Below are 70432 nucleotides of genomic sequence, written 5' to 3' on the forward strand. Positions count from 1 at the left end.
CTCTCTACCACCAGTCCAAACTCCTGGGTCCCTGCCCACCTACTTATTTGCCTGTCCTAGCTATTGGTTTAGGACTCACTTTGATCCTGTGTGATGATCTGCACCAGCTCTAAGTCTTCTGGCTTGTATCCACGCACCTGGAATTTCTTGATAGCTTTCACGATGACGTCTCGGGTCTTCTCCTGGTTGGTCACCTGGGTTGGATCAGGAAACAGGCCTTGAGGACTGGGTCCCAGGGGTCCCTCCCTGAAGTCAGTATCCAGGGCTTCTGTGGAACCATGTTAGTGTTAAACATGAGAAATGCCATGGGGTGTCATGGGTGTGTTTTAACCCTTCCTTCCTGAAGAGGAGTCCATGCATTGAAGTTGGTTATTTAGTGTTCTTTGTAGAGTTTACCAGCTGTTCCTAGATCTGCTTTCCAGGTGTGGGCCCCTGAGATTTAGTGGAATACACAATAAACTCCAGAAACCCCAGGCAAGGGAGGAGCCAGCCAAGTGCCCAGTGCCTGCTCCTAGCCAGGTCTGGGGTGAGTTGGAGGATGCAGTGATGAACGACACCCCGTGGAGCCTTGATCAACTCCACTAACACTGAGAGTCCAGGAGAGAGGAAGTCGTTGCCTCCCCAGATGACTGCCCATGACACCTGTTCTCCTTCCTGTTGGTGAGAGGACTGAACCAGATGCAGACACCAGACCCAGCATGAGGAAGGAGGGGCTCTGAATGTCATCTGCCAGTTGAGTAGCTAGAAGAGCAGACATCTCTCTCTCCTGTGAGGAGTTTACTTTTGAGCAGATCTTTTAGCTCCATCATCTGCAGCACCCTGCCTTAGACATTCCTCGTCTTCCCAGAACATAGGATCCCTATGTCTCGCTGTCCTCCAACCCAGATGTGATTGTCAGAAGAGCCTGCTAAGTAATGTGCGAGGATTGTCTGTGAGACAGTAAACAGTCTCAACTGGCAATCGTGTTCATTCACTACTAATCTTGTGATCAAACACCAGCCTTCAGGTTGTTTCCTGGGGAAAGTGAAATATCTAAACTATGCCCTCCAGAGCCTAGGATTTCCCCAATCTTTGTCCGCATGCTTCCTCTCGGGACTCCTCACTGACCCTGCCTGAGGAGCTGTTCTTGCCTGGAGACTGGGCATAATTTTCCCTCCCTCTTTTTTAGGTCAGAAGAGCAGAAGGAAATGCAGCCGCCCAACTCACCTCAATGCTTCTGCATAGACGTCTGTTTTCCACAGGCAGCACCACCCTGATGACACACGAGTCTCCCAGCCTGAGATGGGGAGGCACAGATGAGCTGTCACTACTCTGCCCTGAGGTGCCGCTGTGAGTGTTGGCTGAATTGGTGTCCATTGTGCTGGTGTCTGTGGGTGAGGATTGGCTGGCAGAGGCCAAGCTGGTCACCCCAGTGGACCGGGAGGAGGATCCCTGGACCTGTGGATGACAGCAACATCAGGAGAAGTCCAGGTTTCCATCCAGGTCTAAGGCTTTCCTCTCAGGCACTGGAAAGCAGGACTATGGGAAAGACAGGAAGTCACCTTTTTCGGGTCTCCTGAGGATGTTTGTGAGATGCTCGTGATGAGCTCTGGGTAGGAGCTGGAGGAGGGAGCTGACTGCACATTGCTGTCTGACTGCACTGCAGTGGTGTTTGTGCTGCTCATCTCAGGGCCAGCCTTGTCCTGCTCCATCCACTTCAACTGGGAGCTGCCACTGGTACTAGGTGCAGCACTCTGGTTCTGGTGGCTTTAGAGAGGGGTCAGCTTACTGAAGGAACTTCTCTCAGGACACACACAAGACCCTAGACCTCAAACACTGGGGACCCGAATCTCCACTCCATGATCTGGGTCAGTTAACATTTTCCCATTCCCTTATGTGATGGATGAATCACAGAGACAGAGCTCAGTGTAAGCAGAGGGGCAGACACCCCAGAGAACTGAGTGCCAGACCTGGCTTCTCAATGGAAATGTCTCATCCACAGCCTGTCTCATTCCCACACCCATCCCATCATCTTCCCTGGTTCTTGCCCATCAGTGGCCAGGTCCTTAGTTCTTCCAGGCCTTCCAGATGCTGAAGCGCTTCTTGGTCGGAGGGCTTGCAGTGTCATTCTGTCCCGGAGGCTCCAGTGCACATGACAGGTCATAGCTAGGCAAGGGGTGTGAGGTGAGCTGACCAAATTGAAGCTTGTGACCTCCCAGATTCTGCTTCAATTCTGAGCCTGCCACCCACCTGGTCACTGGCCCTAGGGAGTGTAAGTCCTCAAGTCCAGACATGTGACACTCAGGCTGGCACCACATCCCAGTGACAGGCCACTCTCCCTGTGCTAGTGCCTCCCAGCTCACCTGGCCTCCTCGCTGAGCCGCTCCAGGTCTCTGAACCAGCCTAGAAACTTCTCCTCTGGGGTGATGTGTTCATAGCTGCAGCTTGCCTGTAGCTGCTTCAGTTGCTCCATGATTGCATATTCCTGGCCAGGGAGAGCATGAGTGAGTGGAGGGCTGTGCTGTGATGCCCAGGGGAAGAGCATTCACCAGGCTTTGCTCTGGGAAGCCTCAGTGCATCAGGGTGCTGTGGCTCTCATAACTGTCCACACTCATTCACAGGAAGCTCTCCTCTCCCACTTCACATTCCCACCCTGTCATCATGAAAGATCTGCACTCTGAACCAAATTTCCCTACCGGTCATGGTGACTGAAGCTGACTCTGCTGCTGGTCCCCATCCAGCCAGGAGGGCACCTGAAACTCACCTTTCTCAATTTCTCAAAATGGATGACTCCCTCCTAGAAGGCAGAGAACAATGTGAGGAGAACCCCACCCTTCCTCCCTTCAGTCCTCCCTGTCAGGGGCTGGTCCTCTTCCATGGGACAGAGGGCATCTACATGTGCCTGTGAACCAAGTCCTAGATGGGACCTGGACACATCTCCAAAGAGGTTCTGGAATCATCTTGTCCAAACCTTCTGAGGACATGGGGAGACTGAGGGCTCAGCTGAGCCGGACTCACAAGTGCCTGCTTGGCCTGTCCTTTGTTTTCCACTGATCCCAACTGCCCACTGTGCCCAGAGGGACTTGAGTCCCAGTTGTGCTATGTGCCCTAGCTCCCTATCCCAGCAGCTCTGGATGTCCCTTCTTAAGATGGATGCAGTGATATCTTAAGAAACCCTTCACTGTGCCAGAACTCAGCACACAGCAGGAGACTTTCTGTCCCAACCGCAGCAGCTCAGTGATGCCCAGACTACTCACATCCAGGAAGTCCCTAAAGGCCGTGTCGATCATTTGGAAGTCTCCCAGGAAAGTTTTCAGGTAGGGCACAATGCCCTTGATGTGAACCTGTGGAATTGCATGGGTTGATGTGCCATGGCCTAGGACCCCATTGCAGGCCTCCCCAGACAGCCTCCATCCTCACAGGGCCTTTCCTATCAGAATCACCTGTTCTGGCCAATCTGTTAGAGCCCCTTCTCTGCACTTGGGATAATAAACAGTGTAAGGGTGGCATTGACACCTCCCCAAGTTAAGGAGCCTCTGAAGGCCACCTGCCACACCGGCTTTGCCATGCTCGGGCTTCTACTCCTCCTTTGTCTCTGGCAGCCACTCAGGACAAGGGATTATAAGAATCAAATCCCACGTGTATGGAGTTATTTCAGGCAGGGGAACAAGAGGTAAGATGAGCAAGCAGACCTCTCTTCTCTTCTCTTACAGGCACTCTTGGTGCGTTCAGGACACAGTCACTCACCATGTCCTCAGCCTGCCTCTGGCCTCTCTTGGCCTTCTTCTCCTTGGGGGCAAAGTCACCAGGCTCCTGTCACAATGGAGAGAACTCCTGAGACATGTGTCCACTCAACCTTTGTCCCTGACCTGAGCATAGATGATGCCAAAGCTAGTGCCACCTGCTGCTTTCTTCTGGTTAATTCTCTGCCTCAGCAGATCTGAGGGATGCCATGCTCTGAACTGGCCTCTCTCTGCCTGCTTCCTCATCTGCAAACTCTGCAAATAAATGACGTTCCTCTGAGCGCTATGGGATCCAGTGGTTTCTCCCACTGTTGGTGCTGCCCTGAGTCTCTGTGCCAATGCCTTCTCTGGACTCCTGGAAATTTCTTTCTCTTCATTGTCTCATCAATCATCCAAATTCCTCAGTCTTCATAGGTGACAGGAGGGGACCGAGGAATAAGAAGGGATGGTGGCCTGTCCACTTCACTGTAGGCAATCATAGAAGAGACACTCTAACTCTGTGAGCAGGGTGCAGTCAGTGAGTGCTCCCATAATTGTCATGGGCCGGAGGGTAGAATAGTCCAGGAGGGAGAGGATTATGGACTTTCAGCTAACTTCCTAAAAAAAAAATTCTGGATTTCCTCACCTAGGGGAGGGGCTCTGAATCATGAGAAAGTTTCTTTCCCACAAAGCTCTTCCCTATGTGTCTGTGTCCTGGCAGAAATCTTTCTCTATGCATCTGGGTGGGGAGTTCCCCAGATATACTCTAGTGGATAAGCGGGTCAAGGCATTGAGGAGTGCAATCTGTAGCCCTTCCCACTGAGGCTTCTGGAATCGTGTGTGAAGGAGCTCAGTATGTTGGAATGTAGAGGTAGATACATCTTTTCCTTTCTTGATTTGTGTGGGTGTCTCTATCGGAGCGACTAGTTCACTTGGAGGGTTTCATGGTTGAGTGTCAAGGTTAGGGCGCGCAGTCATGTCCAGCTGAGATTTCAGGACTTAGTGAGCAGTGCCTGGCCTCCCTTGTCAAGAAAACCCCCAGCCACCTTCAGTTCCCCTGTCTAGTCCTTCTCTGTGTTTGTATGGTGGTGAGCAACATCTGCTCTAGGGAGAACAGAGAGACCCAGTTCCTTCAGGTAGACATCCTGGCTCTGAATGTTAAGATCCAAACCAAGTGTGTGCTATGTCTGTTTGGCTAAAGGACAGCTGTGAAATATCCCATGGCAGAGCAACTCACTCCTGAGCAGTGCATCTGACTTACATACCAGGTACTCAAGAGCCTGAGATCGGAGGATCCCAGTTCAATCCACAGTCACTGAGTCTGTGAATTACAATCAACTCCAAGCGTGGAGTGGGCTTGGGACTGAAAATGAAGGGCACTGAGTATTAAAAACGGTGGACAACAGCCATGCCCTGAGTTCAAGATCCAGAATGGAGAGAAAAAAAAACGGGAAAGCATTTCTTTTTGGAACTGGATCCCACTTTTGCCTTCTTAGCCCTGTTCTTTCTGACCCCTTTCTCTCTACCTGAAAGAGTAGCACTTTGGTCCGGAAGTAAGAGCATGAAGGAGAAACGATCTCTGAGAGTTTCTCGTAAATCTGCATGCTGTCTCTGTAGGAGGGACAGAGAGAAGTGACAAATGGGAAAGTGAGAGAGAAGGGAGAAAGGCTTGGTTTTGTTTTAGAGCCAGGCCTGCAAGTTGCCTGAACAGGAGGTTTTCAAATGATTGTATGAAGCTCCCAAGGACCCAGGAGCTGGAAGCAATTTCTTCTTCATGTCCCAGTGGAGTCCAGCCCAGTTGTATTAGACAACTGTGCTTGGATTTCCTTTGGACAGAAATGTAGAATTACCACAGAAATCCTGGACAGCTCCTCTGGGTCTCTGTCCAGCTTCAGTGAGACATTGCACTGAACATTTGCCGGTGCCTGAACAGGCATAATGCAGGCACTGTCCCTGTTTTCCTGGCTAGCAGCCCAGGTCATACAGGCTTGGCTCTGGGGCTGATGGTGAAGCTGGCTAGTCCCTGTGTGTGCCCAGCTTCTGTGGAGAGAAGGACCCACCTGGAGACCTCTTGCCATGTGCTGTCCAGGCGCTGGATGGCTCTGCTGTGCAGAGCAGAGAGGATGGCATGGAGGGAGGAGAAGTTCCTGAGGACTCTGCATTCCTGCATGGGAAGGGTGTGTGAGCCTTGCATGCTACTGCTGCCACCTGATGCCTTGCTGGCTGGGCTAAGCCAGGGTCAGTACAAGGATTCTGGGGAGCTGCTTACAGGGCTTCAGAGGGGAGAGAGGTCTGACCAGGCCTGGGTGAAGTTGCCCCTGAGTCCTGAGTGTGAGGAAGGAGTGAGCACCATTGCATGTGTGGTATGTGGGAGTCCAGACAAAATGGCCTTGGGCAGGAGGCCCTGAAGTCCACACAGGGCTCTGAGCACATTGGAACACCTCAGAATATAAGACCCTGAAGGGAGAGTCTCTAGGCAGCAGTTGTGTCTTACCATGGCCACCGAGATCCAATGCTCTAGCACCCTAGCCCTGGAGCAGGGCTGCATGCTGTGGTCCCCTACGCAGGTGGTGAGCACGCAGGAGAACACCTGGTCAAACTGTGTGAAGGTGGCCCGGATGGTGGGAGCCAAGTTCTCCATGTCGTGTCTGTCCTTCTGGGAAATGGCAGAATGCAGGCAGTGGTGGGGCACCACCTTCAGGAACAGCTCCTGCCAAAGGAAGGAGTGTCTCATTGCCTGGCACACAGCACAGTGCCCAGCCCCAGATTGGGTCCCATAGTTGGGCTGAGAACTCTGGCTGTGTAGGGGTCTCTGAGGCTTAGGCATGGGTTTGTAGGGATGTCATGCCGTTTCGCAACCCTGGAGGGCACCTGAGTGTCCCTACCTCATGTCAGGGTCTGCTGTGCAATGTGACTCTTCCTCCTTGGCCTAGGCCGAATTTCTGCCCTCCCCAAGTCCCCCCATGCCTGTCCTATGGTGCATATCCACAGATGCTGCTTCTGTAGCACTTTCTGTTTTCTGCACTAGGCTCTGGCACACACACCAGAATCCTCATAATTGCTTGAGCTCATGTGGTCCCTGCCAAGTGCCGAGGAGCTGCAATTCTGGCTGCACCTCTCCACGCATAGCTCCTGGGACACAGAGGTGTCATATACACTTTAGTGTCTGCATTTAAAGAGTGTTGCTAGGAAGCTTGAGCCAAGGTGAAGCTCAGGCTGGATGAAAGCTTGGGCTCTAGGGGAAGGAGAAGGATGAGAAGGCAGCCATGCAGAGAAGGAAGCCCGGTCCACCCCGTGCTGCCCAGGGCCTCACCGAGTCCATCCTGGTGAGCTGCTCAGCCACCAACAGGGGAGGGAAATCTAAGACCTCATTCTTCTCCTTGTTCAATCCCTCCCCTGTGCTCCCTGAAGAAGGACAGGAAGATCCTGTGAGGAAAGCATGCCGGGTCCTATTTCGATTGTCCATAAATTAAGGGATCCCACCCAAGCTGTGGACCAGGGGCCAGGTTGGTGGTTCCCAGGATATGGATTCCAGGGTCCCTTGGGAGTCTACCATGAGGCCAAGTTTCAAACTGGCTCCCAGTCAGCAGAGCAAAGGAGGCTGGTACTGCAGGTGACATAGCCTCAGAGTCCCGGGAAGACATGGCTGCCACCCACACCTGATGCTGCTGCTCCCATCTCGTGGTACAGTAGAGTCAAGGCTGACTTTGGGTGTTGGTCTAACCCTGGTAATGTTCCTGCAATTAGGCTGCACACCAGAGCTTGGAGCTCAATGCTGCCCTCTTAGACAAACACTGGGCTAATGCTAGACCTGCAGAAGACAAGGCCCTCTCCATGGAGGATTTGTCCTGAGTCTTTGAAAAGAGAATAAAGACCCTCTTCCCTTTGACTTCCCAACCTGGATCCCTCTACCCATCCTCATTTTCAACTTCTCTGCACAGTCTCTATGTTCCAGCGTGTTTCTTCTTCCTGGCACAAGGCCTATATTAGAGCCTTCTCCACCCTCTGATGGCCCACATTCATCCCGCCTCTTTCCTCTGCCTTCCCACCCAGTTTCCACACCATCAGGCTGTGTCTGGCTGGGCTCTTGGGCCTCCATCTGATCCAGGAGCCGTTGTGCACGGCTCTCCACGTGTGTTCCAGTCATGTGCCTCTTCAGGTGAGCCAGCAACTGCTTGAGGCAGGCAACGTGTGCAGGCTGGCAGAAGTCCTCCCAGTACTCGTCCAGCCACATGTCCAGGATAGAAGAGAGGGCACTAGGGGCAGATGGGGGGCAGAAGAGTCAGAAACCTGGCCAGCGGCTACCCCAGACACTCTCAGCACTCATTTGAAACATGGACATCAGTATCTCCCCAAGCCAAGCTTCTTTGGTGGTGGAGGTAGTTACAGTGCTCAGGAACCAAGGAAGGATTGAAGGGAATTCCAGGGAGCCAGCACCCAATCATGGGATGAGCAACCTCCCCTCTCCAGGGAGCTCCCCATACTCCTGCAGCTCTCAAGTCCCTCCCCACTGCATGGAGTCTCCATGGGGTCTGTTGTATGCCTGGCATGAACTGGCTGCTGGTGCACATCCACTGGTGACTCTGCTGCCTCCGTTCCAAGAGCCACACGTGGGCTATCTCCCCACCTCACTGTTCTCTTGGTGACCCAGCCAGGCCTTCTACTCCTCCAGCCTTCCTAGGGTCAGCAGAAGTCCTAAAACATGACATCTATGCTCTAATCCTGTTTGCGAGGCCATGGTGAGGACAGGCAAGGCTGGGCATCAGGGGCTGTGGAGAGGATGGGTTGGCACAGGGCTCAGCTCTCCCAACAGCATTCCCGGTCATGGGTCAGCATCCTCCTGCATACATATGCCACACTTCAACCCTGTGGTGAGGACGTCAAGATCTCTGGGATCCTGAGCTTGCCCACCATGCTACACTCAAGCCTGGCTCCACTGTGCACACAGATGCCCTCCTTTGAGAGCAAAGTCCACTCACTTTCTGAGTTTGTCCTGTGGCATGCCATCCTGGCTGGAGAAAGGCAGGATTTCATCCTGTGTAGAGGAGTCCTTGAAGGCCTCACCTCTACTGAACCTGTGGAGGAATTGCACAGTTACTGGCTGTCTCTTCCTGTGTTTTATCCGGCTTGCAACAGTGCGGCTTATTTGTGCTTTCTCCCTACAAACATGTCCAGACCCGGAGGGGCTTCAACCTATGTGCAATGGAAAGGGACAAGCCTTTTCTCCCTTGAGAATCCTGTGGGCCGAGGGTCTCTCACTCTGCCTTCAGCTATCCCTGCTCTATGTGTAGTTGAGGAACCATTCTCCAAACAGGGAAAGTCTGCTTTGTCTGAGGGCTCAGAGCTTGGAGGCAGAAAGCTGTGTCCTGAGGAAGAAGGTCACAGGTCTGAGCCTACACTACTAGGGAGCACACAAGGCATTTCCCATGGCCCTGGCATAACCTAAGATGCTTCTCTGCCCACCCCCACTCCACAGGATCACAGTAGCCCTGAGAGTTGTGCAGGTCATTCCCAGGGTCCCGTGGAGAAAAAGAGTCCACTGCCCTTGCAGTTGGTACTCACGTGTGGAAGAGCAGGTCCAGGACGTGTTCGGTGCTGGTGAATTTTCGGTAAGTGGAGAGGAAGGTGGGGATGAAGAAGTGTTCCCCGGTCAGCTGGGCAGGCATCAAGTGTTCCACCAGCTGCTCCAGGGTGCCTGCCCTGCAGCCCTCGTCCTAGCTTGGAGCTTCATCCTGGAGTGGGACCAGGGGAATAGTTTAAGCTGAAACTAGGGAACCAAAGAGGACTGTGACATACAGTCCAGGGAATTACATTAAAATAAGTTCCTATTCTCTCCATGCATGTCTTGCTGTCTTTGTCTCTATCTCTCTCCCTGACTCTCTCGGTCTCTCTGTCTTACTCTCTTGTAACTCTCTGTCAGTCCTTCTGGCTCCATGTCTTTCTGTCTGTCTGTATGCCTCTCTCTGTGTCTGTGTCTGTCTTTCTGTCTGCCTCGCCCTCCCATCTCTCACATACACACACACACACACACACACACACAGACACACACACACACACACACATACAAATGAGCTGGTAATGACTGGAGACTTAGATGTGGTGGGCTTTCCAGCCACTTACTGGCCTGGGCCTCCATGTCACCTGTGGGGTCCAATGACCCAGAAGTTTTCACTGCCAGGACTGGCCTTGTTTGCACACACGTGTGCCAGGCACCCTCTGCGCTCTTCCATGGGGCCTGAGACTCTCCCATTTGAGGAAAAACTGGCAAACATCTCCTGAACGTCTGCTAGCCACACAAGTGAGTTGTGGGGGTTTGTGTTGACTGTGGGTGCTGGGATACCAAGGTTCTAAGTTCCATTGTGAAGGCAGTGAGGTCATCTGTGGAGGTCCCTTCAATTGACCCCTTCCTTCTGACACACCCTCTCCAAAGGTCCCCTTCTCTATCCTTGTGCTGGCTCCGAGCAGGACATAGCTGTCCAGTGTTACCCCAGCACCTCAATTCTATGGTCCCGGGGTAGACCTGAGTGGAGTTGACACCACCCTGGAGGAGACACAATTGGGTTCTTAGCCTCACGGGACCCAACCTTAAACCCCTTTTCTCTCAAGTCCCACTCTGCTCCTCACTTGTCTTCTAAGACACGAAAGGGAAACCTTAAGATGAAGATTCCTGAGAGATGCTATGGATTCCCCAGTGGTCAGGCTTCAGGGTCAAGTCTCACCAGTTGCCATGCTGCAAGTAGAAAATCATGGAGGCTCAGGCCAAGGTGCTCTGTCCCTGATACACAGTTGTTGTCTAGACAGGGCACAACCCCTTCCTTACTGGGACCGGAGGATTGACACCTGGGTAGAGCTTGGCTGAGTGTGGTCTCAAGGGAAGTGTGACTTCCTCATTTTGTGGCAGTCAGCAGTGGGTTTGGGGAACACTATTTCAGTATGGACCTGTGCGGCCATTTCTTGGTCTGGGAAGTGTGTTGTGTCATGTCTCTCCAGCCACAGGGACCTCTTTTCTAACCTGCTCCTGGACACACGTGTGCTTCTGCTGTCTTCCTGGTGTCTTCATCGCTCCCCCCACATTCTCCCACTTATTCCTAGAGAGTTTGGCAGGGGCCAGAGAGACTGAATGCACATCTGCCCTCAGGATTGAGGTGGAGGACTGGACCCCTCCTTCCTCCAGCTTGCAGAGGACCCCATGCAGCCCGCAGGCTCTCCCAGCTGCGGTCACATAGCTTGCATCCCATGAGCACCTGGGTATTGTCAAGGTCTCCAACCTTGCCCTTCCTGTCTTTAGGAATTTGTACTCAGGACCTGGATCTTGTTCTAGAGCTCTTTTTGCCTAAAGCTAGAGTACTACAGCTTTAAGCCCCAGTGGCTATGTGTGAGGAACATTTCATGGGTACTTTTCTGCACAGGCACCGTGATCCTCTGATCTCAGCCTCCCACCAGCACCAACCAGGCTCTCACTGTAATTTTTATCCCTATGTAAAGAAGTTACATTATTTTCACAGATGTGTAGAATGGTTACAGTTACATAGGATATGTATTGAGTTCTTTTCCTTTGGTCCAGTGTCATTCCTTCCGCAAACTATCAGTTTCCTTCTTCTGCTTCTACATGTGACTTGTCTAGATTTCTTTCAGTACAATGTCTATTGAACATCAGTGATGAACATTTTCACACTTTTGTCCTGAGTTCTATGTTCCTACCCAAGATAGACATCAAAACAAGTGCACAGAAAGAAATAAGAAAACAGAATCAGCAAAACCCCACAAGAAAAAAATGTTTTTCTATACAGTGTCGTTCATAGAGATATGTTTCTGAGTACCTATATATACCTGTCTATTTATATTTATATATATGGCAAACAGATTAGTATATGGGGTAATTGTTTTGTCAGATGTTTCAGCCTGGTCTTCACAGATGATTTAGTTGGGTTAACATTTACTTTGCTGAGAGTAGATTGTTAACATCTATTGTTGAACGGATCCATCGTCTTTGGGTAGCCTCAGGACACTGTTTTAAAGTACAATAGTTGATTCATTGGTTTGTGCATCAATATTTACCTCTTCTTGAGTGTTTTCCCCTTAGATCATTCCCTTCATTAATATGCAGTGTCCTTCATTATCTCTTTCTACTGATTTGAATCAGAAGTCTATTTTATGGTGTAACCTCATAGAAACCCCACATTCAGCCAGATATGAGGAATGATGTGCATGTTTGGTATTCTTTTAGGCTATTTGTGTATCCTAACAGTGGATCATTGTTGGAGAATGTTCTGTGTGCAGCTTCTTGAATGTGAGTTTCATGGTCATCTGGTGACATACTCCTTTGAGGCCTATTAGCCCCATTGGCATTATTTGAATTCAGAAATATGTTTGTCCATTTTCTGCAGTGAAATCACTTTTCTAGCAATTATTGGACTGCATAGAAGTCAGCATTACAGGACATCATCAGACATAGAACATCTGTCCAAGAACGAAGCTTCTTTAACAGTGGAAGACCTACACACTGAGGAGAGTCATTAGATCTAGGGATGCTGGAACTCTTGACTACATAGAGCAGCTGCTTTCTATCTCCACTATGTTACATCATACCCTTGAGTTTCTTGAGAACACTCACACACACACACACACACACACACTTATATATACTTACATATTTGTGCATCTCTCTCTTCTATGGCTATATGTAAGTAATTGTCAGAAGCCTAGACTGAATTGCCAAATATAATTTTGCTTTTCTTTTACCAGTCTGGATATCTTTAAATACATGCTTGGGAGCTGTCCTTAAACTTTACTTTTTCCTATGGCTAGAGCTCTAGCATTTGAGCCACAGGGTCACTGCCTGCTTTTTTGGAGTAGTTATTTGGGGTTTAGTGTTTCCTAGAGATTCTGGCCAAGGCTCTACCTCTTGTTTCTCAGCACCTCTTTGCAGGTTTTCCTGTTTCTGTTGTACTGTGGAGTTGAACCTAGGGATTTGTGCATGCCTGGCAATCATTCTACCCCTAGGCCACATTCCCGGCCCTGTGCATTTAAATGGAATACCATGTGTTGTAAGTCCAGTGTATGTTCTCTGCAATTCCAGTGACATTTTCTGAGAGGCTGCAGTCCTGTGTAGGTGGGTGACCACGGGTCTCTTGAACCTCATGCCTATGGGATGACCACCATTCATAAGGAGGATTGGAGCAAGGTACTCCTATCCCATTGAGTGTCCTCCATACTCAATCATGTACTAAGGAGAAGTCCACTTATTGAAAAAAGAACAGTGATTAAGGTTTACAGGCTCATGGGGTTGTCTATCTTAAGAATAAGGTCTCGAGTTCAATGCATAACAAAAACAAGCAAACTAACAATCCAAAAATCATCTGTCCTGCCTTGCTTTGATTCATTCCTTTTCTAAGATGAAAGAAACACGCTCATATAATGAATGATTGTTGTCCTTAATGTACTCTGTTATCTCTCATCTCCTTTGCTGTCCCTTGGGTATCTCATATTGTTACAGTATCTCACTTTGTTTTCTGATATATTGAATTTATTTGTATTTGGTTATTTGAAATTTGATAGGGAAAGGGAGAAAACCAAGACGGGGGGGGTAGTGGGTACCTAGACATGTGAAAGGGTATCAATGTATGTGAATTAATGCACCTTCTATCTGGCAAATATCATGTAACCCTTTTATTAATTACAATAAAAATATAAAAATACGTACTTCGGGTGTCAGGATAAGTAAGTAAATGAATGAATGTATAATAAATAAATTAATTTAAAAAAAAGAAAGTAACAGGCTCAGTGATAGCGGCTTATGCCTGCACTCTAGCTACTCTGGAGTCTGAGATGTCAAGGAGATTCAAAGGCAGCCTATGGAGGAAATTCTGTGAGAGTTAAAGGTCCAAGTATCCACGTGGTACCATAGGAACGTGTGTCTCATGCGGTATAGTACTAACCTGAAACAGGAAAGCTGAGGGACTCTAGCCAAAAGAACTTAGCCCCTGGCAATGTTTGTGTTCCCTTAGGATGACTTTCACCTGGCCTTCCCTTTTGAGACCAAGCATACTCCTTATGTTTCATCCTGAGTAGTGTGTCATCACATGTTTACACGAGTGTGGATTAGCCAGTCAACGAATATGAGTACACATCTCTGATTTTTGTTTGTCATTCATTTAGTACGCATGCACATGACTATTGACAAAGCATACTTAACAGCTCTATGCTAAAAGAAAAAGGCACGTGGAATATGCGAACATAGGGTCAGGTGAATTAAACAATTATTAACCACACATACACACAAGCACAGACACACACACACACATAGGGAGAGGAGAGCCGTTAATGACCAGGAAATTTACATATGTTCAGCTACCCAGACTCTCACTGCCCTGAACCTCCCCATGTCACCTGTTGGGTCCAGTAACAGCATCTCCAGAAGTGTCCACGGCCAGGCCTGGCCTTGTTTGGACAGACGTGGGCCAGGCACCCTCTGTGCTCTTCCATGAGGCCCGAGCCTCTCCCATTTGAGAAAAATCTGGCAAACATCTCCTGAATGTCTGTTAGCCACACAAGTGAGCAGTTGGGGGCTTGTGTTGACTGTGGCTGCCGGGATACCAAGGTTCTAAGTTCCACTGTTAAGGAAGTGAGGTCATCTGTGCAGGGCCCTTCAGTTGAGCCCTTCCTTCTGACACACCCTCCCCAGATGACCCCTTTTCTCACCACTTGCTAGTCCTGAGCATGACCTCATCCATTCAGAGTTTCAGCCACTGTTCAATACTACTCTCCCAGGTAGCCCTGGGTGCAGCAGCCACACCACTTTAGAGGAGATACAGATGGGCTCTGTGCCTCCTGGTGCCCAGTCCTGTATCCCTTTAACCACAATTTCCAATGTCCTAAGCTGGTGACTTCAAAGAGATAGAACAGGGCAATGGTAAGGAGAAGAGTCATGTAAGATTCTATGGGATGCCCGGTGGACAGGCCTCAGGGCTAAACTCCACCACGTCCCAAGCTGCAAACAGAAAAGCACTGAGGCTCAGCCCAGTATGTTCTGGCCACTGACAGAGTCTCTCAGTGTACAACCACAAGACCGTCCTCACAGGGCCCTGAGATTGAGGCCTGGCTGAATCCTGTCTGTCTGATGGAGTTAGGAAAATTTGATTTCGTCCAAGTGTGTGGCTATCAGCAGTGGGTTAGGGGACACTGTATTTCAGCTTGGAAAGGTGATGTCATTTGTAGGCCCTATGATATTCCTTGACACCTGTCCCTTCATGTCCCCTCATCCACACTTACCTCTGGACTGGGATGTTCCTATTTATGCCTCCAGTGGAGCTTGGAAGACAGATATGAAGTGGTTAATGTTTGTGTTCTTTCCTGGTGCCAGTTGTGAGGCTTACATTCTGGTTCTGGGTACTGTACTTGAGCTTCTTGGCTCCAGGCTGGTACTCTGTCACTTCAGCCACTCTTCCACTTTTGACCTTTGAGTGTCAGGAACTTTTCTTCTGGAGACGGCTTGGAACCTCAGTCTCCACATCTTAGCCCCTGAGAAGCTATTAGTACAGTGGTTCCTCATTGGCGCCTGGTTTCTATCATGAATTTTCACTGTTGTGTATCACATCTCCTTTTCCTTTCAACTGCTGGACCCACTGTTGTTGTCGTGACCTTCCTGACAGGCCAATATCTGAAGGTCCTTTCGTGGACTCTATGTCATAGACCTTCGCGTGGCCTGCCGAGGAAAATGCAAGCAGTGATGATGCCATTCCATTCCCTAGGATTCTCCTCTCTGCTGCTTGTCATGAGCCTGGTCAGGTCTGGAATACTTTTCCTCTCTACGTCCATGACGGACCTGATATAGCCCATGAACACATGGCATCAAGTTTTTCCAGTGCTTTCTTGGATGTTTGAACTCAGGTCTATGTTCTTCCACTGGTCCTCAGTGCTGGGGTAATTGAGGAGTGAGGGAAGAAATTAGGTCACTGTGAGTGTGTCCTTAAATGGGATATTGGGATGAGGGGGTCTTGTGTCTCTGTTTCTGTCTTTCTCTGTCTCTCTCTCTCTCTCTCTGCCTCTCTCTCTGTCTCTCTCTCTGTCTCTCTCTCTTTGTCTGTCTGTCTGTCTCTCTCTCTCTCTGTCTCTCTCTCTCTGTCTTTGTCTGCTGTCTGTCTGTCTGTCTGTCTGTCTGTCTGTCTGTCTCTCTCTCTCTCTCTCTCTCCCTCTCTCTATCTCTCTTTCTCCCCCTCTCTCTCTCTCTGTCTCCCTCTCTCCGTATCTCTTCCAGACCCTGTGAGGTACTTAGGCCTCCCCTTTTAATTGTATTCTAATGTCAGGGAGATGGATGGGGGATTACAGTTACATTCTTCACACATTGGTACATAACTTCTTGAACACTGATTCCCCTTCCTATGTTGTTTTCTCATTTTTCTTCCCGCAACCTCTACTCAATCATTTGTGTTTCCCCATTCCTTCTCTATTTCAATTAAACAAGTAAAGTATATAAAATATACCATAGGCCTCCTCTTCAACTACATGGTGTTATCTTGATATACTGTGCACAAAGCAATATAGCCAACAGATACATTGACCTGAGCCATGAGGCAATATAAACCGTTTTTCCTTTTCAGTGGGTGTTCTCAATTGTTTGGGGACAGGTATCTGACTCTCCAGGTGAAGTGAGTTTTCCATTGAGATGCCTACAGGAGGCCTTCAGGATCCCAATCAGACAAGATCAGAAAAAACAAAGACTAGATACTCTATATTTCAAGCACTGAACGTACACAACAAGGAATATGAAAATTACAAGAGACAAACTGAAAGAAACATGGGAACATCATTTCAGAATAATAAAGAAAATGATCTCTTAAGAAGTGTTAACAATTTTTACACATGTAGCTCTCATGTTGGTGCATCTAAACTAATGAAGCAAACAGCACTGCATTTGCTAGTGCAGATGGAGTCCAACCTAGTGTTAGTTGGGTGTGGTGATGCCTCAGTCTCCAACAGGCAGGATACCCAGACCACTCCTGGACTCAAAACATGAACCAAGAAACATCAGAATTGAATGGCACTATGAACCAAATGGACTTAATCGACAGATACAGGCTATTTTTTATTTTTTATTGTGATTAATGGAAGGGTTACATTATATTCACCAGATAGAAGGTACATAACTTCACAAACATGGATACCCTTCCTTATGACATGGTCCCCATTTCCCTCCCACTCTCCCCCCGCTTCTCTTGACTTCCCTCCTTCCCTATCCAATTTCAAATAACCAATTAAGCACATATAAAATATATCACATAAGAAGGTGAAATATTGTAACAATATGAGATAACCAAGGGATGGCAAAAGAGATGAGAGATAACATAGTACATTAAGGATAACAGTCACTCATTTTATGGCTTATCCTGGAGGTCCTTACCTTTAGTGTCATACTATTTGGTCTAATGTCTCTAGATTTTATTCTATGGTAAATCTCTGCTAGGAGAGCCCAAGGTTTCTACTGATTATTACAAATGATGGAGACTTGGTGTTCGATTGATATAGACTGACTGACTTCAGTGTTGTCCCACCATACCTTATATGATGTAGATTGTTATGCTTTGTTCTTTAGGAAAACGTATTTTTTATTTTATATTTATTTTTATTTCATTGTATAGAGGGGTTACAGTGATATTCGCCAGATGGAAGGTGCTTTACTTCTCACACACTGATATCCTTTCTTATGTTTTTGTCCCCATTTCCCTCCCACACCTCCTCACCTCATTTTTCCCCTCCTATTTCAAAGAAACGAGTAAACATCTTTATAATTCACCAGGTACCAAAGTGGGATAATGTAACAATAAGAGATTAACCAAAGGGCAATAGCGAGGCCCCGCTGCGTGCCTCCAGCTCCTCCTGCAGCCACTTGGTGCTCTTGCAGGGCATGGCTCCAGGGATGCCAGCTGCAGGCACTGCGCCTGGCTCCATGCCCGTTCGGCTGTCCCCGACCCCCATGCTCCCCGGAGCCGACATGGGCGCCGCCCTCCACGGGGGGACGCGCAGCTGGGTTTTCATGGGGAGCGGGGGGGGGGGAGGCGGGGCTGCGGAGGACGGGGGATGACCCCAGTCCCTGGGTGCCCATCTCTGGTCCCCGGGTGCCCAGGCCGCGGCGGACGCCCCACCCTGCCCCGCCCCGCCCCACCCCGAGCCCTCCACTCAGCCCTGAGTGGAAAAGCCCTGTTAAGAAAAGAAATAAGGCTACATAGTAGGAAGCTAATTGAAAAGACCTCCAGGATATTGAAACAAAAGCCATACAATGAATGACTGTTGTCCTTAATGTACTATGTTATCTCTCATCTCCTTTGCTGTCCCTTGGGTATCTCATATTGTTACAGTATCTCACTTTGTTATCTGATATATTGGATTTATTTGTATTGGGTTATTTGAAATTGGATAGGGAAGGGGGGAAAACCAAGACGGGGGGTGGGCGGTGGAGGGGAGGGTCATGGTGACCAAGACATGTGAAAGGGTATCAATATATGTGAATTAATCCAACTTCTATCTGGCAAACATCATGTAACCCTTTTATTAATTACAATAAAAAATAAATATAAAATAGGGAACGGGGGAAAACAAGATGAGGGGTGGGAGAGGGGGAGGGGGGAAGGGAAATGGGGACCACGACATGTGAAAGGGTATCAATGTGTGGGAAATAAGGCACCATTTATCTGGCAAATACCATGTAACCCTTCTATTAATTACAATAAAAAATACAAATAAATAAATAAATATAATAAAAGAAAAGAAAAGAAAAAGCAAATAGTAAGATGGTTGACATTTGTGAGGAACTTGAATCTGTAGGTAAATTTGTGGATGCTCTGCAGTTGTGAGAATACATATATGGCTTATGCCAATAGAAGATCTTGGGAGGGTCTTATACCACATTCGAATATTTCAGGAAAAAAACAGAGTCATTTCATTATGTTTACAAATTTCTTTTTCTGAAGACACCTGTCTTTGTCAAGGGGCAAAGTGGGATGGGCAATGAGGGGCACAGGAGAGCCTTCCATACCCAACAGAGACAAGAAAGGAGGAGGGTGCCTCCATGCTGGGAGGTCAGGGAAGTCCAGAAGAGGGAGAATCGTCCAGGAGATTAGGTAAGGATGAAGTGAGAAACTGAGGAGCAGGCAGAAAAAAACATCAGAAATAAACAGACTTGAGGTGGAATTATGACCCCAATGATCACAGTGTTCCAGGAACTAAAGTGCCATATCTGTAATGCTTTTTACCAAAAAGCCCTCCAAGTCCATCTAGAGCAACACGCAGCATAGAGTGATACACATCTCCTGACTGGTGAACTCAGGGAGATAGTAGGAATGTCAGCATTTGGTAAGTTCCTGTTGGGGAGAGGTCCCTGAGAAGCCCACTTGGCACTGGTGACACACTGAGACCAGATTGTGCTGTCATAAGATGTGGGACCCTATGGAAACACTGGGTGAGGGCAGGCAACCAGCTGCTGGCTCTGGGTGGAAAGACCTGCTCCAACACAATCACTCAGGACTTCTTTAAACACATAGCCCAGAAGGATAAGGGTTCAATGGATGAGTGCATAGGTTGAGGGTAGGCCAAGAAGTTTTTTATGGAAATGGAGACTTAAGTACAGGGAGACAAGGAGTCTAAGAGAGAGCTAAAGGAGGGAGCAGGACACAGAACCAGCCCTGATGCACAGAGCACCAGTGCACACACAAGAGGCATTGTGGTCATTGTTGTTCATTGGCAGCATTCCAGCACTACAGCAAGTAGCTGAGAGAAGCCAGGCCTATGGAAGAAAGGCTTGCAGGGCCTCATTGTTGTGGGACTTCTCCCCCAGGGTCAGTTGGTCCTTGTTTCCTGAGCCACCCTCAGCTCTGGAAGGTTCTTTCAGGATTAGCTGTCATGGAAAAGTCTGAATCCACATGAAGCTGAATGGACCCAGAGGGTCCTCATTCTTCCTCCACTGCTCAGAGACATTGTACACCGGTAGATGACCCACGTTTGGACCTTGTTCTGCAGGGGGAAGGGAATCCCCGACCTTAGGTAGAGAATTGATTGGCCTGGACCCTGGAGGACCCACCCCGGAAGTCCACTCTGCTCCTCCCGGATCTCCCCGCCCCTTCCACTGAGGACCCAGAAATAACGGCTCCGCAGGTCCAGTGACTCAATGGCTGACAGCGCGGGTCCTCACCGCCCTGGACTCCCCTTCCTCCCTCTGGAGCCGTCCACGCGGGTCCTCCTGGGCTAGGATGGGGAACAGACTGGAGGGGAGGTGAGCCCTGTCCCGTTCTCCCCAACCCTCCTGCCTGTCCCCTCCATCCTCCTCCGCCGACCTAGTCACCTAACCTCCCACTGGGTTTCCCCTCTGAACAGTCCACGACCTCTTCGTGGCACCAGGACCGGCCCCGAACCTCCACTTTGCACGTGGATGTGTGGAACATTAACTGAAACCACACCCTTGATAACTATGTCCATGGTTGAATAGGATGTAAAGCTCAGAAACATGTTGGCCTCCCACATCTAAGACATTGTGCTCTTTTACCACGTGTATTTATTTTTCTTTAAGAGATGAATACTTACAATGTATTCATAAGCAGGAGCTATTACAGTATGTATGGTTTTTCATCCCTCAGAAAATCAAATTCCAAAAATATATATTGCAATTATTTCTTACAAATAATCTCATGGAGTTTTAAAATTTTACACACTATTCAGTCTGCCAAGTTATACAGCAGTTATCTCCAACACAGAGACAGATTAAGTCATCATATACAGTATACTATAGACATAGACATTTCAAATATACTATATTAGCCAACGTGAACATTTGCTAGTTAAGTAAGAATCCCTTTCTTTAAGTTACTTGTGGCATGGCTCTGCACTGGATACAAAACAATGAGGATTTAAAATTCAGCACTTGCAGCACTCGGAGTCTTCAAGTCGGTTAAACTGTAGGTTTGTTCATGGATTCTTCCGTTGTCATTTGAGCTTCTCTTCTCAACCAGCTGCTGTCCCTAGTGGAGACACTAGGAATTGCATCCTCTACACTGTCTTCCCTCTCTCTCCTCTTTCTCTCTCTCCTCCTGTAACAGGTCAGACTCTTCAATGGCTTTGACAGCTATTTTCTTGGATGTTTCCTGAATTTCTCCACCTATTATAAACTCATCAAGGATAAAATATGCCTTTTCAAAATTAAAGATGATACCCAGCTCGCAGACCTTTTATAAACAAGTTTGAGCTCCTTCCAGTCAATGAAACTGCTTGTTCGATGACCTCGAGAGAGAATAATCTGAACAATTTCCCGGGTTATTTTTTTCCTCTCTTTGTCAGGGAGAGTGGTGTACCACTTCTGTAGCCGTAATTTCCCTTGTCGACTGAACAGCAAGATGAAATGTATCATGGTGACCCGGACCCACCGCCACCTGCACCCCGAGATCCGCGAGCGCCCAAGCCCGCTCGGGTACCAGGTAAGGCGCCCGCCTCACCTGTAATATCTCCTGTTTGAGTATAAAGTAAACCTGATGCCTTTAATGCCTTTCCTAAATGTTTGGTTTGTAAAACTTGAAATATTATTAGCAGTTAAGAGTTCCTGTATATTGCTGAACTTTTAAAAATATTTACAGAGATCAGAGACAATGTATCTCGTATGAATGTCCTAAATTCATTTGTATGTTTGGAATTGGAAGAAAGAAGAATAACCAAAGATGGTAGAGGAGATAGATATTCAGTAGTTTTGATGTCTTAAAAGCTGCTAGCTAGGCTGGGATGGAAAAATTTTAAACCTTTGAATATAAAGACATTCTTATGGGGTTATATTTTCTATAAATTATTTACCCAGGTTTTCAGACATCAGAAATGATGTCTGTGACATCTCTTACTATAATACAATTCAGTGGTAGGGATTCATAACAATGGCAGCGATTATTATTGCTACCACTATTTAAAGACAATCTCTTCTATTCCAAGCAATCTTAGTTATAGTTACTTGAGAAAGTTTCACATGCTTTTGAATGTAAATCTAATATGTTTTGTTTCTTACTTTGGGCATTGATTACTTTGGCAGGAAGTACATGTTTCTTTTATCTTCCTGCCCTTCCTACCCCCAAAGACATTATTATTGCTGCTAGACATTATCATTGTGAATCTGTGTCACCTTTATACTGCAGATTATGCATTACCAGGTATTAATGTAATCAGAGATATTATGAGGAATTAGTCATGGTAGTTGTCCTGGTGCTTCATCATGTCTTTCCATGATTCTTGCACATGAGTTTCGAGGTATTGTGTCACTCGAGTGGCCTGGTCAGGGACGGGACCTTCTAGGGTTTCCTAGGACAAGTGCATGCGTGGCTTGGGGGCTCTGGGGAGAACTCATGTGGCAGACTCTTAGAGGATACAATGGAAAATGATAGCGTTGCTCCTACTCAGAAGATATTTAGGAGGAAAATGCTAAGCCAAGAGGAGAAATTGACCAATTCCAATTGATTTGAAGGAAATAATTCAGATAGTATATGAAGTAATCACTAGGCTTTGAATTTCTAATAGTTTCTCAAATGAATGATTTAGAAGTATAATTATGGCCCCGGATAGAAATTTAATCAAATTTGTTTAGATGTTCTTCAGTTGTATATTTAACTTGTGTGGGTGTGTATGTGTGAGTGAGTGTATGAGAGTGAGTGTGTGTGTGTGTGTGTGTGTGTGTGTGTGTGTGTGTGTGATCTGAGGTTCGAACTTGAGGCCTCATACTTCCCAGGCATGGCCCCAGTTCCTTTAACTTAAAAGACTTGGTAAAACTTACTTTTCATAACAATTCATGTTGTGTAAGTTTTATGATTCTATTTTTGGATAAAAGTATTTTCATACCTCATTAAATGCTTTACAAATATTCTTGATAATTCCTATTTGACACTTGGCTATGCACAGGGGTTCTCAGATGTGCTGGGAGTCACCTACAGAAGATGATCATCTTCACGTGGCACACTGGGGTAAATTCTGAGGGGCTTAGGGATACACTTTATATGGGCTGTGGTGAAAGTAATCATCATGTTTCTTTATATTATATAATTATAAGAAGATTGCCAAGTGAAAAGATAATATTCAATTTGCATAAAATTTTCAAATAAAATATTTTTAAAATTCCAAAAAAAAAGAGATGAATACTTTCTTGAAACAAAATTTCTAAGGACAGTTTCATTTTCTTCATGTGTGTGTTTATTTGATTTACATTTCTCTTTCACAGCATAATGAAATGCTACTCTTGTACCCATTTGGAGAGGGTGGTGGGGGATGAAATTAAGCAACTATTGGTAAGTATCTACGACGACGACTAGAGTTTACTTCACTGCAGTGTTTATTATAATTGAATGATGATAATTAATATCAATTTCATACAGACTAGTGAAGGAATGATTTCCTAACTCCTCATCATTGGGAATGCATTCGGTGTAACTTATCTTTAGGTGATAGGTGGGTGATGTAAAAGGGCTGCCCTGAGTATTGAGAATGACATAGATGCACGCACTCTCTATGATTTGGAAGGCAGGTGGCTTGCAGGTTTGCAAGTGTTGTGGTTAAAAATGTCCTGTGCTCTTCCCCTTCCACCGTCGGGTTTCTTGGGAGCATCGAGGGATACCCCTGGGTGGCTGGGTGGGTGAGGGCACTGACAGATACTATTTGTATTTCTAAAAGAGACTCAGACTTCTTGCTTATTCTGATTATAGGCTTCACCTTGTTCTTCTTAGCCCTACAAAAAAAGGAAATCAAATTAGGTTAAAAATAATGAAGCAGACTTTAAGGGACACATTTTGTACTTGCTTTTCCTAGGCTTGATAGGTATATTTATACTTTTATTTCTCATTAAATGAAAAATTTTGCTCTTGAGATAAAGAATTAATGTGTACAATCTGAATTTGACTTCAAATTGTGATAACTATAACTCGAATTACAAAAAAATGAAACATTTCTCTACTTTGTTTAATTGTTTGATCTTTATAAAATAAGTAGTGGCATGAACAAGTATACTTTTCATCCTTTATCATCTTGCTTTGATAAAACTTTGGAATAACATGATTTTATATAATCATTTATGTTTACATTTTACATTAGAGGTGAGTTTTTTAAAAAACCATATTTTCCTTCATGTTGCCCTAGATTTTCTGTACATGGTTAGAGAATATGTTCAAAATACAGTTGCAATATCTACCTATTATCTACTATGTATACAATATATGTGTGTATATGGATTCGAGTATGTAATTGTCGTGTGTGTGTGTAGTTCAAATTTAGGATCTTGGGAGCTATCCCTAAGCTTTTTGCTCAAAGCTAGCCCTCTCCCACAGCTCTATTTCTGGATTTTTGGTGGTTAATTGGAGATAAGAGACTCAAGGGCTTTCTTGTCCAGGCTAGCTTTGAATGGTGATACTCAGATCTCAGCCTCGTGGATAGCTAGATTAGGCTTGAGACACCAGTGCCCAGCTGAAATTGTCTTTTTCTGTTCATCAGCTGGTTAGAACTGACCCTCCCCCCTCTACTTTCTAAAAAGGCATAATTGTGCCAACGGATTTTGAAAATAAACTGCCCGGTACATTATGTGATTCATGTAAGTATACCACCAGATGGATCCAAAAGATTGAGTCATATTGCCTAGCCTTCTGAATAGGCATATTGATCACATTATCTGCCAGCATTTTTGTATCCTTGCAAATGTTCTGCATTGAATTACCTGGTTATGCTTCATGAGATTTAAAAGTGTGTTTACTAATTTTCATGCTTCTTAAAAGCTGTTCAAATTCTTGCCTCTCATCTCCAGTTGAATAGTCAGATCAACCAAAAAGGTGACCTTTTAATTACAATATACCTTTTAAATAAAGGTATATTTACCTTTGTTAAAAAGTAAATTGTTATTGTAAAGGTGGTATCCAGCTATATAAGCCAGGTAAAGAGTACATTTCTTCCTGGACAGAGTCACCCTGTCTCTTACAGTTTTTCCTTCCCATTCCCATCCATAACGTGTATATTTTGCTTTCAACATAGTTGTAAAGTATTTTTTCCAGTTCTGGGCTTTGAACTCAGGGCTGTAATGTATTTTTTGCCAGTTCTGGGCCTTGAACTCAGGGCCTGAGCACTGTCCTTGGGTTTTCTCAAGGATAACGCTCTACCACTTGAGCCATAGCACCACTTCTGGCTTTTTTCTATGTATGTGATACTGAAGAATCAAACATTAGTCTTTGTCCATGCTAGGCAAGCACTCTACCACTAGGTCAAACTCCCAGCTGCAATATATATATATATATATTTTTTCTTTTATTTTAATCAAAGAAAGAATTCAAGTTGGGTGCCAGTGGCTCATGCCTGTAATCCTGGCTACTCATAAGGCTGAGATCAGAGAATAACCATTGAAATCCAGCCTGGGAATGAAAGTCCATAACACTATTATCTCTAACCCAAAAAAAAGCTGGAAATGGCTCGAATAATAGAATGCCAACCTTGAGCCTAAACCTCAAACTCCCAGCTGTAATATATATATATGTATATATATATGCATAATTTAACACTATAATAGAATGCCAACCTTGAGCCTAAAACTCAGGGATAGCATCCAGGCTCCCCTGAGTTCAAGACCCAGGACTGGCAAAAGAGTAATAATAATAATAATTCAGATCCTATGTAGAGGAGAAACACTTCATATAGGGGAATTTCTAATAGGAGGTATTTCTGGCGTCAATGCCTTTAGCTTTACCACAAAGTAGAATTTGAATACTTCCCATTTGATTGACTTCTGTTGATCCACAGGTTACTGTAGTTAGTAGAGTTCCATTTCCATTTAAAACCAAAACCCAAATGTGTCTTATATTGTCTGTGAACTACAATTAAATAGGACAACCCAGGAAATGATATTGAATTTCCTGGCTTGAGATCTGTGGAAGTTGTTGATGAAAGCGACAGATAAGACTCATAATTTTGAAAATAATGGCTTCAACCTTCTATAAAAATGAATTATTGATAAGCAATTCCTCAGTCCAGATTTGACAGTTCGTTGACTGTGTGAACACACAAAAAATCAACCTTGAGCTTTGTGACTTTGGAATCACTGGCTTGATTTCATCCAGGGGTGACATTTTTTCAGCTATAGTCTTTTCATAAATGTTTTTGTTCAATGGCAACTACTCTGTAAAACTACTTAAAGATAATGATGATGATGATGATGATGATGATGATGATGATGATAATAATAAAACAAAAGCATCCTGTACTTTCCAGCAGCATCTTCATGACCACAACCTGTGGCTGGGGCAGGCCTCACATGCGGCCTGGCCTGCGGTGGATGCTGGGTAAATGCTCCAGTAACTCTGTGAAGTCTTTCCTCAGCAGTAGCTGAGGTTCAGTATTGCAGGGCAAAGACAGAGAGAAAGAATGACCCGCCGCCTACAATTCTTACACTAGGAGAGTCAGATTCATGATTCTTAGCTCTGGATTCCTGATTTTGATAGTTTCTTCCCAAGAGAAGAGATTAACAAGTAGCCAGCTGGCCTAGTGTGACCAAAAACTATTCCATGTGCTATTTTCACTAACCTTGATATGAGTGCCTGTGGTTTCCTTCAGATACATTGTCTTTCCTGCCTTCTAATACATAGCTCCTCTATCAGTTATAGCTTCATTTTAAAAGTCTGTATAAAAACCTTCTGCTCTCCCTCTGTAGACCTGGCAAACTCCTGTGTTCTGTCCTTAGTCCCTTTGTTTCTGTGTGAATACCCTGTTTGTCTGCTCCTCACTAGGCAGTGGAGTTCTGTAGCCAGGGCAACAAATGTTGGGTCATTGTGGTTAAGAGAGGAGTGCTGTGGTCCAGTGTTTTGTGAGATTCTTGTTGGGTTTTTGCCTGTGATCTGTCTCGTAGGTAAACAATATTCACTGGTTAACAGGTTCTACTGGAGTTTTTGTTTCTCTGTCCAAGAAGTCTGGCTCCTTTTTCAAGTTACACTTGAACTGCAGAGTCTGGTTTTAAGTTTATTGAGGATGCTTTCTTTTACCCTTCTTCCTATCACCCTGATCTGATTAGTGTGTCCACTGTGACACTCCGAGTTGCTTCCTAGTAACTTTTTTTTCGATAATTAACTGACATGTTAATTTTTATTTTAGAAAGCTAGTATTTCCTGAAAGATCTAAATGCAGCTGTATTTCTTTGATTACTAGAGTTGACTTTGGTCCAACATTAGGAAGGATTATCCTGAATATAGAAACAAGACTGGACAGGAAAGACTGTTTCTGAGCCTGGGCCCTGTCCCTCTTGCTTGCCACTTAGTGCTCAAAAGTGAACAGATGTGCAAGATTGCCTCAGCTCCTGGCCTTTCCTCCCTCCTGTTAGAAACTCTGGGCAGGAGGGCAGCATGGTCTAGTGCTAGAGTGCTTGCCTAGCACGCACAAAGTTTGATTCCTTAGTACCACATACAAAGCCAAGAAGGTGGTGCTGTGTCTCAAATGGTAGAGTGCTAGCCTTGAGATAGTCCAAGTTCAGTGCCCAAACCCGGGAGTTCAAGCCCCAGGACTGGCAAAAACAACAACAAAAAAAGCACAAATCTCCAGTGTCAGCAATGAATAGACACACAAGAGATACAAATTTTGTCAAGCAATTTACTTTTGCTCAAAAGGGTGCAATGCCTCACTCTACCCAGAGCTAAGCAGGCACACTGGGCAGAGCAGTTTAGTAGGTTTTTATCCCAGTCCAAACTGTCCCTTGTCAAGGAGTGAGGCTCACATTCTAAATATAACTGATTACCAACGTTAGATTGTTTTTTTAAAAGGTTTACAATTTTTTTTTTCATCACAGCTGGCTGAAAGCAGAACTGGGAACCGAGTGGCTGACAGACACAGTGAGAGAGGTTGATGAAGTCAGCAGAAAGCTCCCATTTAAAAGGGGGAGGTCTGGGGCACATGGCTGACACCTGTAATCCTAGCTACTCTGGAGGCTGAGATCTGAGAATCAAGGTTCAAAGCCACCCCAGGCACAAAAGGACCTGAGACTCTTATTTCCAACTAACCTCTAGAAAACAAGTGGTGCTTGGTGCAAGGGTAGGATGGTAGCCTTGAGCTGAAGAGCTCAGGGACACCTCCCACCCAGACCCAGGGGGAGGGTGGAAGCCTTGAGCTGAAAAGAGCTCAGGGACAGTTCCCAGGCACAGTTCAAGCCACGTGACCCACAGAAAAAAAGGGGAGGGTCACGTGTGTTTGGCCTAGTGATAGAGTGCTTGCCTAGCATGCACAAAGACCAGGGTTCAATTCCTCGGTACCACATACATAGAAAAAAGCTAGACGTGGTGCTGTGGCTCAAGTGGTAGAACTCTAGCCTTGAGAAAGTCCAAAAACAGGTTCAGGCCCTGAGCTCAAGCCCAGGACTGGCCAAAAAAAAAGTGGGGGGGAGGGGACTTAATTCCATTGATAAAGATTTCTCTAACAAGCACTTGGCAGTTGCAGTTTTATTCTTTGAATTCCTTCGATAAATATTTATCTCCCTAATTTGGCCAGTGGGTCACAGCAGCACAGCTGATAATTGCAATTTCACTCTTTCAACTCCTTCGGCACAAGATTTGCATTCCTCACATGGCTGCTGGTCATACACAGCACAGAAATAAGTCTTTAAAAAGCAAATAATAGAGGGGGGAAGGGAAATGGGGACCATGACATGTGAAAGGGTTTCAATGTGTGGGAATTAATGCACCATTTATCTGGCAAATATCATGTAACCCTTCTATTAATTACAATAAAAATATTTTTTAAAAGCAAATAATACCAAAAATATCAATATACAATACAAAAGCATTTCAGTTTGACAGAAAAGACTACTTTTTCCTCACACTCCTCTCCCTCACCCTCAGAAAAGGCTGGTGTAGGTGAGGTGGCTCATGCCTGTAATACTAGCTACTCAGGAGGCTGAGATCTGAGGATTAAGGTTCAAAGCCAGCCTGGGCACAAAAGAACCTGAGACACTTATCTCCAATTAACATCTAGAAAAATGGAAGTGAGGCTTGGCTCAAGGGTAGGGTGGTAGCTTTGAGCTGAAGAGCTCGGGGACAGTGCCCAGGCCAGATCAAGCCACAAAAAAAAAGGGGGGGGCTGGAATCTTATCTCTCACCACCAGGTGGCAGTGCTGATCTCACCTCAGCTCCTGCAGCCCCTAAATAACCTGACCTATGGAAATCAGCTCTGAAAACAGGGATGCGGGCTCTGCCTTCATAAAAGTAGACAGTCAGTAGACTTCCTAGAGAGAAACAAGCAGACGTTTGGAAGGGAAGAAAACCCTGAATCATGGTTATGCAGTTGGGGAGTGGCAGGGGGAGACAGCAACACTTAACTACCTTGTGAAAATACAGTGGAGCATATGAAAAGTGAGGGTGAATTTTTTTCTCTATTTAATAAAAATGAGGAGAAAAGGCATGTAGCTGAAGGTAGATGGTGGTCAGGTATCTTTTTTGGTCCAAGAAGACAACTTAGCCAGGGTTATTAGAAAGGTAAGAGAGCAAATAAAACTATGGGAAATAGACATGGGCTCTACAGCTCACCTTCCCCTCCTCCTCCTTGCTCTCAATTCTACATCTCTAGTACAGAAGAATCTTCTGTATCCAGACACCAATTCAAGGAGATACTTTTCCTCCACAGCCAGGCAACAAAAAAAGGACTAATTTCTGAGAAGCCAAGGAATTGAACCTGTGTCTTTCTGCATGCTAGGCAAGCACTCTACCACTAGGCCACACTCCGGCCCCTTCCTAGTAACTTTTTTTTTCATATCCTTTTATCCTGGTTTATTTTCTTAATTTGAGAATGGGCATCTAATTTTTAATCATCAAGGTACATGAAAAAATTTATTGCTGTGGTAATGTATAGAGGGGTTACAGTTACATTCGTCAGGTAGTGGGTGCAAGTAGCCAGCTGTCCTAGTGTGACCAAAACCATTCCATGTGTTATTTTCACTAACCTTGATATGAGTGCCTGTGGTTTCCTTCAGATACATTGTCTTTCCTGCCTTCTAATACATAGCTCCTCTATCAGTTATAGCTTCATTTTTAAAGTCTGTATAAAAACCTTCTGCTCTGCCTCTGTAGACCTGGCAAACTCCTGTGTTCTGTCCTTCGTCCCTTTGTTTCTGTGTGAATACCCTGTTTGTCTGCTCCTCACTAGGCAGTGGAGTTCTGTAGCCAGGGCAACAAATGTTGGGTCATTGTGGTTAAGAGAGGAGTGCTGTGGTCCAGTGTTTTGTGAGATTCTTATTGGGGTTTTGCCTGTGATCTGTCTCGTAGGTAAACAATATTCACTGGTTAACAGGTTCTACTGGAGTTTTTGTTTCTCTGTCCAAGAAGTCTGGCTCCTTTTTCAAGTTACACTTGAACTGCAGAGTCTGGCTTTAAGTTTATTGGGGATGCTTTCTTTTACCCTTCTTCCTATCACCCTGATCTGATTAGTGTGTCCACTGTGACACTCGAGTATGCTTCCTAGTAACTTTTTTATTTTTGTTTTTTTTGGCCAGTGCTCTGGGTCTAAGCACTGTCCTTGGACTTTCTCAAGGCTCGAGCCACTTGAGCCTCAGCACCACTTCTGGCTTTATTCTATGTATGTGGTAGCAAGGAATTGAACCTGTGTCTTCCTGCATGCTAGGCAAGCACTCTACCACTAGGCCACACTCCGGCCCCTTCCTAGTAACTTTTTTTTTCATATTCTCTTATCCTGGTTTATTTTCTTGAGAATGGGCATCTAATTTTTAATCATCAAGGTACATTTTAAAAACATTTATTGTTGGGGTAATGTATACAGGGGTTACAGTTACATTCGTCAGGTCGTGGGTGCATTTCTTCTCCTTCTTATGTTTTTGTCCCTGTTTCCCACTCCCCTCTCATCAAGGTACATATTAAAAGAGAAAAACTTTAGATCATTGGTGAAGATAATTCTCTAGCAAAGGATTTTTTTTCCTTCTCATATGAGACAATGGACTTGTCAGAGTGGTTTGGTTTCTTGTAACATTTTTCAACTTCATTCCCTTTTGCTCAAAGTTTTATGCAATGGCAGTCTGGTAATTTTATATTTCATTGTGTATTATTGGATTTACTTTTAGCCTCCCTCAACATATACAATAACTTGAGAGTAAACTTCTGGGCTGAGTTGCATGTTGGGATGAATGTCAATCAATAGGCCATTCTGGAATGAGCATGTGGATTTAATCATGTAATTCTGAAAATTAGGACGGGGAAGAGCGAGCCCGGACCGTGCCTCTCGGCTGAGCGTAGGCACAACCAGGATGACGACGTCGGGCGCCCTGTACCCGAGCCTGGTGCCAGGCTCGCGCGGGTCCTCCAGCAAGTACCTCGTGGAGTTCTGGGCAGGGAAGATGACCCTGAAGGGGACCACGGTGACCCCGGACAAGCGGACAGGGCTCCTGTCCATCCAGCAGACAGACGACTCGCTCCTCCACTTCTGCTGGAAGGACAGGACATCGGGGACCGTGGAGGACGACCTGATCATCTTCCCTGACGACTGCGAGTTCAAGCGGGTGGCCCAGTGCCCCAGTGGGAGGGTCTACGTGCTCAGGAACAAAGCTGGGTCCAAAAGGCTCTTCTTCTGGATGCAGGAGCCCAAGACTGACCAGGACGAGGAGCACTGCCGGAAAGTCAATGAGTATCTGAATAACCCCCGATCCTGGGGCACTGGGGGCCAGCGGGAGCGGTGGCCACGAGCTCTCGGCCCTGGGTGGTGAGGGTGGCCTGCAGAGCCTGCTGGAAACATGAGTCACCGCCAACTCCTGCAGCGCATCCGACCGGCTAGCCTTGGAGGACTGGGTGGGCTCAGGGCCCTCACAGGGCCGGGCCTGGCCAGTCTTGTAGGTAGCGGCGGGCCTCCAGCGAGCAGTTCTTCCTCCAGCTCTGGAGCCAGTCGGCAGCTGTCACCCCATCCTCCACCACCTCCTCTGCCCGTGCCCCCCCAGTCCCTTCTGCCCCAGCCGCCGCCTCGGCAACCCGCACAAGCCCCGCGCCCAGTTCAAGTAATGGAACGGGTACGGCAGCCAATCCGACCCAGCCCATCCAGCTGAGCGACCTGCAGAGCATTTTGGCTACCATGAACGTGCTGGCTGGGCCAGCTGGCGGCCAGCAAGTGGACCTGGCCCACGTGCTGACCCCAGAAATCATGGCCCCCATTCTGGCCAACGCCGATGTCCAGGAGCGCCTCCTGCCCTACTTACCCTCGGGTGAGTCGCTGCCCCAGACTGCGGACGAGATCCAGAACAAGCTGACCTCGCCCCAGTTCCAGCAGGCCCTGCGAACGTTCATTGCAGCCTTGGCCTCGGGGCAGCTGGGCCCCCTCATGGGCCAGTTTGGCCTGCCCGCGGAGGCCGTGAAGGCCGCCAACAAGGGCTATGTGGAAGCATTTGCCAAAGCTGTGCAGAACAATGCCAAATCTGAGCAGAAGGAGGGCGACGCAAAAGACAAGAAAGATGAAGAGGAAGACATGAGTCTAGATTAAGTTATTTACTGTCTTTTAAGGAATTTGAATTCTTAGTCACGTGACTCTTGTAGTGGCATTTGTGATTTATTGCATACCTTTTCCTGTTCCAACTCACCAATAAAAGTCCTTTCTTTTACCTGAAAAAAAAGAAAGAAAATTAGGACAAATACAAGAATGTAAATTGTTATATCTTAACTGAATAGAAATAGAACTAACAAAAATCAGGATGTGGACAAGAGAAATGATATAATGCTAATAACCTCCTATGTTAAAGTAAAAGAGAGACTTTATATGATACCAAGTTGAATGATCTAGTTAATAAACTCCAAGAGTACCAACTTTTATTAGATTTTAGAATTCCTTTCATTAACCTTATAGGAATGTATTAAAAATCCTACCTTGTAAAATGCTTTAGGTAATGATTAGCAATCTCTTTCATTTCTGCTTGATGTTTTAATGAAAACTAAACACAGAATCACGTGTATTTGTTTTTTTTTACTGTGTCATTTATTTATTTATTGCTTATTTTCTCATCAGTCATGGGGCTTGAATTCAAGGTCTGGGTACCGTCCCTGGGCTTCCTTTGCTCAAGGCTCCTAGTCTACCACTTGAGCCACAGTGCCATTTTTGGCCTTTTCTGAGTATTTGATTGGAGGTCAAAGTCCCCTGAACTTTCCTGCCTGGGATGGCTGTAAACCGAATCCTCAGACTGGACTAGCTGGTGTTACAGGCATGAGACACCAGCACCAGGCTGTGTCTTTTTTTTTTCTTTTTTTGGCCAGTCCAGGGATTGAACTCATGACCTGATCATTGTCCTTGGACTTTCTCAAGGCTAGGGCTCTACCACATGAGCCTCAGCACCAATTCTGGCTTTTTTCTACGTATGTGGTACTGAGGTCTTCGTGCATGCTAGGCAAGCACTCTACCACTAGGCCAAACTCTTGGCCCCTTTACTGTGTCTTTTAATCTGTGATCATCAGGCATACCACATTCTTCTTTCATTTTTTGTTCACTGAACATGACCAGGAAGATGCTTAATGAATGTGAAGAACCAATGCAATATTTCCACTGAGAAAAAGAAGTCTTTTCATCATTAACTTGGCCATAAGTGGTTCATAGATACGTAGTAAACAATGTAAAAAAGGATTTAAGGCTATAGTGCTTTGTGAAGTCATTTATTGATTTATCTTTGTGTGAGTGTTGGGGCTTAAATTCAGGGCCTGGGTGCTGTCCTTGGGCTTTCTCAAGGCCAGCACTCTACCACTTGAATCATAGTACCACTTTGGTCTTTTCTATGCATGTGGTAGTGAGGGATCAATTGTGGAGCCTGTAGATGCAAGGTGAATGCTCTCATGCTGAGTTATCCATAATTTAAAGCTCCCATAATTTTTTGTCTATTTTTTGGCAGTCCTGGAGGTTAGGACTTGAGCCCTGACCTTGGACTTTTCTCAAGGCTAGAGCTCTACCACTTGAGCCTCAGCACCTCTTCCAGCTTTTTCCTATGTGTGTGGTACTGAGGAATCAAACACCGGTCTTCCTTCATGCTAGGCAAGCACTCTACCACTAGGCCCAATTCCCAGCCCTCCCACAAATTTTTAGTTACTCACTACTCTGAGTAGGATGAGGATGAAATCTAACACCTGCCTTTCACCTTGCCTATGTCCAGCTGTGGGCCTCACCAACCACTGACTGCCTCTTAGAGATAAATTCCATACTTGTTCATTTTCAAGACCAACCGTTGGATTCTGAGTGAAAATTTCCTAGCAGCTTGCTTACATTCGGACTTTTGGATGTGAAAAAATTCATGCATTGGAAAACCCATAGATAAACAGGAGTGTGATTAGCATAGGGAAGAACAGATTTCAATAAAATGAGGAAATAGATGAAATGGGATGTGTCAGAAGGCAAAGGATCCTTCCTGCTACAAAGGAAAAGGGGGAGGGGCTGTGGAGGCTGCCCAAAGCCCATGGCTGACATTCAACTTCAAGAGGGGCATGCATTTGAATTGCTCAATAAAACTGAATGTAAGGGACCTGGAGCATGGCCTAATGGTAGAGTGCTTGCCTCCCATGCACAAACTCATGTGTTCTATTCCTTAGCACCACATACACAGAAAAAGCTGGAAGTGGTATTGTGGCTCAAGGGTAGGCCTTGAGAAAGCCCAAGGATAGTGCCCAGGCCCTGAGTTCAAGCCCAGGACTGGCAAAAAAAAAGGAATGTAAATTAGGCAGCATCCAAGAGAGAATGGGAACTCTATATGTCTTGGCTCAGTGATGGAGTAGGGAGAGATGTCCATGTGTGAAGTGCCCCTGTGGCTCAAGTGGCAGATCACTAGCCTTGAGCAAAATGTGTCCAAGGAGGCACCCAGGCTAGAGCTCTACCACTCTCTAGCTCTACTCCTGGGTCTTCGTGCATGCTAGGCAAGCACTCCACCACTAGGCCACAATTCTAACTCACCAAATAATGGATTTTATTATGATATTTCCACCCGTGCACAAGAGAACTGTGTGCTTATTCACATTCTCATCCTGGTTCCTATACACCTTCCTATCCTTCCCTCTGCTTAGGCCTTTTTTATTTGGATGTTTACTTGTACATATGGGTCTAGACTCCAAATGTAAGAGAAAACATGTGGTGGTCACAAGTCTGACACATTTTCCTTGGCTTTTCTGATGTCCACTTCCTCTCATTTTCTTGGAACTAACACACTTTTATTCTCATAGATGACTGAACAATACTCCATTGTGTGTGTGTGTGTGTGTGTGTGTGTGTGTGTGTGTGTGTATTTTTTCCTCCCTCCGTGCATCTGTTGACAGAAACTTGAGTGGCCACATAAATCTTTACTGTTATAATAGTGCCACAGTAAACATGAGTGTCCAGTTCTCAACAATACTGAATTTATACTGTCTGTGATGTGTTTCACTGATTAGGTAGGAAATTTGAACAGGTGCACCATACCTCTCTCATTTGGGAAGCTCCAACCTTACGTTGTTGGAAGAGACATGTTGATTTCTCAGGAACCGTTCCGAATCCCAAACTGCTCCTCATAGGAGGAAATGGAATGAATCTCCTGCCCTCCAGTTTTGGCTTTTAAATATTAATTTTTTCCACTTTTTAAAACTTACAAAATAGTTCCTGTTGCTTCCTCCATTCCTCCCTCCCTCCCTTCCTCCCTTCCTTCCTTCCTTCCTTCCCTCCTTCCTTCCTTCTTTCCTTCCTTCCTTCTGCCCTACTTCCCTCCCTCCCTCTCTCTTCTCTCCCTCCTCTCTTTTTCTCGCTCTTACTCTCTGACTCCTCCCTTTCTCTTTTGCTGTCAGTACTGGGACTTGAACTCACCGCTACTGGCTCTTACTTATCTCAGAGTTGGCCCTTCTCACTTGAGTTGTGTCTCTACTTCCGACTTGTTGGTGGTTACATTTAGACTTTCCTGCCTGGGCTGTCTTGAGCCATGATCCTGAGGTATCAGCCTCCTCAGTAGCTAGGATTTCCCTTGTAAGCCTCCAGCGATTGTTGATACCAGTGTGAGGGCCTGACAGTGGTATGTACTTTCACCAGCCCTCCTCACCTCCAATTTCACTTTGTGCTTTCTCTGCCTTCCTGTGAGCTCACTTGGACCATGTGAGAAAGTCCAATTCTCCTCTTAGGTTGGGTTACTGTGGCTGAGATTGACGGTGTGGCAAGCTGGCCTAGAGGTGTCCTGTGCTGTTCTTCATCATTGCACTGAATGGTTGTCGGGTCATCTGCTTGAGCATTAATTTCTGTAGTTTCCCAAACCCCAATCCCACCGAGGTATGATATTGCTCTCCTATTAAAAGGAATCATTCATAACCCTAGCCACTGATGATGGTGTGAACGGAACCTGAATGTCAATTTAGACAGGAAAGTTTGAGGGTCCATCTCCAATTCATCAGCAAAATGCTGGACTGGAGTCATAACTTAAGTGGGAGAGTACCTGCTGTGAGCACAGAACTCTCTCTTTCTCTCTCTCTCTCTCTCTCTCTCTCACACACACACACACACACACACACACACTCACTCACTCACTCACTCACTCACTCACGCAAACAAAAGAGGGAAGAAGGAAAGGTCTGGTGTGGTGGACTCCTCTGTGAGAGGCCTGTAGACATTCTGGTCAGCTTTCTCTGGGGATGAAGCACTGGAGATGACTGGTATCCCATGATGCCATCTTGCCTTCTCCATGCTGGGATCACCTGCTTAGCCCTCTCAGAAAGCACCATGTGATCTCCAAGTACACTGCTCATCTGTATCTGACCACAACTCCTGGAGCTCACAGCATAGGTTTGATTTTCCTGAAAGGCCAGATCCATGATCCTTCCCCTGGGACTCAGAGAAGACATTTAATTATTTGCGAACCTCAAGTTTCCTCTATAAAACGAAGCTAATCATATCTCATACATTATAGAGATGATCTGAGAGATGAGATGAAATCAAACATTCTAAACATGTAGCTAGGTCCTAGATCTTGTATGCTCTGCCTCCCAAGTGCTGGTATAACAGACCTGTACAATCACACTTGCAACTAAGTTTTTCCTTTGCTTTCTTCACCTTCCAGGTACTGAACTCAGGACCTTGGGCATGTTCCTCTACCAATCCTCAGTACTGGGGTATTTTAGGAGAAAGGGAGGAAATTAGGTCACTGTGAGCATGCCCTTAAATGGCATAGTGGGGATGATAGTCTCTGTGTGCCCTCTCTCCCTCTCCCCCCCCTCTCTCTCTGTCTCTCTCTGTCTCTCTCCCCACCCCCCAGCCACTGAGTTACACAGGCCTCCTCTTCTATCACATGTTCCAGTTGATATACATTGCTCAAAACAATATAGCCAAGAGACATGTTTGGATGAGGCAATGTAAACCTTTTCTTCTTTTCAGTGGATTGTCTCAACTATTTTGTAACAGACAGCTGACTCCGTTCAGGGAGGGCTGCGCACAGAACTGCGCGTCAGCTCCCCTCCCGGCGAGGCTGGTGCGACCCACAGTCCATGGGAAGCTCCAGGGCAGGGACAGGATCCCGGCCTCGGAAGGAGGCCCGACTCCAGTGCTTCTGGACGGAGACCAGGGCATGAGGAGGGCGTGGGCACCGCCTCCCCGGGCGCCCGCGGGGGCCTGGAGCTCACATTCACCCCGCGGCCAAGGGGCGCGGGAGCCGGGCGCCCCGAGAGCCCCTGTGCTTCACACGAGCCCTCGATTGTGGAGGGGCGGCGGAGTCCGCGCGGCCCGCTCCATCGCCACGGCAGCCCGGCCGGCAGGGCCCTCGCGGGCGCGCCCGGGCTCCGCGGGCCGAGAGGCGCCTCCCCCACCACACCCGCTCCCATGCCCCCTCAGTGACACCGCCTCGGGAGTCCGCCCCGGACCCTGCCGCCATGTTGGGTCGGCGAGTGACACCGCCTCGCAGTCGACGCCCGCGCTCAGTGGAGCAGGAGGCAGAAGGAAGAGCTGGAAGCGCGAGAGGGCCGAGGCCTGAAGGTGCTGGAGGCGGGCGGCACCCCAGGAGTCCTGGTGAGCAGACCTCTGGCGCAGGTAGCCGCAGACCCCGCCCCGTCCCCGCGGAGGACGAAAGGGGCGTGGCCCGGGAAGGGGCGTGGTCTGGGAGTCGCGGGGTGGGGGAGCCCGGGAATTCCCTCCTCCTGAAGTCAGGCGTCCCGGGCCGGCTCAGCAGTCCTCGCTGCAGCCTGCCGCCCCGCGCCCCACGCCTCGCGCCCCACGCCTAGGAGGTGGTCCGGGTGGAGGAGGGAGAGCGGGAGGGCTTCGGCGGGCATCTGCTCCGCCCGCTGCCCCCTCTCCATCCGGACCGGAGCCGCGGCCACAGCGACCCGTGCGAGCGCGGCCAGAGGGCAGGTAAGGACCCCGTTGCGGCCCGAGAGCCCCTGTGCTCCACACACGAGCCCTCGATTGTGGGGGGGCGGCGGAGTCCCCGCGGCCCGCTCCATCGCCATGGAGGCCGGGCCGGCGGGGCCTTCGCGGGCGCGCCCGGGCTCCGCGGGCCGAGAGGCGCCTCCCCCACCACACCCACTCCCACGCCCCCTCAGTGACACCGCCTCGCAGTCCACGCCCCGCGCTCAGCGGAGGGGGAGGCCCAAGGAAGAGCTGGAAGCCCAGGGGGCCAAGGCCGGAAGGCGCTGGAGGCTTGCGGCACCGCAGGAGTCCTGAAGAGCCGGCTCCTTGTGCAGGTAGCCGCAGACCCCGCCCCGTCCCCGCGGAGGACGCAAGGGGCGTGGCCCGGGAAGGGGCGTGGTTTGGGAGTCCGGGGTGGGGGAGCCCGGAAATTCCCTCCTCCTGAAGTCAGGCGTCCTGGGCCGGCTCCGCAGTCCTCGCTGCAGTCTGCCGCCCCGCGCCCCACGCCTCGCGCCCCCACGCCTAGGAGGCGGTCCGGGTGGAGGAGGGAGAGCGGGAGGGCCTCGGCGGGCGTCTGCTCCGCCCGCTGCCCCCTCTCCATCCGGGCCGGAGCCGCGGCCACAGCGACCCCTGCGAGCGCGGCCAGAGGGCAGGTAAGGACCCCGGCGCGGCCCCGCGGGCGGGGACGGCCGACCCCGCTCCCGGCGGCGCTGGGCCCGGGCGCCCTGCTCCGGGAAGGCGACTCTGCGATCGCCGCTCTCCACCGGCCCAGAGTCCGGAAGTTGGGGAGAGACTTCTCCCCTCCCCGGCCCGGCGGGCGCGTGTCTTCTGCCCGCGCTCCCAGCTCGCCGCGGCCGCGGTCCCGCCCCACCCCGGGCTTCCCGGTCCCTGCCTGCGTCCTCCGGGGCATCGTGTGCCCACCCCGCCCCCGACGAGGTGTGGGTGTTGGTGGGGGAGGGAGGTTGGGTGGGCAATGTGTGGTGTGAGTGGGGGGCGTTGAGCCTTCATTTGGATCCCCGAGCCCGATCAGGGGTCGCGGGGAGCGGCTCGTTTCTGCCCTGGAGAGTGGACGGAGGTCCGCGGGCCACCGGGCTCAGGGGGCCGCGGAGCCGGGCTGGGAGGACCTGGGCGCGGGGACGAGCGGGGGTGGGGGGAGCTCCGGGCAGCCCGGGTTGGATAGAAAACCGCCACCTGTGTCAAGTGTTCCTTTGTTTTGCCTGGGGGTGGGGAGATCCACCCTTCCGTGGCCACTGGAGCGGCACCGGGCCGCTCTGCCGCCTCCCCTTGCGTTCGGTGTCGGTCCACATGGGCTCCAGGAAATTTTGTGTTAAAAGTGTGTGTGCGTGTGTTTTCTTCTTGGTAATCGCTTCCAGCTTTTGCTTTATTGGGCAGAGGTGTTGTAAGGAGCTCCTGGAAAATCGTGTCTGGTGTGGAGGGATTGCTTTAGTGTGTGTGTTGTGAGTGGAGTGGACGCGGCAGTTCAGCCTGGGTTATTGTCTCAAAATCCATGGAACCAGTCATGGAATGACGTGCAGGCTGGTCACCTTGTAAGTGGCTCAGTGAAAAGTCTTCTGGTAGCACTGAAGCTAGCACATGCATGCCGTTTAGTTCGTCTGCCGATGGGGAGGTTGTCATAGGTAATTTCAAGAACATATGCCGTGGTCCTATAGATGTGCATGGTGGTGCTCCAAGTGTTTATACCATTCACTTCCTAAGAGTTAAATTACACACTTAGGAAAATACTGTTCAATGTGGGCATGTGACTGCATTTGCGAGAAAATACGTATTAAATCTAGGATACCCACCAACACAGTGCCTTGGCACACAGCAGACAGGAACCATTTTGATTGGAATAGATAATAAAGGAATGTCTTGAACTAGAAGCCAGGGTTCCTCTGTTCTTCACATACATTCGTACATTATACTTTGAGACAAAGTTACATTTCACCAAGGCCAAGTTTTTTTAAAAAAAATTATGTGCGAACCCTGCCATATCAACATTTAGTTTTATCAGAATTTTTAGACACTAGCTGAACCTCAGTGAACAATTGATATGCTTGTTGAGGACACAGAGGGTCCTAAATTTAGAAAAAAATAAAACCCCAACCAATTGGTTTTGGTCGCAATCTTAAACACAGGACTGTTCATATACATGTTTCAAGGATAAAAGATGAAAGGGCTCCTAAAATATGTACTTAGTTATAACTACCGTAATAGCTTTAATTTTCCAGTTAGTTTTGCTGCCTTCATAAACCACAAAATGGACTCCTTTCTGTTTGCCCGAAAGTGAAATTACAGCTTTTATCTGTCTTCCTGGGATAGGTGGAATTTGTCTTATGGATAGAGTATATATAATATTAATACATTGTTGGGGGAAAATGTCTAGTTCAGGAATCCTGAAACTGAAAAAAAATCAGTGTTTATATAAATGAATTTGTATCTTATTATATGTAGTAGTAAAAGAATAAATATACTAAAAGACAAGCAGTGACTGAATAAGAAACTTATTACCAATCCAACTTGTTTATTCATGGTTCATTTTCGTGGATCTTAAGTTATACATACTTTTTATATGAGTAATTTTTTTCCTTAAAAATATAATTAGCTCTTATGTTGGGCACTGGTGGTGTAAGCCTTTGGTCCTAGCTAGTCAGAAGGATGAGACCTGAGGATCAGAGTTCAAAGCCAGCCAAGGCAGGAAATTCTGAGCAGACTCTTAACTCCAGTTAACCAGTAAAAGCAAGAAGTGGAGGCATGGTTCAAAAGGTAGAACACTAGTCTTGAGTGAAAAAGCCAAGTGAGACCTTGCCCTGAATTCAAGCCGTAGCAAAAAAAAAAAAACCCACACAAATATATTTAGGTCTTAATCTAGTCAATCAGTTCCGTGGTCATCCCTTATTAGTCCAGTTAAGAAAGAAGCCGGGGCCGGGAGTTTGGCCTAGTGGTTAAAGTGCTTACCTAGCACGCATGAAGACCCAGGTTCAATTCCTTGGTACCACATACATAGAAAAAAGCCGGAAGTGGTGCTGAGGCTCAAGGGGTAGAGCTCTAGCCTTGAGGAAGTCCAAGGACAGTGCTCAGGCCTTGAGCTCAAGCCCAGGACTGGCAAAAAAAAGAAGCCTAGTAAAACATTTTGAAAAGCATTGTTAAGATTTGCTGTCTAGGAATATACATCTGTCTGTTAAGAGATACAATTTCAATGAAATTATGCCTTTATAAGTTAAATATTTGCTGTCTTGGAATGCAAACTTGGGTGGCAAGACTACATTAAGAAAAAATATCTGCAGGAAACTTATTTCATTAAAAGATAGGTTAGGAAGGAGAAGGCTGTGATTGCTATCTTGTTTCTGAAGTGGCAGGGTGTTTTTGTTTTTCCACCGTTTGTTTTTTAACCTAGTTGTGGTGCAGTGGAGTTGGCCTTTGTGTAATGCATTAAGCCGAATACCTCTTATGTGTGCTTTTGTGTATCTGGGCTTTATTTTAGGTGGAAGTTTTCTTTAAAGAATGTGTGTAATGTATATAAGATACTTGGATTAAGAACTAAGTGTTTGGTGATTGGATTTAGAACTTTGGTGGGGCTTTACTTTGCCTTAGGGGTAGACTTAAAAAAAATGGTTGGGGTGGGGTAATGTATTGAGGGGTTACAGTTACGCCCGGCAGGTAGTGGGTATATTACTTTTTGAATTTTGATACCTCTTCTCATGCTTTTCTCCCTCTTTTGCTCCCCAACCCCCTCCAAGTCATCTTCTTTTTCCCCCTTTCTTCCCTATTTCAAATAAATGCATACAGTAACAACAGGTAGGGTTAGGTTTATTTAATCTTAATTTTTATATACCATTTAGTGTGTATAATTGCCTTGAAAATGCTATGTACTCACTTCCAAATGTATAATAATTAGAGAATTTCAGACAAGATATTTGCAATAATGTTCTGGGTTCTTTTAGGATGATAATTCTTTGACTATTTTGAGAGTAGACACTAGGTTTACTTACTTTAAATGTAAGTGAAAAATAAAATAAATACTGTTGTGTTGTCAAATACCCTGTTTTTCAGAAAACTGGTCAATATATCAACACGGCATTTTGGCATCACGGGAGTAATTTTTTTTTACTTTTGTCCATTTTTATTTTTCTAGAGCAGAATGCTTTTAGACCAATAAATCCAGCCTTACATTTGACATTTGACATTGATTGTTAGGAAATTCTGTGAAAAAATAAGTTGTCATTACTTAAATTTTATGAAAGTGTATATCAGCGCAAGGAAGATATACATCTTCCTTCAAGGGATATGTTTCAGAAGAAAGCAAATGACTGTATGGTGTTAGAGTTTCAGAAATGCAGATGGAAAGACTTAGAAAAAATCATATTAAGTGAAGTAAGCTAGACTCAAAGGAACTTAGGCTCAATGGTTTCCCTTATTTGTCATAATCAGTAGAAACCTTGGGCTCTACTAGCAATAGAGCAAAATCTTCATACATAAGGCCATATAATGTGAAGCTAATTGAAAGGACCTCCAGGATATTGAAACAAAAGCCATATAATGAATGATTGTTGTCTTTTTCTTTCTTTTTTTATATTTTTATTACAATTAATAGAAGGGTTACATCCTAATTAGCTAGGATTATAGGTGTGAGCCTCTGTGCCCAGCAAGTCCAGTTTTATTTTTTTTAATATTGATCTTTTACTCAGTGGCAAGGCATATGCATATACATATATTCCTTTTTTGTGGGTCATGGGATCCTCAGCTTTTCAGCTCTGTCACTTTGAGCCACAGAACCACTCCTAGTTTTCTGGTAGTTAATTGGAGATAAGAATCTCATGGACTTTTTTGCTGGGCTGGCTTTGAACCACAATCCTAGCTCTCAGCTAGTACCCAGCAACATAAAGATTTTGAGCCAGGCACCAGAAACTCATGCCTGTGATCCTAGCTACTCCAGAGTCTGAGATCTGAGGATCACAGTTTGAAGCCAGTAGTGGCAACAAAGGGTCAGAAGTGGAGCTAATAGTCAAGTAGTAGGATGTTAGCCTAGACTGGAAAAAGGGAATGCATAACATTTAGACTCTACATTCAAGCCCCAGTACTGTGAAAAAAAAACAATCTTGTATTTCAAGTTATCTGCTTTTTGGACTTTAGTTAACTAAGCTGATTTAAACATCTAGAAAAGTTCTATTAGTGAAGAAACTAATTCTCGGCAATAATACTAATTGCATCCAAAGGAAAAATCATGAGAAAATATATGTTTATTTATTATGAATTAGATACTTTCATTCTTTACCTATAGTCATTGGAATGTCTTAAGTTAAAAGACTGAGATTAGCCAAAGACACCTAAGGCTAGTGTTGTAGACTCTGGGTTAGAAATGCCAAGTACTTATTTTTCCTTTGAATTATTACACAAGCATTTTATTAAAATCTTAGAAGAGATTAATAGAAATGAATATAAAGGAAAAAATCTAAAGTCATACAAATTGTCACCATCCAAACAATTAGGCACTAACTCATATCCTTCTTTAACCATATGGTTTCCTGATGCCTTTGAATTTTAATATGTTCAGCTGATTCCTTCCTATATATAAATACATATGATTTATACTCATTATCTATCTATCTATCTATCTATCTATCTATCTATCATCTATCTATTATCTGGACTCTTTCTTTGCTTTTTTTCCTCAATGACTCACTTTTTTATCAATGAAATAAGCATCCTAAGTATGATTCTGTACACAGGAAAATATGTCTGGACATGTTTGGATTACTGGTCAGTGCCCTCCACATCCTAAAAAGATATTCTGGATATAGAGGGCATATATGAGCCCCTGTATTCATGTGCTTTTGTTTCACATATATACTTCTCACATTTTCCTGTTCCACTCCTTCTAAAAGAGGAAGTTCAAGCATCTCGTCAGAATGTGATTCCCACATCTTCCCACAGCTTATTGTTCATCCCATTATTCTGCAGACTCCTTGCCTTGTTCTTTTAAAGAAGGGTGCTGCTCAATCCTCTGAGGCTGCAGATCTAACAACACGAAGTCCAGTAAAGGCACAAGTTCTAGGTAAGAAGTCCAATTTAATTCTAAAAATTTATTTGACAAATTTTCTTTGTAACATATTGGCTGCCATGTTTCATAATCAATAAAAATGATAGCTAACAAAGGTAAATTTAAAGGTGGATCCAAGGAACAATTACAATGGCATACTTCATTTTTTTTTTTTGCCCGTAGTGGGACTTGAGCTCAGGGGCTGAGCGCTGTCATTGGGCTTTGTCAAGGCTAGAGCTCTACTATTTGAGCCACAGCACCACTTCTGGATTTTCCCATGTATGTGGCAACAAGGAATCAAACCTGGGTCTTTGTGCATGCTAGGCAAGCACTCTACCACTAGGTCAAACTCCTGGTCCCCCTTTTTCCTTATAGGCCAAAAGTCACTTTGTAAATTGACCAATTTTTTATCATCAAGTTCTTTGAATAGGTTCATTAGAGTATGCCACAGAATTGGATTTCATAATGAGGTTCAATTTAATGTGTTCTGATACAATAGGAATGTCATGGGATCACTTACAGGGGAGAAGAAGTGATAAGCTCACTTAGACAAGAGACTAGATTTAGGAAAATAAGGTATGGATATAGAAATGGCAATGAGCAGATGAAGAACTTTGTTGGAAAAGGAAGGTCACAGTGGACAATTATGAGAAAATATCAATTCACTTTCTAGAACAGCATCTTTTTTAAGAAATATAATAAATCACTCTCTCAGAAATGATGCTTAAAGTTGCGAGAGCTATTATTAATGGAGAGTCTGATCTGAAACACAATCCTAAAGGTGCATGGTCACAAGGCCGTTCCTCACTGGTCTTGTCAGAGAAAGTGACACAGTAGGAACCACCTTGCCACTAGGGAAGTGAAAACCATCTAAGGAAATACTGTTCATTCTGAAAGTTTTAGATGCAGTGCAAATTTGATAAAGAAGTAAACTTCACTTCAAAGAATGCCCGATCTGGGCAAGTAGGGAAAAAAGGCATCTTTAATGAATGTTGCAAATAGTAGATTAAGTCACAAAAGAGGAAAACTGATTGCCAAATAAGAGAAGAAATAGTTCTTGAAAACACTTGCTGTTGAGGTGAAAACAATTGGAATGAGCTGCTGATAGGTTACTTAAATGAGGCAGATAAGAATAGGGTGATTGTGGTTCTTAATGTACAGTTATTTCTTTTTTCTTTTTTCCCCTTCTGGTTAATCTCATGTAGTTACTGTATCTGGCTTTGTTACCTGGTATTTTATATATACATTTATTTGTATATTTGGGAGGGGTGTGTGGTGAGAAACGGGACAAACATGAGAAGGGTTATCAATGTGCAAGAAGTAATGTACCCATTCAGTGGGTTTCCTCAGGAAACCCACTGAATGTCCATGATGGGGAGGTGTGGCCGTCCTAGTCTCCCTAGTCCTGATTTTCCCAGGGTAGGCAAAGGTGACTGGGCTGGCATGGTCCCAGAGCTTCTCTCACCCTCCTCAGGAATAGAGGAACTCACCCCAGCTCCCCATGTGGACACAGTCTCCTGGCAGGTCTCAAGCTCTCCTTCAGAACTCTCAAGCCAGGTGGGTACCATTTCACTTTTCCCAGGCCTCCCGCAAAGCAGCTCCCTAATGCCCCGCTCTGAAAACAGATTCCCTCCTCTTCCCCAACACACTCACTGCTGTAGTTGTCCTTTTGCTCCTGCCTTCTCCCCCTCAAGTTGTTGGAATGAGCTGTACCTAGGGAATAACATGAGGAAGTCACCTGCACTGTCCCTGAGTGTGACGTGTGCAGTTCTTGGTGGCTTCTGAGCACAGGATGGAGCTTGGGATGACAAGAATCACCCCATTCTTTACACTGAGTGGAGCCTGACATACCTCCCGACATAAGGTGAAGAGGCCTCTACCTGCCTCCTACATATCTGAGTGGGCATGGGTTCTCTGTGTCCTTCTAGGGCTTCCTAGTGAGGTTCAGTTAGTTCAGGACCCCAGAGAGAAGGTCACTCACCTTTAGAATTTGGAAAAGGCTTTGCTTAAGGTCTCAGTGAGGGCACCATGGAGAGCAGGGGGTGTTGAGGAGAGGGGAGCTTCTCCACGCACCACCCACAATTCTGCCCACCCAGCTGTTGGAGGCATGGGCCAGGACAGGCATTTTCACAGCTCAGGCCTCTGCTCCAGCCTCAGGCAGTGTGGGTGTTGTCCCTAGCATGCTACTTCCCAGGCTTCAAGCAGATTCATGTTGGGGCACCAACTTGGGCCAGAGCCTAGCCATTCGGTCTAGCCTAGGTTCCCAGGAGCTGCTTACCTGTTGAACAGCAGGGTCAGTATGTGCTGTGTGGTAGTGAAGGTGCGGTAGGTTCCCAGGAAGACTGGGACGAAGGAGGCATCTCCGAAGAGCAGGGCAGGTACCAGGTGCTCTACCAGCTGCTTTACTTTGCCTCCCCGCAGGTATCCTGCCTTGCAGGGATCAGCAAGGCTTGGAGCTAAAATATCCCCATACTGGGGTGAAGAAGAAGCAGCAATGGGAAAAGGCTCCTGGCCATCCAACAGCTTGGGGCTCCACTTCCTTCCCTCCCTCACACACACTCATGTACCCACATCCCACCCAGAATGCAGACACCTATGCCACACAGTACTAGATGTGATGACTCCCCCCGTTCCTGGCCCATGCTTCCTCCATTCACCTGTGGGATGTAGCGTGGGTTTCTGCGCAGGCAACCAGGCCAAGGGATGAGCCATTGTCTGCGAATGAGATCAAACTCTCCATTTTGATTCTTTCTGTGGAATAGAGGACAGCAGCAGGAAAACATCCTGCTGTCTTCAAAGTTTCCACACAAATGAGCTGGCTCAGCTGCAGCGCAATGTATGAGCTGCTAAGCAGTGCCCCCATTGTTGCCTAGCCCTCTGTCATGTCATCTCTTTAGGTGATGTCATCACACCCCGCCCCCCAGAGCCTGAGCCTCACACCTGACCCCTGCACATGTCCACTGGCTGCTCCCTCGGACCTCCTGCAGGTCAGGAGGAAAACTAGACCCATTCCCCTCCACATACCTTCCCACTGTCCTCTGTCCAGCAAATGTCCTGGTATTGAGGACATACTTACTGGCTTCACACCTGGCACAGCCAATCATCTCAAATGTGTTCTACACTACTAGTGTTAGTGCTTGTTGGCTTTAGTCCCCCAGTCAATCCACGTTGCAGTGATTCCACTTAGGGTCTGCTTGTGAGGGGGAGGCTGTCTTCCACTGAATAGTAGTTCCCTGTGTCCATCGTAGGCTGTGAACCTTGACAGCTGCTGTCAGCCATTTTACTGCCCTCATGTAGAGATGAGGTCCCTGCGCATTCTGTCTTGACAGAGAATAAATTTCGTTCGTACATGTTGTGACAAAAAGGAGATAGAGAAGCTACTCACATCCATGTCCTGAGACAGGACATGCCACAGGAATCACACACATTGTCCTTTGCCAGATGCCAATGGCTCACACAATCCTAACTGCTCAGGAAGCTGACCTCTGAAGAACATGTTTCAAAGTCAACCTAGGCAGGAAAGCCTATGAGAGTCTCATCTTCAATTAATCAGCAAGAAGTAGGAAATTTGGTTCATGGCCAATGTGTTGGATTCACAGGCTTGAGCATAAAGATTCAAGGCCCAGTCTCCTATTCAAGTGGCAGAACCGGCACAGCAAGAACTACTACCGTGGGCATGTGTCTGTGATGTCTGCATCACTTCTTGTCATAAGGCAGATGAAGGTGACCCTAGGTCGAAGTGTCAAATAGAAATGGAACTCTAAGACAGATATTAGGTACCCACATGAATCCATTCAGTGGTACATTTGGTAAGGATAGAAGAATATTGAAAATGATGAGAGGGCAATGTTCCCTCCAAAGGGTGACCCCTTGGCAATCCCTTCACCCAGAAGTCACGGCTGGACAACTGGATGGACACAATTAGCTGGATCTAGAATGAAAGCAATGCCATCCTCCCTCTCTGTACCTTAGCATCTCCTCCTGTTCCTTATAGCAATTTATCTAAAAACCAATTCCGTATGCCACAAAACACAGATGACAACAGCATCCTGGTAACCCCTTATAGATGGTCGCAAATACAAACAAAATTTGGTGGATTGCATAGTGTTTCACTGTATCCATTACCTTGGGATTCAGCCCTGAATGGGAAAGTGATTCAAAGTGACACAGTAATGTTAAGAAAAGAAAACACTATCAACTAAAAGCAAATAGTAAGATGGTTGACATTTGGGAGGAACTTGAAACTGTGGGTAAATTTGTGGGTGCTCTGCAGTTGTGAGAATACATATATGGCTTGTTCCAATAGAAGATCTTGGGAGAATCTTATGCCATATTAGAATATTTCAGGAAAAAACGGAGTAATTTCATTATGTGTACAATTTTCTTTTTCTGAAGGCACCTGTGTTTGTCAAGGGGCGAAGTGGGATGGGCAACGAGGGGCACCAATAGAAACTCATGAGAGCCCTCCATACACAAGATGGACAAGAAAGGAGGAGGGCACCTCTGTGCTTGGGAGGTCAGGGGAGGCCAGAGGAGGGAGAATCCTCCAGGAGATTAGGTAAGGAGGAAGTGAGAAACTGAGGAGCAGGCAGAATAAAACATCAGAAGTAAACAGATTGAGGTGGAATTATGACTGCAATGATCAACAGTGTTCCAGGCACTAAAGTGCCATATCTGTAATGCTTTTTACCAGAAAGCCCTCCAAGTCCATCTAGAACAACACAGAGCTTAGAGTGATTTAAATTTCCCGACTGGTGAACTCAGGGAGATAGTAGGAATGTCAGCATCTGGTAAGTTCCTGTTGGGGAGAGGTCCCTGAGCAGCCCACTTGGGACTGCTGACACACTGAGACCAGATTGTGCTGTCATGAGGTGTGGGACCCTATGGAAACAGTGGCTGAGGATGGGCAACCAGCTGCTGGCTCTGGGTGGAAAGACCTGCTCAACACCATCACTCAGGTCTTCTTTAAACACATAGCCCAGAATGATAAGGGTTCAATGGATGAGTGCATAAGTTGTGGGTAGGCCAAAAAGTTTTTATGGAAATAGAGACTTAAGTAAAGGGAGACAAGGAACCTAGGAGAGAGCTAAAGGAGGGAGCAGGACACAGACCCAGCCCTGATGCACAGAGCACCAGTGCACTTCACTAACCATACAAAGGACAAAGGCCTCATATCTAAAATATATCAACAGCTCAAAAAATTGAATTACTCTAAAACTAATCTCCAAAGTAACAACCATCCCATTAAAAAATATTAAACACAGTCTTTTCTGAAGAAGAAATAAAAATGGCCTATAGACACATGAAGAAATGTTCAACATCTCTGGTCATAAAAGAAATGAAAATCAAAACAACTCTAAGATTCCACCTCACTCCAGTTAGAATGGCCAGGATTAAGTAAACTAATAACAGCAGATGCTGGACGGGATGTGGCCAGGAGGGATCACTACTACACTATTGGTGGGAGTGCAAACTCATTCAACCACTGTGGAAAGCAGTATGGCAGTTCCTCCCCTATGACCCAGCAATTCCACTACTTGGCATTTACACAATAGTCCAGAAACAAGAGCATACTAAATCCACCAACAAAACGATGTTCATTGTAGCACTATTTACCATACCAAAGATATGGAACCAACCCAGATGTCCCTCAATTGATGAGTGGACCAACAAGATGTGGTATTTGCACACAATGGAATTCTATGCTGCTCTCAGAAAGAATGACATCACCCCATTTGTAAGGAAATGGAAAGACTAAGGAAAAAATCATGTTAAGAGAAGTAAGCCAGACTCAAAGGAACGTAGGCCCAATAATCTCCCTCATTTGTCAAAATCAGTAGAAATCTTGCACTCTCCTAGCAGAGATTTACAGAGACATTAGGCCAAATAGTATGACACCAAATGGAAGGAACACCAGGATAAGGAAATAAAACACATATAATGAATGACTGTTGTTCTTAATATACTATATTATCTCTCATCTCTTTTGCCATCCCTTGGTTATCTCATACTGTTACAATAGTTCACATTGTTATCTGAAATATTTTATATGGGATTAATTGGTTATTTGAAATGGGATAGGGAAGAAGGAAATCAAGATAAGTGCAGGGAGGGTGGGAGGCAAAGGGGACCATGTCATAAGAAAGGGTATCAATGTATTAATGTTTGTGAAGTTATGCACCTTCTATCTGGTGAATATAATGTAACCCTTCTATTAATCACAATAAAAAAGAAAAAGAAATATGCACCTTAGTATCAGCCACTTCTGCTACTTCCTTTTTACATTAGAATTAAGGTAATCTAATGGAATATCTAGCCTTGAAAATATAGCAGGCAAGGGACAGCCATATGATGCTATTAAACATTGCAAATGTGGTGAGGTCTTCTGGGAAAAATATTTAAGAGAGCTGAGATGGCTGGGATTGGGTGGGAAAAAAGAACACTACCATCCTCACTGGGTATCAGAAAGCCTTGACAGTTTCAGGTCAGTTCTGCCTCAGTCTGGAGAAGAACCTCAGGAGAAAGGCTGGTTGGATCCATCTTGCCTCTGAGTAGACAGGGCAGCAGGGGAGAGGAGGAACAGCAGCAGCTGGAAAGCAGAGGACCAGGACTGGATTATGCTGTCAGAAGGTATGCGGCCAGGAGAAGAGTCCTTGGGAAAAACATTTATGAAACAGATTGTGGAAATGGGACAAGCTGGAAGAAAGAATGGGGTCCACTGGAGGGATTTCTAAACTGTGAAGGAATGGAAACAGGGCTGCGGAGGAGCAAAAGGCACTGGGAAGTACACCATGCCTTGCAGCTTGCTCATCTATTTCCAAATCCCTGGCATCGGAGTTGACTGTTAATGGTAATGTGCAACGCAGGAATGTCAAGGCCAGGAGCCTGGCAAAACCCACATAAGTTCTCCAAGTGACCCCAGTTGTGTGAGTGAGGCCAGGGAGGCTGACTTGTAAACCCGTGCACCTGTCCAAGGAGAGCAGGTCCCCAGCCAAAGTGGCTAGAGCCCCATGGGGGAGGGGCTGCCAGTGCAGCTCTCAGGTGACCCCACCTATTCTGCCTGAGTCACAAGAGTCTGCCACACCCCCCATTTATCTCTGACCAATGGGATACAAGCATTGAGGCCCCGCCCACCATTCTATGCTGCCTATTACCCCTGGTATCCCTCTATGGGCTCACACCACTAGAGCGGTCGAGGGAGGTAGAGGTGGTGAGTGGTGAGAGAGCGAATCGAGGTGATGTTGGAGACAGAGTTGGAGGTAGACAGAGCTATTGTTGATTGTGAGAGGTGAGTGGAGTTTAGAGCCTGGGAATGTGGCCCCCCCACCTTTGCCATCCCAGTGCTGGGATGTCTGAGCAGACAAGAAGAAAAAAGGTAGCTGCAGGAAGGAAAATACTGCAGGAATACCAGCAGAGAAATCATCCTGATAGACCTGCAGCATCCAAGAACAAGAAGAACACTAGAGAGGGAGGTAACCCCAAGACCAACACCGCTGGGGACTGTCCTGTTCTCAAGGGGGTGGCCCAAGACCACGCACACCCTGAGCCTCCCCCTCCAATGGGCACTGTCACAGCTGCCACGGGCAAGGGGGTCACAGGTTCCAGTAATATCGAGGACCTAGAAAGGCGCTGCCAGCATCTGGTGCTCGCCCTGGACTCCAGCAGAACACAAATCCAGCAGCTGCGCAGTGACATCCAACAAATGAAGCACGAGAAGGAAGACCTGCAGGACCAACAGAGGGAGGAGAACCAGAAGATGGCCTGTGTGCAGGAAGCGCTGAGAGTAGAGCTGGAGCAGCACAAGCTGTGCATACAGGTGCTGAGTTCAGAGAAGTGGGATTTGCAGTCTGCCCTGGCCCACCTGCAGCAGGTGGCCAGTGAAAGAGCACTAGAGCAGGTGAGTCTCACCCGCCGCCTGCAGGCTGCAGAGCAGCGCATGGCAGAGCTAGAGATGACCTCGTCTGCAGACTCCACCAAGCAGACAGAGGCCGAGCAGAACAACATAGAGCTGCTGAAGGCCCTGAACCGTGTGAAGCTGCAGCTCCAGGCAAAGGCCAGATGCTGTGAAGACCTGGAGGATGAGAACACAGAGCTACAGGAGAGGCTGGAAGAGCTCCTGACCCAGAAGGCCGCCATGAAGATCCAAATGCAGGAGGGCCAGCAGGCACTAGAGGAGCGGGCAGGGTTGGAAAGTCAGGTCAACCACATGAGAGAGGTGGTGAGAGCATTGCAGTTGGAGAGAGACAGCTTTGCCGAGGACCTGAGGGTGGAGAGGTGCACAGGGCAGGAGAAGGTCCAGCAGCTGGCAGAGCAGGTGAGCCAGCTGAGAGAAGAGAAGGAGCAGGGGCTGGGGCAGGTTGGAGAGCTGGAGAGCAGGCTGGTGGAGCTGAGAAAGCAGCTGTCAGAGCTGCAGCCCCCGCAGCCCCCCGCAGGCCCATGTGAGGCTGAGCAGCAGCTGCAGGCCCAGGCCCTGCAGTGGCAGCAGGAGCTCAAGAACGTGCAGGAGCAGCTTCACATGCAGGTGGAGGAGAACCAGAGCCTCGGTCTCCAGCTGCTGGAGCAGCAGCAGCGGCTGTGGATCCTGCAGAAGAGGGCAGAGGAGTGGGATCAGAACGCCGAGGACCGGCGCAAGATCCTGGAGACGATGGAAAAGGAGCACGAGACCATGAGATGCACCCTGGTGCTCAACCGACAGCTCAAGAAGCAGCTGGGCCAGCTGCAGGATGCCTTGCAGAGGCTGAGCGCTGAGAAGGAGGAGCTGGCCAGCCAGCTCCTCTCAGAGCAGCAGGAGAAGACAACCCTGCAGGAGAAGCTGGCTGAGCTGGAGAACTTAGAGGGCAAAAAGACGACTGAGTTCAAGAGTCAAGCCACTGAGCATCTGCAGGAGCTGCACGACCAGTACGTGGCGCAGCTGCAGGAACTCAGAGCCACGAGTGAAGAGCCCGTGTCCTGCAGCCTGCAGCTGAGCTCAGAGAAGGAGGCCCTGCAGCAGCACCTGCTGAGGCAGACCCACCTGCTGAAGCGGCTGCAGCAGGAGCAGGTGCAGCGCAAGTTGCTGGCCCAGATGGAGAGGGAGAAGTTCCAGGGCACTCTGCAGTGCCTGGAAGCCACCAGACATGAGAATGCGCAGCTGCGGGCCCAGCTGAGCTCCCTGGCTTTTCCCAGGGAAGGAGGAGGCCTGGGCACAGAAGAGAAGGATGAGGAGGCAACTGCCTCTGAAGGGTCTGTCCCGGAGGATGTGGACAACCCCCAAAGCATGTGTGATTTTTACGAGGAAGCACTGTCCATTGCGGAGTGCAAGAAGGCGAGGCTCAGCCGGCAGCTGCAGGAGCAGCAGGCCCGCTGCGGATGCCTGAGTCAGCTGGCAGCCCAGTGGCAGAGAAAGCTGGAGGGCCAGGCCCCCTTCGCCAAGCGCTGGATACATGGCCTGTTTGAGAAGAGGAAGCAGGAAGCGCAGGCGCCCAAGAAGCTGAAGATCTGCTTCCACGAAGACCTGGCCGCCCAGGTGGATGGCCAGAGTGCAGTGGATGACCTCCAGCACCGCTGCAGCCAGCTGGCACAGCACGTGAGCGCCCTGGAAGAGACCATCGTTTCCTACAAAGAGCAGATGGACGTCCTGGAGAAGCTGTGTCAGGAGAAGGACGAGTGTGTCAGCCAACTGTCCCAGGAGAAGAGGAGGAAGAGGAAGGAGCTGCAGGAGCTGCTGCTGTGCCTTGCAGGGGAGGGCACAGAGTGCCAGGACGTGATGCTGGCAGCCACCCAGGCCCCTGCTGCCCAGGCCCCCTCACACCTCGCAGGGCCCCTGAAGATGGAAGTCAGGAAGGACCAGCAAGAGTTGGAAGGCGTGTGTCTTGAAGAAAACTTGGAGCCTGGCCCTGGAGAGGCTCGCGCGCTTGGGCCCCTTGAGAGCCCCACTTCAGAGCCTCCTGTTCTGCTGCTGCCTGCTGTCAAACCCCACCAAGATCCTGCAAGCTTGAGCCGAGAGTCCTGCCTCCCTTTCTTCTATAAGGCTGAAGCAAAGGATGTGTTCGACATCATCACCATCTGAAGATTGGGGCTACTATAAAAGTTACTTTGGGCATGAGTTTAATTATAACACTGGTGGGAGTATTATGTAGGGATTAATCTAGGCCGACAGATCAGCCACCAATGAGAGGTGGCCAAACTTTGTGAATGTCCATTGGTTGCTAGTGAAGAGCCTCACGTGATATTTGTAACAAAATTCTTTCCAAGAAGATGGGAAGTTATGGTGTACTTTTTGCTTAGCATATTGTCTTAGAGATGTCATCTTTTGAACTACTTTACCTTAGCATACTGGCATTTTGTGAGATAATCCTATGCTGATTTATGAAGTAGTTTTCATAATTCTTTAATTCGTTGAAGAGAAGATTGTATTTCCCTTCAAATGAATTATTTCATTTGTTATTTAACTTTATAGTTGTTACATTCATGCATTTTTAATATTGTGCACCAGCCACACAAATTCTTTTTCTATAATAAGATGATTCAAAAATAGTACACGGAGGTAATAAGTTGTCCAAACTGTGAGAAATAAGAAAATTTTATTAAGCCTGACAGTTTGCAAAAAAGTAACAGTAATACCCAAATATGTGGAGATTTCTTATAGTGGAAAAATATATAACAAAGTGCTGAACTGTAATGCAGAATCATAACGCACAATTGTAGAGTGTCTATAATGAGAATGTCAAGCATCTCAATATTCCACTTATGAATTGTTCAAGTGATAAATGTGCCATATTGTTCATTGAATCAAATAAAATATTAAAATTAATTTTTGTGTGTGTGTGTATGTGTGTGTGTTTATTGGTCTGCCAGCTTAACCTTAGGGGCTAGGCAGATGTCCCTGGGCTTGTGTGTCTCTTGTGTCTTTTTAGTGGATAGAGGTAAGACTCTCACAGACTTTCCTGTCCGGCTTCATTTTCACCAATTACAAAAAAGATTTTGACTTTTCACCCTCCTCCATTCTCACTCGTCCTTTCCCTGCCATTACTACTCACACCCTACAAAGTATGTTCCACTTTCCTAACATCCATTCTTGTTAAAGTGCACATTAATTATTCTGAGATGATTACTATAGTTTATACTTGTATTTACTGTACTTTATGTGAGGAATCCCTTTATCTACTCTTGCTTTTTCCAGTGTTCCACCCTCTATTACTCATAGCTTTCAGTCAGTTTGGTTTTATTAACTCTACTAACAGATGCAATTGTAACTTGGTAGTTGTATCTTCTTTTCTCCTCACTTTTAACATAGTTTTGCAATTATTACAACATGGTGATTTATACATATATGCTCATGTACCACACACATGGATATGTTAAGTTTTTTTTCCTGTCTTGTACTGGGCCTTGTACTCAGTCTGCATGCTATACCTGAGCTTTTATGTGTGTGTGGGGGGGGGCGGGTCATGGAGCTTGAACTCTGCCTGGGTGCTGTCCCTGAACTCTTCAGCTCAGGGTTACTGCCCTACCAAAGCCCATTTCCCCTTTTCTAGTGGTCATTTGGTGCTATGAGTCTTAAGTCCTTTTGTTCCCTGCTGGCTTTGAATCTTAATCCTTAGATCTCCGTCTCCTGAGTAGCTAGGATTACAAGTGTGAGCTACTATACCCGTGTTGTAACTGAGCTTTTTGCTTAGAGATAGCACTGTATCAATCACCTGTATTATAGCTACACTTCCAGCCTTAAAGTTAATTATAAACAAGAGGCTTTTTACCTGGTATGCTGGTCGCTCACTCCTGTAATCCAAGCAACTCAAGAGGCTGATATCTGAGTGTTACAGCTCAAATCCAGCCCAGCATGAAAATCCATGGGACTCTTACTTCATATTAAGCACCAAAAAACTGAAAGTGGCACTGCGGCTGAAGTGGTAGAGGTCAAGTGGTTGAGCTGAAGAGCTGAAGAGCCCAGAGTTCTTGCCCCATGACAAAAGAAAAGAAAGGCTTCTTTCCTGCTTGAGCTGTCTTCGAATCATGATCCTCAGATCTCAGTCATCTGAGCAGTAATCAGGTATGAACCACTAGTGCTTGGCTAAGGAAAAGATTTTTAAAAAATTAAACTGGTGAAAAAATAGAGAGGAAATTTATCTATTTAAACTCACTTTAGGTTGTTTTCACTTATTTTCTCTGGAGCAATTTTATTTTCAACCAGGAGCCATGTTTTATTTATTCAGAAGGCCAGTGATGTGTTCTGATAGCTTATTCTTAAAGTAAGCATAGTGAAGGTAGTCTCAAATTTCAGTGTTCATTTGAATGGAGCTGAACTTTGCTTCGAACCATCTAATGTAAACCAGGCCTCCAAATGCTGCACTTTTCCTTTTAATTTTTTTTCATTTGTTACGTTTCTGTTTCCCTTTCTGGGATTGTCTATTGCAGTGGCTGCCTCACTTCACCAGGCCTAAACTCCAAAGTGTTAGAGGTGATTAGTTCTGCCTTCTGTCTCTAAATCACACAGAAAACAACATAAAGTCTGCCCAAAGTGTGCCTTCCAAAGTTGCTCATCTTCTTAGTTAGTTTTTAAAAATCTTTACCTTACCAGATAAGTTGAATGCCCCAGATAAATTTCTGCCTGGATTTCTAATATATACGACTTGTGGGACTTTTTTGGAGAAGCTTTTGTAAAACCAATATTTGGAGCTCTGTGTGTAGTACTCCAAATCTCCTGTGAGGTGATGCCGTGAGTGGTTCTTCAGGCTTTCTGGTTGTTGAAAGTCATTAGCTATTGATTGGCATGACTTCTAGTTTCAGGTGGTATTGACTTTAAAAACTTATACACAACCTCAAGGGACCAGGAGTTTTCCTTTGTAAAGTAGCCCAAAGTTTTCAGACAGTGATAAAGCATCCAAAGGGATTAGCAGGTTTGAAAAGCAACATTTATTAGCTAACAGGACTATTTGTTTTTCCACCCAGATTGCCTCTCTGAGAAAATTTATAGTCATGTCTCTCTGACTGAAATATCTCCTATAAAACAGCTTGATCGAATATGCAGTCAATCCATTGCTTTTGCCTTCTTAACTAAATTGGATTGACTGGGTTGTTGGTCTCATTGATTGTGTAGAAATTTTACGTTGGCTGGGAAGAGAAAAATAAAAAGCAATTAGGTTAGAGATCATCTGGGTTTGTGATCACAGGAAGACATGGATTGTGTTCTTTGTAGACTAAGTTTGTCTTTATTAATGTGCCTAACTGGGGAAGTTATTCCCTCCTTCCCTCCTTCCTCCCCCCCCCACCCCGAGAAAAGTAATTACATTACGGACAACAAACTACTATATTTCTCTGAAAGGTTTTGTAGTCTTCTAGATCTGGAATCTCAGTCACAATAAATCATCAGTTTCACACTTTCCTTTCAGACTAAAAAGAACAGAGTCATTATTGACTAGGGAAAATGAAAAAGCAATTCCCAATTACTTTGGTCTTTAGCATAGGAATAGCACAAATCCATTCTTAGAATTTTAAATCATTGAATTGCACTTTGCTGGAGTGTGAAGATATCGTTCTAGCCATTATTGTTGGTGTAGGTAGAGTTTTAATCTTCCTGGTTTAGGAAAATTTCTGGGGAATTAAGCAAATCAAATGATAGATCTCTTTGACATTTCTGTCTCAAGATAAGAAATGGAGGCAAAATTATTACTGAGTAAACCAAGGAAAGATTTTAAAACCAGTTAAGTGTCCTTTGAATCAGTCATATTTCCCTTTGGCCCTTGAGACTCAATCCAGGGCCTGGTACATGCCTGTGAGCAATCCCTCCTCCACTGTGCTGCACCTTCAGCCTGGGAGAGATTTAATGAAGAGCTCCATTCCACTTTTACCATTTGACCATGGATGCCACTCATGCCCCATTCTCTTCTTGTCCCATATCTGGGAAAGTCAGTAAGATAAGCCATGCATTCTTCCCCTTGGTACCAGCAGGAAGCTTTCATCCTGGTTCAGTGAAGAGTCAAAGCAATTCACATTTCCCTTCACTCAAGCCATCTGACTAGTGTGTGTATGCCTTCCTTGCTTTTCCCGAAAGCTGCATTCCCTGACCAGCCAGTGTTTCCATCTCCTTCATATGTTTGTGTTTCATTGCCAGTCTTAACCTCTGGTTCAGTGTGTGTGTGTGTGTGTGTGTGTGTGTGTGTGTGTGTGTGTGTGTGTTTGTGTCTTAGTGCTGGGACCTTAAAGTTAGGGCCTTGCACTCTCTCTTGTCATTTCTCATTCGAGGCTGGCACTCTCCCATTTGAGCCATACCTCTAATTCTTGCACTGTTGATTAAGTGAAGGTAAGAGTTTGATGGGCTCTTCTGTCCTGGGACTTGAATTCAGGGGTTTGCCTGATTGCTTAGCTTTTTCATTACAGTGGTGTCACTCCACCACTGGAAACATGTTTCTAGCTCTGAATCTGTTTTGGGCAGGGAATTGGTCCCATTGTTGGAGGGCAGGCACAAAATGATTATGATGTAAGAGGGTGCGGGCTACCACCTCCTGGACCACTCCTATTCCTTCCAGGGTCTTCTCGTGCTTTTGATTTCATAGCTGCTTTTGATGCCTGCTGGTGAGCATGTGCAACTTTACACTACATTTGCTAATGGCTACAAAGCTTCTCATATATATTTCACTAATTAAAGCTGGAAGTTTTGAGAACATTGAGGGATAGGAGTACAAAGTTGTCACCTTCCTTCCATTGGCCTTGGCTATAAATATTTCGATCTCCCCAGGAGTCTTGGATTGTGCTGTGTTTGAATCCCAGCACAAGAAGTGAGTGATGCTCGGTGACTCTTACCATAGGACTGTTGGTTATGTGTCTCATGGGGTCATTGGTCCTTATTCAACCAGGAGAAAACCATATCCTCGGTACTGTAGGGACTCCTCAGGTGATCACCCTTGTAGAGAAGATGTCCTGGCATGCAGTACTAAGCTCTACTTTCCAAAAGCTGATGACTGACTAAAGTTCTGTTTGCTTCCACTGCTGCTGCCTGTCCCTCTGTGAGAAAGAACAATCATGGCTTTAGGGGAATACTGCTCTTATACCAGCTCTCTTGAAAGCAGCCCCAAGAGCTCTACTCCATAACCTATAAAAGTACCTGGAGAGGGCCAGGAGTTTGGCCTAGTGGTTAAAGTGCTTGCCTAGCATGCATGAAGACCCGGGTTGGATTCCTCGGCACCACATGCAAAGAAAAAAGCCAGAAATGGTGCTGAGGCTCAAGTGGTAGAGCTCTAGCCTTGAGAAAGTCCAAGGACAGTGCTCAGGCCCTGAGTTCAAGCCCAGGACTGGAAAAGAAAAAAGTACCTGGAGAGACCATTGCCCTGTCGGATATCTGTAAAATGGACTAGGTGAGAGACTAGGTTCAATTGAATGTACAACTAAACAATATGAGTTCATTCAAGCAACTCAAGCTTAGAGTCTCTGGGTTAGTTATTTTGAAACTGATGAATATAGGAAAGGATCATTTTATATGATCCTTTGTCATATAGCTTCAGAAGTTTCTGTTCATGGTCAGCTTTGGCCCTGAGGTGAGGCAAATCATCAGATATTAGTAGCGTGTAGTAAAGAGTTTGCAAAACTCTAGCTCAATGGAAAGAACCTGGGTGTGTTAGTATACTTCTATCATTCCACCTATGACTTAGAAGACTAAAGTAGATCACAGATTAGGAATGTGCTTGGATAGGAAGCAAGATTAGATGTAAAAACTAATGAGTACAAGCAAAGAACTGAGTTATCACCTAGTAGAGCACTTGCCTAGCAAGCTCCAGATCAAGTTCAACTCCAGTATACTGCCAGACAAAAAAAATCCCTAATAAACAGGAAAGCAATAAATAAGCCAGTTAATGGGAAAAGACCTGAACAAATGAAGTAGAAATTAATGTATGAAAAATATATTACATTTGTACCCATAAGAGAAAAGCAAGTTATACTACATTGAGATTCCATCTCATTCCAGTCAGAAAGGTGCTCATCAAGAAACAGACAAAAATACCGAGGACACTGGGGGTCGGGGGGATGGGATTAGGGTTAGAAGAACCTCTTACACCATGAGTGGGGATGTAAATTAGTGTAGCCACTATGGAAATGGAAATGGAGGTTCCTCAAACATAGAAGCAACATATGACTCAACTATACCACTGTTGGGCATATACCTAAAGGAATGTAAGTCTGCATACAATAGAGATACCTGCACTATTCACAAGCTATGGAATCAGCCTAGGTAACAGTAAGCCAATGAATGGATAAAGGAGCTCTAATATATTCAAATACAATTTTGTTCAGCCATAAAACAAGTCTTTTTTTGCAGGAAAATGGTTGAAGCTGGAGATGATTATGTTTAAGCAAAATAAGCCACACTCAGAAAGACATATATCACATTTTCTGTTGTATGTGGAATCAAAATTAAGAACACAAAACAAAACAAAAACCCAAATGGATTATTAGGAAACAGGAAGGGGGAAGAGGAAGACAGGGCAAGGGAACAATATAAAATATATTTAATATATACATCTATAGTATATGCACATGTATGCATATCTTAATATGTAACGAGAAGCCTATTTTTTTTCCTATGTATGTGGTACCGAGGAATTGAACCCGGGTCTTCATGCATGCTAGGCAAGCATTCTACCACTAGGCCAAACTCCCGGTCCTAAGAAGCTTACACTAAGAAATTTTTTCTCAGAAGGGTTGTAAGTGCAAGGTTTTGTGTTCAAACCCTAGTACTGCCCACATATATTATTTTTTTTTCTCGAGTGCTAAAAGAGCTGATGTCAGAGTGTCAGGTTTGAGGAAGGATATGTAAAGGTAAAAGTAGAAGCCAGAACGTGAGAGAGATTTGCAGGTATTAAAACTGCTGGCATTGAAGATAGAGTAAGGGGCCCTAAGCCAAAGAATGCAAGCAGCTTCTAGAAGCTGGGAACTTCAAGGAAACAGGTTTTCTATAAAATCTCCAGAAAGAATGTACTCTTTAGACATCTTGATTTTCAGTCCAGTCAGACTGATTTTGGACTTTAGACTTCAGAACTGCATGCTAACAGATTTGTGGAGGTTTAGAGCTACCAACTATGTGGTAATTTGTTACAGTAGCAATAGGGAATGGATCAGGAAAGGAAAAGCCACTGGATTGGGCTCCTACTGGCTTCCTGCTACAGCTTCATAGAGCATCCCACTCACACAACCAGTGTAATTCAGTGAAAGGAGAAATGTCCCATTTCCATTGTCCTCCAATCAACAGTTGGAACAAAAATGAAGAGTCTCTCTTTCTATATTTGATTACTCACATCTTTTATCCTTACTGCACATTTTTCTCCCCTGCTTGAAGTCTGACAAAGGTAACAAAAAGAGACCCCATTCTCCCTTGGACCAGTCAGCTCTGTGGGCTCAAAACTCATACTCATTCCACTCTGAAGCACAATAAAAACTCCAACCACTCACCTTTTCCTTTGCTGAAGCTAGTTTGGATGAGCAGCTGCTTTGTTTGCCCAGAAGGTCTCATCATGTCTAATCAGCTTTTCATGTTCAACCATAAGTTGAGGAGGCGTCTATTTCAACATCCTCACACATTCCCCTTTCCAACATCCTCACTCATCCCTCTGCACCAGAGAACACTAGAGCAGCTCAGCTTGCCAAGCTAGCTGCTAAAATCATGTGGCACTTCGTTAGGAGTATTTTGCAAAATAATTTTTCAAGGGCGGAGATTTATATTAAGCAAACCCAGGATTGGATAGTCAAGGAGGATCAGAATGTCCCAGGGATGACATCAAGGAGCCTGCTTCAGGAAAACTGGCCTAGATTCATTGGGCCACAAGGGCCATCTTGAATGATACCCATAAAGTTCAACATAAACTTTAAATGTCAAGTAGCATGTATACAGGGCTCAAAATATTTTTTAAGTTTATCATCCTAAAAGGAGAAGAAAAATTTCCTGCCACTTTTTCTGTATCATCAGAATTAATTAAAATAGTAGAAAGGTTACAAGTGTTTCAGGAAATCTGTGTGGGTATTTGTGGGACTGTGATAGTGATGTGTGTGGGTGTGGATGTGTGTGTGTGTGTGTGTGTGTGTGGATGTGTGTGTAAGAGAGAGGGTGAGAAGAAGGCTGTGGAAATAGGAGAGAGAAAGTTATGCTTAAATAAAAATAAAAATTGTGTACTTTAATTGTAGGACATAAAGGGTCTGAATATACCTGCCACGATGCCTTTACCAATGATAAGCAAACATTTTCATAATACATTTTATGTTCTTTAAGTCTTAGAGGTGGTGTTTGCCTTTTTTGGAAGCTCAGTTGAAAGCACAATTTGTGTTAGAAATACAGATGTTAGAAAACCTGGTTCAGGGCTCTTCTGCAGGCTGCTGGCCCTGCAAAGCCTGCAGCCTTGTAGGGAGCTTGTCTGCAAGGGGTACATGGAACCCCTCACACTTGAGCTAAGACAATCCAGACAAAGAGAAGACATGTGTTCTCCCCTCCCCCTAACAAAACTCACCCTTGCCTTAACATACTCTGCCACAGTTTCCATGTCAGTCCTGGCTGGAATGGAGATAAAGCAGAGAGGGAGGTGGATATAAAATCCTTTCAAATTGCTCATCACTTTTTTAGGACTTTCCCCCACTTTGTGATCTATATCTTTGTGATCTTATATTTGCTTTTTTGAGTGTCTTAATTTTGAAGAAATGTCTCATTCTCTATGCTCCTTGGTAATTTTTACCTGTCCTGCTCATATACCAGTTACTTATGCATTCCTGTGTTCATCATTAATTGTTTTAGATTTAAGCATTATATAATCATTTAAAATACTTTGTGTGTGTGTGTGTGTGTGTGTGTGTGTGTGTGTGTGTGTGTGTATGTGTGTATGTGATGGTACAGTGACTCATGCTTGGCATTTTCTGCTCATAGCTGGCACTCTACCACTTGAGCCATACCTCTAGCCCCAGCTTTTTGCCAACTAATTAGAGGTAAAAAGCATTTCTGATTTGTCTGTGTAGGGTTGGCTTTGAACCACAATCCTCAGATCTCAGCCTCTTAAATAGCTAGGATTATAGACATGAGCCACCTGTACTCATATACTTTAAAAATGATTTTGACAAAGCTTCTATTGACTTCCAGTGAGTTTGACTCCTACAGAGTCAGAGATACTCACATGCACACTTTATTCAATATACAATATGCTATTGAATGCCAGGTACTGTGTTGTGTTTGGAGAATGCCCAGATCACTAAGCAATGTTCACAATGTCCAAGATGTCATAAAGTAATAGAACAGAGGTGCAAATAGATGACCTTACACAATAGCATAAATTCTAGGATAGACTGAGCTATGGAGAGATTACAAGTAAAATCAAACTCTGAAGCAAGTTAGTGTTATCAATATCATTAAAGCCATAGGAATTGCCTGGAAGATAAAAAGTTTTTTTATTTTATTTTATTTTTTATTGTTGGGGTAATGTGTAGAGGAGTTACAATTACAATCGCCAGATAGTAGGTGTATTACTTCTCACACATTGATACCCCTTCTCATGTTTTTGTCCCCATTTCCTTCCACCCACCCCTTCCCAATCATATTGTTTTCCCCCCTTCCCTTTCTTATTTCAAATAAACAAACACATACAATATATCAGGTTACAAAGTCAGATACAGTAACAATATGAGATTAACCAAAGGGCAACAAAAGAGAAGAGAAATAACATAGTACATCAAGAACAAAAACCAAGTAAGATAAAGCTCTTGTTTCAATATCTTGGAGATCTTTCATTTAGTCTCATCCTATATGACCTTATGTACCTAGGTTTTGAGCTATTGTAATCATCTGCTAGGAGAGGCCTAGCAGTGTACTAATTATTACAAATGAGGGAAACCATGTTGCTTCACTGAACATGATTTTTTTTCCAAGTCTTTCCATTTCCTTAAGAATGTGGCGATATCATTCTTTCTGATGGCAGCCTAGAATTCCATTGTGTATAAATACCGAATCTTCTTGATCCAGTCAGCTACTGAGGGGCATTGGGTCATAGGGGAGCTCTGTGTTTAGTCTTTTGAGGAACCGCCATACTGCTTTCCATAATGGTTGAACGAGTTTACACTCGCACCAACAGTGTAGTAGTGATCCCTCCTGGCCACATCCCAGCTAGCATCTGTTGTTATTAGATTTCTTAATCATGGCCTTTCTAATTGGAGTGAGTTGTAATCTCAAAGTTGTTTTGATTGTATTTCTTTTATGGCCAAAGATGTGGAGTATTTCTTCATGTGTCTATAGGTCATTCTTATTTCCTTTTCAGAGAAGTCTCTCTTTAAGTCTTTGGCCCATCTTTTAGCGGGATGGTTGTTTCTTTGAATATTTGTTTTGGAGAGATTGAATTTTTTTAGCTGTAGATGTATTTCAGATATGAAGCCTTTGTCTGTTGTATGGGTAGTGAAGATCTGCTCCCACTCTGTGAGCTTTCTACTTAACTTGCTAGCTATGTTCTTTGCCATAGAGAAGTTCTTTATTATCATACAGAAGCTCTGTACAAGATAAAAGATGTTGCAATCTACTCTTGAGTTTTTTCATTTTATCCTAGTTTTTAACTGCTATATATAGATTCAACCAGACTCAACTTCTGGGTAGGATAAAATTTCATATGCAAAAATCTTTTTCAAATGCCTTGTTCTGTTGGAACTTTGCATGCCTCATTTATTTCTCCTTAGTAATTTCAGTTAATTGCTTATGGAATGTCTTGAAAAATCAAAACAACAGGGCTGAAGATCAAGCACATTGTAGCCCTTCTCCCCCCTTTATTATTATTATTATTGTTGTTATTAATTTGCCAAATACAGTGGAGAGTGTATACAATTTCCCAGAAATTCTGTTCTAATAAGGAAGGACATTTATTTATTTATTTATTTGTTCACAATTTTTTTATTGTGATTAATAGAAGGGTTACGTTATATTCACCAGATAAAAGGTGCAAAACTTCACAAACATTGATACTCTTTCTCATGACATGGCCCCCATTTCCCTCCCATCCTCCCCCCCACTTATCTTGACTTCTCCCTTCCCTATCCAATTTCAAATAACCAATTAAGCACATATAAAATATATCAGATAACAAAGTGAAATATTGTAATGATAGGAGATAACCAAGGGATGGCAAAAGAGATGAGAGATAACATAGTGCATTAAGGACAACAGTCATTCATTATATGGCTTTTGTTTCCTTATTCTGGAGTTCCTTACATTTAGTGTCATACTAATGTCTCTAGATTTTGTTCTATTGTAAATCTCTGCTAGGAGAGCCCAAGATTTCAACTGATAATGACAAATGAGGGAAATGATTGAGCCTATGTTCTTTTGAGACTGGCTTACTTCACTTAATATGATTTTTTTCTAAGTCTTTCCATTTCCTTACAAATGGGGAGATTCCTTCTTTCTGACAGCAGCATAGAACTCCATTGTGTATAAATACCACATCTTGTTGATCTATTCATTAACTGAGGGACATCTGGGTTGGTTCCATATCTTTGCTATGGTAAATAGTGCTGCAATGAACATCATTGTGCTAGTAGATTTAGTATGCTCTTGTTTCTGGACTATTGGACAAATGCTGAGTAGTGGAATTGTTGGGTCATAGGGGAGTTCTATGTTTAGTTTTTTGAGGAACTGCCATACTGCTTTCCATAGTGGTTGAATGAGTTTGTACTCCCACCAACAGTGTAGTAGTGATCCCTCTTGGCCACATCCCTTCCAGTATCTGTTGTTATTGGTTTTCTTGATCTTGGCCATTCTAACTGGAGTGAGGTGGAATCTTAGAGTTGTTTTGATTTGCATTTCTTTTATTACCAGAGATGTCGAGCATTTCTTCATGTGTCTATCGGCCATTCTTATTTCTTCTTCAGAGAAGACTCTCTTTAAGTCTTTGGCCCATCTTTTAATAGGATGGTTGTTTCTTTGGAGATTAGTTTTGGAGTGATTCAATTTTTTGAGCTGTTGATATATTTTAGATATGAGGCCTTGGTCTGTTATAAGTTTAGTGAAGACCTTCTCCCATTCTGTAGGCTTCCTAATTCATTTACTAGCTATCTCCTTTGCCTTACAGAAGCTCTGCAGTTTAATGTCTTCCCACTTATCCAGCCTTTCTCTGATTTGTTGTGTTTCTTGGTCCTTATTGAGAAAGTTTCGACCTGTGCCAAGGAGGTCTAGTGTATCTCCTATTCCTTCTTGTAAAGTTTTCAGGTGTGTCGGCTTTTACCTTGAGGTCTTTGATCCATTTGGAGTTAACTCTAGTGCAGGATGACAAAGAAGGATCCAACTTTAGTTTTCTGCAGCTGCTTAACCAGTTCTGCCAGCACCACTTGTTGAAGAGGCTGTCTTTCTTCCATTCTATTTTTTTGGCTCCCTTATCAAAGATTAGGTGGCCATAAGTCTGTGGTTTATTATCTGGGTCCAAGGAAGGACATTTTTATAGAGTTTTCCTAGCTTGGCTTAGTCTAGTAGAGGTAACATTTAGATGGACTGTTTTGGGAATTTCCTTGACATGTGACTCTGGTAATTAAGTCCGACATGCTAGCCCTCCAAAGATCAGCTTCATTGTGGGGATGTTAACATAAGACCTCACCAATTGGAAAATCCATTTATTGATAGCATTGGCTTCTATATAGACTAATACCATTTGCATTGGAAATGAGATGAATGTAGCTCAATCAGAACAAAGCGTACACAGGTGTATCTTTGTTTTGTGACCAGTGATGAATTTTTCAGATATCTAGTCATTTGCTGCCAATATTGCTTTTATGGGAGAGGCAATACTTGTTTTCCCTTCCTTGCCTTTGTTTTGTTTATTAAACTGGATATTCCTATAACTAAGAATATTTATGCAGAGGAACTGCTGGCTTGTTGGTTGACAGAACATGCATTCTTTTTCTATTAAAAATACTGCAGCTGGGAATCCTGAGCAAGACACCACCGAGGCCCCCACCCCACAGTCACAGACTCTGACAAAGCAGTGGAAACACAGCAGGGATCTGAAGGGACAACCAGCAGCCAAGCTCCCCCTCTGAGAACCAAAAAGGCGCGGCTCCGCCCTTGGAGTCCAGGTCCCCAGCTGGGCCCCGCCCCTGGGAACAGAGGGGCCTCCTGCTGGTCCTGCTGAGAGCTCTGAAACTCTCAATCCCCAGACCCTTGGCTTGGGGCCGCCCCTGGAAGCAGCACAGGAAAACGTCCACCAACCCGGGAAGCTCGCAGATCCATCCCATGGTCCACTGTGAGGCCACTGGTTGGGCTAAGAGCTAGTCGCGCAGCAACACATAAGTTTTATTCTAATACTTTCCAAACTTTGTACTCAAATACTCTACCTACTTACCCCCTGACCTCTCTCATTCTATTTTTCTATCTCTGGACCTCTGCTCCTCTTTCAACCCTTATACTGCATGGATCTACACTTGATGGCTGTTGAGCAACATTGTATATCTAGGTGTTTAATTATTCTCTAGGCCCAGAGGGACTTAAAGACAATAGAGATTGGATTGAGAGGCTTATTGTTTTGGATATAAATTTCTTATCAGTGAATAATTAGACTAGTCAGTAACTGCACAAAAAGAAAGAGTGATAACACCAATCAAAACTTGTGAACATCTAGAGTTTGCCAGCTACAGAGGTCTAGGTTGGTTATATCTGAAAAACTGTAATCGTGTTTAGTATTAATCTTGCTCCCATTTTCAAATGGGCAGAACAAGAAACTCAAGAAAAATGTCAAATCAAGAAACAACATCTCCCACCTCCCCCACCCAATGTAAACAGCCAATGGAACAGTCACTGGCAAACCTAGAGGAGAGTCTTCCAAGTGCTGTACAAATGCAATTGATAAACATCATTAATGAAAAATGTGAAAATATAAAGAAAGAGATAAGGGAGGAAGCCATAGCTGAACAAGAGGAAACCATAAACAAGGTAATAAGTAAAAAAGAAGAAGCCATAAAGGAAGCCATAATAAAGGCTGTTCAAAGAAAGATGGATGAATTCATAGAATCCACAAATAAAAAGGTGACCGAACTCCGGCAAATGTTCAAAGAAAATAAAGCTACTGAGCTAACCACTCAAATGGAAATCAAGGAGCTAAAGAAATCCATACATGATCTAAAAGAAGAGATGCAAGGCATCAAAAATGAGCAATTAGTAGCAAGGGAGATGAAAAATAAAGTAGATAGCTTTGATAGCAGGTTAGACAATGCAGAGGAGAGAATTTCTGGGGCTGAAGATAATTTAGTTATTATAGAGAAAGAACAGAAAATGAGTCAATCCAAATCTAGGAAAAATGAGAGAGCGCTTCAGGAGGTCCAAGATACAATTAGGAAGCCTAATTTAAGGCTAATTGGTATTGAGGAGGGTCTGGAGAAAGAGGTCAGTGGTATTGGACATATACTTCAGGGAATCATCTCAGAGAATTTCCCAAATATCCAGAAGGGCAGACCCATCCAGACACAAGAAGCTTTTAGAACCCCAAACAGACCTGACCAGAAAAGAACATCTCACCGCCACATCGTAATCCGAACTGGATCAGTAGAAACCAAAAAAAGGATCCTAAAGGAAGCCAGGGAAAAGGGTTCAGTAACCTATAAAGGAAAACCAATCAGAATAACCCCAGATTACTCAGCAGAGACCATGCAAGCAAGAAGTGACTGGAAGCATATATGTCATGCCCTTAAGTCAAATAACTACCAACCAAGAATACTGTACCCAGGTAAGCTCTCATTCATAACTGAGGGAACAATAAAAACATTCCATTCCAGGGAAAAGCTGCAACAATATGTCGCAACAAAACCAACACTACAGAGAATTCTGAAAGATGTTCTATACATAGAAATCCTCGTGTCTTTAGGGCCTCTTTTAGGCCTGAAATGAACAACTCCTGTGAGGATAATGCCTGTCCCATGGCCAGTCACTTACTTGGCGCTGTCTTCCCTCCTCTGTTGACCGGAACTGATGTCTTGGGTGGGCATCTCTGAGCTGGTCACACTATCACATGGTACCAAGGGTTTCCTGGAAGACAGCATTCCTCAGGCTGGCAGGCACTCGTGCCCCACGTTGGGCAGCAGTTGTCTCATCAAGCGGGACATCAACTAGGGACAAAGAACCTACAGGGGGGAATGAGACAGGAGAAGGCAGCAAGACAAGAGTTCTGATCAAGCTGCAGATTTTATTTTTCACACAGGGGTTTATATGCTCCTTCAGGGAAGACAGGAGGGGGTAAGGTAGAGGAGTAAATCCAGAACTGCTTAGATAAGGGCCAGGTGGCAGGATGTCTGCACCAGATAAAGAAAAGAATCTGTGTAAGCACGGAAATTGCTGCTATGTTTGTTTAGCCACAAGTTTCTATCAGACTGTGTTTCCTGGGGTGTGGGACCCATGTAGGCACATTCTTGAGCCGACGGTTCAGGGAGAGGAGAGTGAGCTCCGGACAGCCAAAGCCAGCTCCTTGTGTGGACACTTTCCTGGAAGGACTCAAGCTCTCCTTCAGGACTCTATAGTCAAGTGGGGGCCATTTCCCTTTCCCAGGCCTCTCCTAGCCAGCTGTCCAATGAATTGGTCTGAAGACAAAGGTTCTCCCTCTTCCCCCAAGCCGGCTCTTTGCTGCATTTCTTCCTGTGCTCCTGCATTGTCTTCCTGCAGGTCCTGAAATGCTCCATGCATAGGGAATATCATGAGGACGTCACAGGCACTGAGTGTGCATGTGATGTGTACAGTTCCTGGTGGTCCCTGAGCACAGGATGGAGCTCGGGATGACAAGAATGACCCGTTCTTTTCACTGAGTGCTGTCTGGAAATGTGTCTCCATGCCATGTGACCCTCCCACTGACTTCCTCCCACATACCTCAATGTGTATGGACTCTGTCCTTCACCGCTAGGGTTTCTACTGGGGTTTGGAGTGTTCAGGACCCTCAGGGGTAACGTAAACTATCTTTGTGAATTTGGTAAAACGTTGTGTTTGTAGTCTTAGTGAGGCCTCAATGTACAAAACGTGTGTTGATGAAAGAGAGGGCATCTCCCGGCAGTGCCATCAGTCCATGGCACCCATGTGTGTAGGTCAGGGTCGGTCCAGGCATGTTCATGGCCTCTCCCAGTGTTCCAGCCTCAGGCAGTCTGGTGTTGACCCTAGCATGCTATGTCCCAGGATGCAAGAGATGCACATTACTGCAGCACAGGCAAAGCCTAGCCAGTGGGCCTGTATCTGGTTCTGGGGTGGAGCTCACCTGCTCAACAGCAGAGTCAATGCATTTTGGGTTGTTGTGAACGTTCTGAAGGGCCGAAGAAATCCTGGTACAAAGGGGACTTCAGTGAAGGGCAGGGCAGCTGCCAAATGGTCTACTAACTTCTCCAATTTGCTTCCCCAACGGTATCCTGCCTTGCCAGGTTCATC

The 70432-nt window shown here is 45.6% G+C and overlaps 3 protein-coding genes, 1 long non-coding RNA gene and 3 pseudogenes across 4 annotated transcripts in view; 3 read left to right on the top strand and 4 right to left on the bottom strand.

Annotated features, from left to right (window-relative positions):
• The window catches only part of LOC150039337 (ral guanine nucleotide dissociation stimulator-like), a 4295-nt gene extending 2564 nt beyond the window's left edge, over positions 1 to 1731 (bottom strand). The window contains exons 1-3 of the mRNA XM_090327874.1: positions 1542 to 1731; positions 1207 to 1437; positions 80 to 194 (exon numbers count right to left, since the gene is read on the bottom strand). Coding sequence (XP_090184000.1) covers positions 80 to 194; positions 1207 to 1437; positions 1542 to 1691 — 496 coding nt within the window. The 5' untranslated portion in view covers positions 1692 to 1731. The remainder of the gene's footprint in view (positions 1 to 79; positions 195 to 1206; positions 1438 to 1541) is intronic.
• A 5038-nt stretch (positions 1732 to 6769) lies between these two features.
• Positions 6770 to 8785, bottom strand: LOC150039338 (ral guanine nucleotide dissociation stimulator-like). Its single transcript, XM_090327826.1, has 4 exons — positions 8681 to 8785; positions 7764 to 7957; positions 7049 to 7106; positions 6770 to 6833 (listed from the first exon to the last, which is right to left on the bottom strand). The coding sequence occupies exons 1-4, from the start codon at positions 8701 to 8703 to the stop codon at positions 6770 to 6772; spliced, it is 339 nt and encodes a 112-aa protein (XP_090183952.1). The 5' UTR covers positions 8704 to 8785.
• An 11704-nt stretch (positions 8786 to 20489) lies between these two features.
• LOC150039339 (AP-1 complex subunit sigma-3 pseudogene) lies at positions 20490 to 21098 on the bottom strand (annotated as a pseudogene).
• Positions 21099 to 22971: 1873 nt separating this feature from the next.
• Positions 22972 to 32466, top strand: LOC150039340 (proteasomal ubiquitin receptor ADRM1 pseudogene; annotated as a pseudogene).
• Positions 32467 to 38649: 6183 nt separating this feature from the next.
• LOC150039341 (uncharacterized) lies at positions 38650 to 46737 on the top strand. Its single transcript, XR_016534414.1, has 4 exons — positions 38650 to 38677; positions 43986 to 44079; positions 45539 to 45621; positions 46486 to 46737. It is a non-coding gene; the product is annotated as an uncharacterized LOC150039341 (long non-coding RNA).
• Positions 45615 to 46883, bottom strand: LOC150039342 (ral guanine nucleotide dissociation stimulator-like). Its single transcript, XM_090327875.1, has 3 exons — positions 46722 to 46883; positions 46343 to 46536; positions 45615 to 45777 (listed from the first exon to the last, which is right to left on the bottom strand). The coding sequence occupies exons 1-3, from the start codon at positions 46845 to 46847 to the stop codon at positions 45714 to 45716; spliced, it is 384 nt and encodes a 127-aa protein (XP_090184001.1). The 5' UTR covers positions 46848 to 46883; the 3' UTR covers positions 45615 to 45713.
• Positions 46884 to 51412: 4529 nt separating this feature from the next.
• Positions 51413 to 54112, top strand: LOC150039343 (golgin subfamily A member 2 pseudogene; annotated as a pseudogene).
• The last annotated feature ends 16320 nt before the right edge of the window (positions 54113 to 70432 follow it).

The sequence above is a fragment of the Megascapheus bottae genome, unplaced genomic scaffold, assembly GCF_031878675.1.
Source record: "Megascapheus bottae isolate mThoBot1 unplaced genomic scaffold, mThoBot2.hap1 HAP1_SCAFFOLD_40, whole genome shotgun sequence".
Taxonomy (NCBI): domain Eukaryota; kingdom Metazoa; phylum Chordata; class Mammalia; order Rodentia; family Geomyidae; genus Megascapheus; species Megascapheus bottae.

Excerpts from the sequence above, each read along its gene's own strand:
- LOC150039338 (XM_090327826.1), bottom strand. The coding sequence starts at position 8,703 with ATGCCACAGGACAAACTCAGAAA. Across the intron at positions 7,958-8,680 it reads CCACAGGACAAACTCAGAAA|TGCCCTCTCTTCTATCCTGG; the intron begins GTGAGTGGACTT and ends ATCTGCCCCTAG. Across the intron at positions 6,834-7,048 it reads GTCTTAGATTTCCCTCCCCT|GAGCTATGCGTGGAGAGGTG; the intron begins GTTGGTGGCTGA and ends TCTGTGTCCCAG.
- LOC150039342 (XM_090327875.1), bottom strand. The coding sequence starts at position 46,847 with ATGTTTTCCTGCTGCTGTCCTCTATTCCACAGAAAGAATCAAAATGGA. Across the intron at positions 46,537-46,721 it reads ACCCACGCTACATCCCACAG|TATGGGGATATTTTAGCTCC; the intron begins GTGAATGGAGGA and ends TCTTCACCCCAG. Across the intron at positions 45,778-46,342 it reads CTGACCCTGCTGTTCAACAG|GTACAGCTCATTCCAACAAC; the intron begins GTAAGCAGCTCC and ends GTTATTCCCTAG.